Below are 72,089 nucleotides of genomic sequence, written 5' to 3' on the forward strand. Positions count from 1 at the left end.
TGTTTCTGGGGTATTTGAAAATATCGAAAGAGCTCATCGCTTAGGAAAGTTTGACAGAAACAGAACCAGGCCAATCGTCGTTAAATTCTCTAGTTTTCGAGTCAGGGAGAACATTAGAAGCAATGCATTCAAGGCTAAAAATAGTAATTTCAGTGTACGTGAGCAGTTCCCAAAAGAAATTGTTCAGAAGCGAAAATCACTCATCCCAGTCATGGAGAGAGCATTGAGGAACAATAGGAGGGCCGTGCTTAAAGTCGATAAGCTCTTCATTGACGGCAAGTTGTACGTGGCACCAAACGAAGTCGATATGGACGAGGATCAACAGACCGTGGAGACACAAATCGAGGTGTCTGGAGGCGATGATGAGACCTAGGGGCGCGCGGAGAGTGATTTTGTTAAAATAATTAACTGGAACATTAATGGAGGGTTTGCCTCTAAATTTAATGACACTAAATTCAAATGTTACATTCTTTCGTATGATATAATTTTACTTACAGAATGTTGGATAGAAAAAGATTTCTGTATTGATGTTGAGGGATTCCATAGTTATGTTTTTCCACGAAAATTAACGAAATCAGTACAAGGTGGGGGTTGTGTTATTTTAATACGCGATGAATATAAACAATATGTTTCTTTCCTGGAGAATATGCACGACACTGTCATATGGCTTAAACTTGACCAGATTTTAATGCCAAGTCTTGGAGATGTCTATTTAGCTTGTGTTTATATACCCCCTAGTAGTTCCACGTTTTATCAAACCTATGACTGTGATGTATTTAGTGACTTAGAAAACCACATTGTTGAATATATGAGCCTGGGTAAAGTCATGCTAATCGGTGATACTAATGCTAGAACTTCTAACTCAAGTGATTTTATTCTACACGATGTACTACATAATGATGTTTTACGTGATTTGAGAGAATTGTTATTCTATGGTTCAGATACGCAACTCCAAGTTAGATCAAATCCAGACAAGGTTGTTAATGACTTGGGTAACAAGTTACTGTCTTTATGTAAAAGTAGTGGGCTAAGAATCCTAAACGGTCGGCACCATTTAGGAATGGACAATGATTATACATTTGTTGGACCAAGGGGTATGAGCGTTGTAGATTATGTTATAACTTCCCCTGATGTATTTCCCTCTATTGATCAGTTTATTGTGTCAAATTTTACTATGTACTCCGACCACGCACCACTCCATATCAGAATCAAATCAGGAAAACATATTATCCAAAACATTAATTCTACTGTTGAGGTAAATCAAGAGTCATCATACTTCGTCTGGAACCAGGAACTTCATTCACAGGCAAGGTCGACACTATTAGAAAATTCTCAGGAACTTATGAAATGCTTTGAAAAATACCCGTGTGAGTCCCAAACCAGTATCGATGAATCGGTCAATTCGTTCACTACACGCTTGGCTGATTTAATGCGTTCTAGTTTTGAAGTCCCTAGAAAGTCTAATAAAGGGGGCCAGCGCCCTGATAGAGTACATGATAAACCCTGGTTTAACAGAGAGCTTAAAAGTAAATATAACACATATCGTGTAGCCTTAAACCAGTTCAATCATTACAAAAACAAAGAAAATCACTTGAATTTAATTGAAGCAAAAAAGAATTATAAACATTTAGAAGCTAAACTCAGGCGTCAATATCTACGAAAGGAGGGTGATTTACTCGAACATCTCCGTAAACAAAAACCGAAAAGTATTCTACAAGCATTTTCGAAAAAGAAAGCCAAAAAATACTCCAATAGACTTAGAATCGTTCCACACTCATTTTAAAGATTTAGCTACATTTGTTCCCACAGAAGATTATTCTAATGTAGAAGACACAGGACCTACAGTTTTTAATGAACTAGATATGGAAATTACCGAGAAAGAAATATCCGAAGCTATTGATCAATTAAAACGGGGGAAATCTCATGGTTTGGACTATATTTTGAATGAGTATTTCATGGAATTTAAAGAATTTTTTGTACCATATTTGCATATTATTTTTAATCGAATCTTATCATCAGGATTTTTTCCAACACAATGGTCTGACGCTGTTATTGTGCCTGTTTTCAAAAAAGGTGATCCTTCTGATCCAAATAATTACAGAGGAATAAGTCTTGTTAGTTGTTTCTGCAAATTGTTTACTTCCATACTAAACAGAAGACTCGTCTCATGGGCAGCCTCGTATGATATTATTTCAGATGCACAATTTGGTTTTCAACCTAAGCTAGGTACTACGGAGGCAATTTTTGCGCTTCATTGTCTTATAACACAATCACTCCAATCCAAAAAACGATTATATTGTTGCTTCGTGGATTATAAGAAGGCATTCGATTCAGTTAACAGGGAAAAATTGTATAGAAAATTAAAACACTACGGTATACAAGGGAAGCTGCTTACTATTGTTCGCTCCATGTATAGTAGGATTAGAACCTGTGTAAAATCCTCTGGTCACATTTCACAATTTTTTGAAAATCACATTGGTCTATTACAAGGAGAAGTATTGTCTCCCCTATTTTTTGTATTGTATGTGAATGACCTTGAAATTGAATTTATCAAAAAAGGTAATCATCCGACTGATTTACAGTTATTAAGTCTTTATATTTTGATGTATGCTGATGACATGGTGTTGCTTGCAGAATCGGTTATTGAACTACAAAATATGTTAAATAAACTGCAAAGTTATACAGATGAATGGGATTTAGTTGTTAATGTAGCAAAAACTAAAATTGTTGTATTTAGAAATGGTGGGAAGATTCGCACAGATGAAAAATGGGTGTATAAAGATGAAAGTATAGAAGTATTAGATCAATTTGTTTACTTGGGCGTTTTATTTAATTTTAATGGTAAATTTTTGGTAACGCAGAAACAGTTAGCATCACAAGGTCGCAAAGCATTATTTGCCCTTAAATCAACTATAAAACAATTGTATTTAAATCATTGTACCTTATCCTCCCTTTTCGATACCTATGTCTGTAGTATTTTGAATTACGGATGTGAAGTGTAGGGATTACATAAAGCACCTGACATTGAAAAGGTTCATCTGGATTTTTTAAAATTTGCACTTGGTGTTCGTAAAAACACTAATACAACCATGGTATATTTTGAAACAGGGCGTTTACCATTGTATTATGTTCGTATTTTGAGAATGTTCAAGTTTTGGTTTAAACTATTGCAGTCTGAAAATCGTATACTTAATGCTGCATATGAATGTTTATACAATATCTGTGGAAATACAAAGCACACAAATCGTAACTGGGCTACTTTTTTCAAGGAACAACTTGATTGTTTGGGACTTAGTTATATGTGGCATGATCAACATAACTTAAATAGCCATGTTTGTTTGCCAATAATACAACAAAGATTGAAGGATCATTTTATTCAAAATTTACATAGCAACATGCAGTATGAATCAAAATGCACTATTTACAAACATTTGGTTGATAATTTTTGCTTGCAATATTACCTAGAAAAATCTATTCCTAAATTGTACAAATAGGGTATCTCCAAAATAAGGCTATCATCACATAATTTATCCATAGAAACTGGCAGACATAAAAATGTACCACGTGAAAAAAGGTTTTGTAAAACATGTATCTCTGAAATTGAGGATGAATACCACTTTTTGTTAGTCTGTCCTGTATATTGCCAGATTAGAGCTAAATTAGTGAAGAAGTATTACTGGAGTAAACCCTCCATGTTCAAATTTATACAACTACTAAGTGTGAACAATGTTAAAGAACTCTGTAACTTGGGGAAATTTATCTGTAAAGCTCTTGAACTAAGAACAGTCCATAATATGTAATTTGTATCGTCATTCTCCTTTTTTACTATCGCTATACTAGTGTATTTACTATATACTATTGTATGCTAGATGTCTTTGAAAGAATTGGCCGTTTATTTTCAGCTTAGTAATTATTATCCATGTTCAATTTTGTTATAATGCTATAAGATGTATGTCTTTCGCAATAAAGTTATTATTAAATTGCATTCTGATTTCTTACATGCATATTGCTGTATATTAATATTGGGATAAATGATAATGAAACCGGTCATTGGAAATATTAATTAAATAATAATTTACTTGTAAAAAAAAAAAGGGGGGGGGGGTCTGTTTGTAGCAAGGTTAATATGGTATCCTAAAACTGCAAAATACATGTATTGTAGATCATTCTCAAAAATTTTCTTTATAATAACAGCATCGCAGGAGGTCTCTTTGAAGAGGAAGATTCGAGAACCAGTGGGAAGGAGAAAGTTTATGAACTATGGTAATGATTAAAGCATTAGAACATTTCCTATGAATATATATCATTCCATAAAAACAAACATGTACAGTTCACATCTGTATATTATCATGAAAATTTGAAAATTATAATTATGTTTTTACTACCAAACACTTCTGATATGTTTAAAGATATTCAGGTGTTTCATACCACCATAAAAAATATTAACAAAAACTGGTACATTTACCTTGCTACCTACAAACCAAGGTGAATTCAGGTGTGATTTGGAGCATATTTTAAACATGTTACACCAATTTCCTGTCGAGTGTGTTTTATTTTATACTTTATAATTCTCTAAAAACATATTTTAACAATCAATTGTATGAATGGAATAAAATTTTCAATTTCAATTTAAGAAATGGACGACCTGATGGAATTGAAAAGAAAGAGATTGGAACAGGAAGAGAGAAAAGTAATGGCACTGGAGAGAATTGCGATCGCCCTAGAGAGACAGATTCACCGTTCACCAGACTCTCTCTCTCTCTCTCTCTCCTCTTTCTGTCTCTCCTATCATTAAATTTTGTTAACAGCTTACCACATTTTGTTGCCTTAGCTCTCTTTTTAATAGATAAGAGAAATGGTCACTTCAGAAATTTGTTTACTTATAATGTTCATCAGTGCTGGGACTATGAGAAAAAATAAATCGTACACATGTATACATGGTTGATATTACTTTTTTTTTATTCTAAGCCTTATTAAAGTCTGGAGGCGACCTGTTGTCTTAAATTCCTTGCAGTCTGTGCTGCTGCTCCATGGTACACAGCATTGTTCTGCTGGTTGGCCACAACCCCACCTTGTCGCAAAGGGATCTTTTCATTGATTGCCTTATTGTGCCGTCTCATACATGTCTCGATTATTAAGGAGCACTTCTCCGGTTTAAAGGGAAGATAACCCCCGCTGCTGTGTAAACACCTATAAGAAAATGCTAACTTTAATTTTACTTCGTTTTTACTTACTGGTATAAACAGTGTCTTTTAAGGATACATGCAGTTGTAATTCCTTATTTACCTGAACCTTGACTTCAGCCTTGACTTCAGCACCCCATAGGCTCGTTCCACCACATTTCTGGTCTTGCAGTGCGCCACATTGTAACGCTCCTCAGCAGGTGTGGATGGGGTGCTAAATGGAGTCATCAGGTTATCCTTAAGAGGGTAACCTGAATCTCCCAGTAACCACCCTCCTCTTGGTAAGGTCTCCAAGATTTCAGGCAGACTGGAATTATTGAATATGTACGAATCATGAGTGCTTCCAGGAAATCTGCAATTGATGTTAATGAACCTACAATGCAAATACATAAGTGATGTGTTTATTTGTCATATTATGTGTTGGAGGCTACAGCTTCCTTACATATATACTGTAAATCTGAATTTTATGTAATCATTGATTTGTGTTGCTTATGTTGTGTTGACACTAACAGACAAATCAAGTTTAATTGAATAAATTTAAAGTACAAAACGGTCATGTTTAGAACACTATAGCCCAATAAAAAGTGTTGCGACCCCAGTTTTTCTTTTTAATTTCCTAATTCTCCTTCAATGTAGTAATAAAAAATAAACTTCCCAAAAAATTGACATTACTCCAAATGTCAGGTGCGAACCTCTTTAATTGTAGTGCATCCGATCAATTGGCAAAATATATTTTCAAAACAGATTTACATGTATATAAAAAAGAAAGGTTTGATTGTTTGTACCTTTTAGACCAGTGCAAGAAAAAACTCATAAATACATTTACATTGAGACAGCATTGATAAAAATAAAAGTACTTCATGTTTGCATCCACCACTCCTTGAACATTCAAGGCATGGAAATTTTTCCTGGACACAAACACAGGCTTCATATCACCACTCATTCCTCGGATAGGAATAAGTGTCCCATCAATGGCGCCCACAACATTCGGAAATCTGGCTATGCCATGAAACTCCTCCTTTATCTTATTAAGCTTTGTTGCATCATTAGGAAAACTAATGTTGTTGAGGAACATATTCAATGCTCTGCACACCCTTGGTAGAATTACGCACACAGATGCCTTTGAAACGCCATGCATGTCCCCCACTTCCGAGAAGAAATCAGCTTTTGCGAGATATCGCAATGTGCACAACACCTATATTTTAATTTTAAAAGAAAACAATATTGATAAAAAAAATAACGAATTTCCATTCCTCATATTATAATGATAAACTAATTGCTTTAACCCCTTTGTGAAATGCAGGGTATATCGTTTTGGTTTGTTGTTAAATAAACATAGTAAGTCCTCCTCTCCCCTTTAGCATTCCATGTTTTAGATTTATTCCTCTTTAAAGATATCTAATAACTTTTATAAGATATCCCATAAAGTTAAAAGATATCTTAAAAAGTTGATGAGATATCCTATATCCTTCATAAGATTTTTTATAAAATATATGAGATATATCTATGGAGTGCCAAATTAACATGAACTCAAATAATTATATATATCTTTCAGTATTTGAAGATATCATAAATTCAATATTATTGCTCACATCTATTGAATTAATACTCGCATCAAATCAATTATCTTGCTCTCAACATATTGAATTAATGCGTACATCAAATCAATTGTCTGTATAATCAATTTATTTCATGGGATTAACAAATGAATTTTAGCGCATATGTATTGAGCAGAATAATTAATACTATCCATAATTCCAATAATGTTCGCAATAATTCAGAGATCAGTAATTGAATTGTTGCACGCATCAAATGAATTGATATCCTCAATTATTTGAGCTTATGTTAATTTGGCACTGCATAGTTATCTTATCTTATATTGTATAAAAGATATCTCATAAATTAGCTTTATAGCATATCTTATTAACATTTTCGATAAGGTATTGCATACTCCATATGTAATCTTACTTCCTATATAGTATAACTGCTATAAGATATCTTATAACTTTTATAAAATACCTTATAAAAAGAAAGTTTATAAGATATATATTACATTTTATAAGATATCTCATAATTTACAGTTTATAACATATCTCATAAACTTTATAATATATCTTATAACTTTTATAAGATATGTTATAAATTTCATAAGATACGTTATAAACTTATAAAGTCTATGACGCATTTTGTAAAATATCTTACAAATCAATTCAGACATACGTATCAAAAGAAATCTTTTATAATTCATAAGCTATATCTTATGAATGAATTTTTATAAGATATCGTATGAACTTTATGACATATTTTAAAATACATAAATTAAATATCGTGTGTCATACCTCCCCCCTTTGATGACGAGTTAAATATTTTGATTCACACCCCCTCCCCCTTTCAAATGCATGTGTGCACACCATTGTGCTATTGTTTACAAAGAAATGTAATATTTCTACACTTTTTTTTTATTTTCACAATTACATAACAAACTTCAATTTCCAAAATTAATTTTTGCTATTTTATTATCAAGATGAAAATTTTGGAATGCAATTGGAATATATTCAAGAATACAAAAGAATATAATTCATTTTAAAGAGATGTATCTTATATAAGTTACAATATGTTTAGTTCGTAGATTTGAGAACGGAATTTGAGGTAGATTTATTAATATAAGGTCATGCTAAATTATCCTAATTACGAGTGTTGAAACACTGTGATATATACATATATAGAAGGGGAAAAAACCACAATTATAATCAATGGTGTAAGATTCGTGAAATTTTTACACCTTACACAGATAGCTGCTGCAACATGTACCTTCAAATTTGTAATGCAGACAAAACATCAATAGTGATATTGTGAACAGATGAATGAAACCCGTTGTGACATGACAAAGACAGACATTTATTTTAAATGTTCACAATCAAAGTGCTTATGAGATTTGATATGGATTAAAACATTTATTATAGTGTCTTTAAAAAATGAGACACGTTTAGTGCATACATGTAATTCTTGTATCTTCATGTAAATGCGTTAAAACTTTATCCCCCCCCCCCTCATTTCTTAAGTATTTCTTACATCTTTCATTTCTGTAAATTTTTAATTGTTTTGCTTGTGTATATTCAGTTGAAAACATACTTTTTTTATGATATTCAGTTGAAAACATGCTTTTTTTTTTATGATTTTCAAAATGCTAATAGAAATCTACATGTAATATGAATTACTTCATAAATCGAATCATTTCATGAACGGGCGAACAAGTGCATAAGTAATCAAGGGAGACAATTTAAACATGTTTACATTGGTGATGGATGCATTTTAATGCAAGTACCTCCAACTGTGTTGGAATTGAGAGTGATCGGTTTGTAGAGGGTCTCACATTGGCGTCGACACCATCAATGAGCTCGAGAATAATTCTTCTTGGAAATTTTTACCTGGAAATCAGTTCTACATCGTCTAAAGCGTCCAACGCTTGACTTCTATCACGGAAAACCCTTTCACGACGAAGTGCTCTTTGGAAAAAAATGTACGCCGCCATTTTTATAACGTTACGTGGTCGCTACGGCTGTTTAACGTCACATGGAAAATCTGACGTAAATCTACGCCAAATGGTAAGATACGACGTTTAGTAAAACGCAAAATTACCGTAATCTACGCGTACGTCTAGACTTACGTCTATGTTTGAGGATACGATGTTTAGTGAAACTCGGCCCAGACCACTCAAACCCAAACTCTTCATAGGCCACATCTTCTGCCATACTGTTCACATCATCTGGTCTAACACATAAATTAATTTCATGTAAATAAACTTTAAAGAAACGTTTATTCATGTCTTTCCAATATCAAATACATTTCAATAGATAGAGGATATTCAATATTTTATTGGATGTATATAGAATTTATTTCAGGAGTCAGGATTTTTTTTGAAAATCCTACTAGCTTATTTGTGAAATAAATTCTAAATCCTAATTTTTGTGTATTACATTTTCTTGAGTTTTTCTCTCGTATGTCCTTTAGCTGTCTCATTTATATGATTAGCATGACCTTGCTGTTCTAGAGAAGGTCATAGATCATGGTGAGTTATGACATTGATCACTGTTTGTTATCTTCATCTTCCATAGGTCTAGCCACAAATCTATATACAAAATATGAAAGTTTAACAAAATAACTCAGATGATATTGAGTAGATCAAATTTTTAAAAAGTCCAACTCTAAGGTCAAAAGGTCAAAAATGGTATCACAGTGAAAGATCTTGCCATAAAGAAACTATATACAAAATAAAAAGTCCTAAGGTCAGAAAATATTGAATTGGTTAAGTTTTCTTAAAAGTAGTTTAAACTCTAAGGTCCAGATAACTAGGTAAATAACTTTGGTACGTATGAAAAGGTCTTGTCACAAGGAATGTGCATATGAAATATGAAACCCTATCACTACCCATTCAAGTTATGAGCAAAGTTTCTAAAAAGATGAAGAGACAGACAAAATTGATCATAAAAGCTCATTTCATATAATAAATAAACAAATATTTACATATCATGGGTGTAAATTAAAATGATGAGCCCAATGTGAAAACTTTCATATACTTACAGAATGGCTGTAAGTATATGCCTGAGTTTACTGCATCTAAATCCGAGTTTTGTACTGAGATGCCAATGGACAAGCTACAATATACAAGATGTATTCTATTCATGCACACGGCACACTTAAAACTTTGGGGGGGGGGGGGGGTCAAATATGTGTAAACAAATTAAATATACTCATCTCAGTTTCATATACTTTCTAAGTGAGATAATGAATATGAAAATAATGTAGTACTAGTATAAAGCTGTGCATTGTTCTTACAACATTCAAGACGAAGTATAAAATTTAACAATGTGCAAGCCCAGCATTCAAGACTAAATAGGGTAATTTCTTCACAGGAAGAGTTTTATTTAATATAAAAGTATTCAGTCTTTGTAGCCACAAAGTTGAAGCAATGTAAAGAGATGTAGTGTGCATTATGTATACTTCATTAATTTTCATATATCTAATAGTGGATGCAAAAAAGTCTTACTTCAAAGGGTCACAAAATGAATCTGACCACTTCTTTGGTTTGCGAGAACGGCTAGTTAGTGGAACTTCTGCAGTAGATTTCATACTGGTAACCCTTTTTCTAGTGAAAAAAAAAAGAATATGAAGTACTGAAGGTAAAAGTTGATAAAAACACAAGTTATGAATTATTTTCCATGGTATTTATTGATTAATTCAAATAAATACAGAACATACCCTGGATCCTCTGGACCGGAAACTTGCAACTCCTCCACTCCTGACATGGGTTCTCTACAATGAAAGAAATTTTGCTTATCTGAACCATGGCAAGATTAGGAATGAGGTCATTGTAAACAACAGTAAATGTAATTGGAAGAAATGTGTCATTGAGCATTTGTTCATTTACAGGTAATTGTAATTTTTGAATTAATAACTTTGAAAAATATCATATAATTCCAAATTAATTATATTTCAATTATATTACAATCTACCTTGTTTGTTATTCCACAAAACTTACAGATGAATGGAATAAACTATGTATAAGAATTAAAAAACATATGCTGTGTTATAAAGGATATATCACACATCCGTTGTTTGTGTAGCATTGTCCTTAAATAAATATTCCGTCAATATTTGTTAATTGCCAAAATAACTACTCATGGACACCTGGGTCACCTTTCCCGGATGGCCAGTATATGCCCCCAAGTGAGGAAGGATTGATTCAATCTACTCATTTAGGGATACACTGACAATTAACAGTATTCTGAACAAAACACCTAACCAAACCCCAAAACTTATTTGAAACTACAAAGTCAGGGATGGCAGGTGTTGTAAACTGTTTATAACACTTTGAAGTTACAAAACCCTGGATAAAAAAATCTCATCCGGATAAAATCTAAATGCAAAATGACTTGTATGATTTTTTTTGGTAATAAATATTTGAAACTACTAACATTAAATATAATGTTTAATTTGATTAATTAATTCCCCAAAGTAATGGAAGTGATTTCATTGCATTGTTTATGCAATAGTTGGGCAGTATGGAAGATGTACAACAGTGGAGGAAAATCAAAAATTACAATCAATTTAAACTCAGTCTGATGGGACATTTCAGACACTTGTATACCTAAATGGTGATCACCAGACCAATGCAGATTCAAACATCTTATAAAAAAATTTAAGAAGAAACTCATTGTTCTGAATCAGCAGATACATCTGACATGGATGGTGTTCTGTCATATTCTTTGTTTTTTAATCGCGCTATGACGGAAGAAGCTGCTGGTGTTGAAGTTTTCATGGGCATAGAGGCGTGGACTCTCTGGTTTTTTAAACGCTGCTTCATTTTCAAATCTGAAAAATTATTACTGTATCATGAATAACCACCATCAATATCTCATCAGCTGATTATTGAGCATTCAGTCATCGTAAGACTTGTCGTTTTTCTAAATGTGCGTGTACGACGGGTGAACCCCCGGGTATGAAAGGTACGGCCCCCTATAAAAAAAATTTAGTGCTGATTTCAAAGGGGTAAGGAGATAAATTTTACCTTGCAATTTGCCATTTTTCCCATTTATCGTTTAGCACGCATGTTATGAAACACTGTAGGACTACATAAGATATAATAAACCGCAAAGTTTTCCTTTACAGCACTTCATATTTTAAAGACATAAAAGTATGGGAAAGACTCAATAATTTCTTTACCGTTCCAGCAACATTGTCGCCATTTCTTCGTCCGTCTAGCTTTTCGTCTGTTGTTGAAGACTTTTCCACTTCTCAATTGCTCCTCCGATGTAAATTCTACTTGCTGCAAGTTTCTGGTTGTACTCGTTCCTTCTTTTTCTCTCTGATGCCGTTAGAGTGGCCACTCTCCCTCCTCTTTTTTTCACTTTCTTTTCTCTTTCTTCGCCTTCCGCCATTTTTGTTTTGTTTAACGCGCGGTATGCTAATAATACGGTCACTTGGTCAGCACCCGGCTTCTTTCGGAAAAACAGAGTTTCAAAAAGACAGATTGTCTTTTGAAAATATTTTCATTTATATTGTTTTTTAAATACATGTTTTGGGGGGTTTTTTATTCATAGAATACCGAAGTAATAATATTTTTATAAAAAAAAAATTAGTATGAAAATTGGAGCATATGCATCTTTAACATTACGGACGCCAAAATGCGACGGTCACACCAAAGTCCGATGGTGCGCAATTTGAAACGTCACGTCATTATGACGTCATTCTTAACGTCTTTCAAAATAAAACCGAAGAATTGCAGCATGGACGACAGCAACGGCAAGGTTTACACTGTTGAGGATAGTGAGAACAGCAAAGTACATTTGTTGTCGAACTATCTACTTCGCCCAAACATTCTTTGATTCATGATCATATATTACTTTGACGTATACGTAATAAATTTCTGGGAGTATGCTATAATAACAAAACAATTGTATACGATTTCGCGTTGGAAAATTTTGTCTTTAATAACAAGACAACTAAATGGTATTGAAGTAAACCATCGCACTTTGGCGCAGACCATCGCACTTTGGAGCGACTATCGTACTTTAGAGTCTTATATATAAAAATCAGTGATTATTGTAAATAATAACTTTTATGTGACGTGCGAAGTATTTGTCTCTCACTTTACCCTGACCTGTTGTTTATGTCTGTGTGGAGTAATGGCTGTTTTTGATCTAATTTTACCCTTCTCCTTACTTGCTGTCTTTCATCCAATCTAATGTAACATATTCCTCATGTGGTCATTTTCTGTTTGTTTGTGTTATGTACCAGGAGCCACGCTAGTTCAGAGAAGCAATTTTGTACCCACCGTCCACCCTTTCTACCACCATGTACTGTATATCATTTTAGGCATTTACTAAATAACTGACATTGCCTTGATTTGTTGATGCTACCCACCCTTTTTTGTAGTCAGGCAATATTTTTATGCTAGTCTTTTTACATATGTGTATGCAATAGGGGGTCATCTTGTTAGACCCCTATCGGATGTTTTTATTTTGTGTATATATGTTCTCTTTCTCAATGTTAATTTTATAGATGTATGTAACAGGGGGTCATATAGTTATTTGCAGCGTATGATCTTAATGTTTACTTGGTTTTAATGACCCTCTGTACTGTATATACTTTTCGTCATTTACTAAATAAATGACATTTTCTATTCTCAAACTTGTTCTGATCTGCCTGCTTTGAGCACAAAACGAGTGCAGTACACTTGGCTAGTGCTTTTGAGCTAAGGATCATAAATTATATTATCAAAGTATTTACCAGAGTGCCCTTGAATAAGATGAAACGTTATGGTTAGGGTTAGAGCTAGGGTTAGGATTAGGTTGCATCTTTGATTTTTAAAAAAGTCCTCGACAAGAATTCAAGAAGAAGGAAGACCAAGACAAGGAAAATGTTGATGCTCTTGTGAGCCTTACTCTTCATCACAAAAGACAGCTTGTTGTGTTCAAAGCGTTGAAAGTATTCTTTTTGAATTTCCATGGTTAAAGTCAGTTGTAGAGTTTTGTACCTGTATACCCATTCGGAAATCATATCAAACTTTACTCATGGGGGTGAAATCCTGCAATACGATACAACTGCATCGCGATTCCACTTTCGAATCATTCCATGTTATTTTCATTTCGATTCAGTTAAAAAATGTGTGTATATGTTTCGGTATAGAACGTGCTCTGTGATTGGCTACTGTCTGTCAAATCAAACAAAATCTGTGTGACAATTTTATCTTCAAATTTGAAGTCGATGTAACTACACATGTTAACTTATATTATATTGAGTTGAAATATGCTGAACATCTTCAAAGTCTCTAGAGACAAGTTCGGAAGGATATACCGCGACATGGTATATTTAGATATACTGTAAATGTATTTTATTTAGCGCGTACGATATTAGGCGAAAATTGAATTTTCAACAATTTAGCGTAGATTTGAGTTAGTGCATTTCTAAATATATCTATTCACACATATATATGCATTATATTTGGCGATGTATTTGATTTAGCGGAAGCTGCGTTCCGCTAAAAAGAATACACAGCCAAATGTAATACGTTTACAGTATTTTGCAGATTTTGCACTTTTTTTGGCACGCTGTTTTTGGTTATAATAGCTCTAAAACTTCATTGTTATTTCGGATTTCAAACATTTCGGTTGAGCATCACTGAAGAGACATTATTTGTCGAAATGCGCATCTGGTGCATCAAAATTGGTACCGTATAAGTTTTTACATATGACCCCTGGGTCGAGGCCTCTGCTGGTGGACTGTTAGTCCCCGAGGGTCTCTACAGCCCAGTAGCTAAGTACTTCGTTACTAGCTTGAAAATACGGATGTATATTTAATTGCTGTTATAAAATTTAGAAATTCATTTCAAAATTAAGGATTATCTCCCTCATGCATAGCTCTTATCCTTAGACGAATTTGACTCCACTTTTTGGCACGCTGTTTTTGGCTATAATAGCTCTAAAACTTCATTGTTATTTCGGATTTCCAACATTTCGGTTGAGCATCACTGAAGAGACATTATTTGTCGAAATGCGCATCTGGTGCATCAAAATTGGTACGTATAAGTTTTTACATGTGTAAAGTCCAAATCACATAAATACATGTATTTTCAATATATCTGCAGAGTAATTGGCATGCAAAGCCTTCAAATGATATGAACAGTTTCATTTGAGGTTCTGCTAAAACTGAGTTAAATTACAACTCAAAAGTAAATCCTATCAATTTACAACCATCTAGAAGTGGACGGACATGGCCAAAGATGTATTTAAAGCAATTTTAGAAAAGATATCTGACATGTCAACCTCTGATGGATATATTGATTGCTTTTTTCCGCCACACTCAGCAATTTTTCAGTTATCTGGTGGCGCCCAATTTTTATTGGTGGAAGAGAAGACCCAGATACAATGTACCTGGGAAGAGACCACCGACCTTCCGAAAGTAAACTTGGAAACTTTCTCACTTACCGACGCAAGCGGGATTCGAACCCACGCCGACAAAGGTGAGAAGCCATGTGATTTTGAGCGCGATGCTCTAACCACTTGGCCACGGAGGCCCTGATTCCTGATAGATATATGTTTCAATACTATCAATTTGCGGATATATTCTGTAGTTAACCCCGGTAATATTTACGGTTTTAACCATATTTACTCGAGCTATTAAGAAATTCAATGCATTTCATATATTGACTATATATATATATATATTAACCAGGTAAACGGAGTAATTCGTAGTTAAAATCATTGTGTAAACAACGGCCTAACAATTGGTATGAATCGCGTCAGACAGCATTCGAGTTAGAAATAATCGGAACAAAATAAACGAAGTAGTATTTTCTGCTTCGATGAACAAGTTTTTTATTTGTGCATACATATAGGTTAAGTACATTTGGGTAAATATTTCCTTTTATACATGAAAATTCAATTACAACAACATCAACCTTCTAATATGAACGAATTTACTGCTGCAATCTCATACAAAATTCATAACACGATTAAACAGCATCAATTCCTTTACTGTGTATGAACAAAAACAAGATAACGATTCATACAGATGCAGCCAATATTACAAAGAACTGTATCTTCATATATAGAATATCAGATCTGTTATTCACTTTTGTATAAGTCAAATTGTGATATTGACTATTACAGGAGAGATGGCATTAGCATCAACAATTCAGAGATGAATTGGAAGTGGTGATGTTTGCTGTTTCGAAGACGGAGGGCAGTGTATGAAAACCAAAAATGGCTTCTCCCCAGGTTTCCGTCCCCATAACCAGTACAAACACGGCAAAAATGTTGATGAAAAAACCTGTCATAGCCTGTAATACGCAATAAAAAAGAAAATGTAGTAATTTATACTAATATAGAATTTCCTCGAAGCAAAGTCTCTAATACATGTAACAGAAGTACCCAAGAAATAGTTTACCTTACCCGACGTAACTTAGAAACCATTTCTTAAGTGTTTCTCTCAAATTTGTACCATCCTACACCCTATGATATATCCCGAACACAACTTACTAGTATTCCAAAATTGAACAAGTGTCCCATCACTCCAAACATGGTGCTAAACCATGAGGTACCACGAGCGTCGCTCGTGCTGCAATTTGACCCTGTTTGAACGATCAGACATTTCACACTCAGAGGAGGGAGATAGGAAGCGATCGAAACTATATAATGGAGTCTGAAGAGGCGACGAGGATGGTCATTATTCAATTATCATTGCTGTATTACATTATTGCTTATGGGATTTATGAGATTGATCACTGTTCGTTATCTTCACCTTTCATTATCAGTCTATGATTTGGTGCCAGCTTTCCATAACTAGTAGTTTTGACCCGACTGTGTCATTACTGCTATTTGGGTGTTCCATACACCCGGTCAACATTATTAAAATTTCCTCATTTGTATGCTTTATATTATATCTTTTATATTTATTCATTCTTTTAATAAATCCTAAATATACATGTAAGTCCATCCAGTGTTTGACTTGGGATACAAATTCAATGTAGATCTCAGAAACAAAAGACCCACGCAAAATATTGTAAGCTGGGTCATTGACGGACGGAACATTACATTCACTCTTTTATTGGTTTTGTGATTACAGAAAAGAAAAATTACCATGTCTGAAACTTTAACATATCCATAGGAAAAAACAACTGCATTCGGAGGAGTAGCCACAGGAAGCATGAATGCAAACGAGGTGGCAATGGCAGTTGGAAACATAAAGTAAAGAGGATTAACACCAAGTGTTAAAGCCTGAAAAATTAAATTGCATTGTAATATTTTCACAAGTAATGATACTATTCTAGACATCTATCGCAGTTCATGATAACGGGTTTTATGAAAACAAATCGAGTTTTGTTTGACATGGGACATGCATGAAAATAACCATTACGAGATATAATGTAACAAATTGTAACAAGAGTACCGCAAACGGTACAATACACGCCCGTCGGACAGTGAAATTCAACCTGGAATCATATTGATACAACACACATTCTGAATAGAAAAGCCTTAAAGTGGGTCATGGTGCATCAATCCATCTGACATGTGAATTGATTATGTATTTCTTCGAGAGAGAGGTTGAAGCAAAATGTTTGTGCAATATCTATCTATGATGATAAAAAATCCAGGAAACCATTTGATCTACTTTTAGCCCTAAAGTAGGTCATGGTGCACAAATTAAGTTGAAATGTTTGTAATGTTAACTGATTAATATGTATTTCTCTGAAAGAGAGGTTGTGACTAAATTTCAGTGCAATAACTGTGACCATGCCAAAAAAATCTGGAAAACTGTTTTACCTACTTCTACCCCTAAAGTACTGTGGGTCATTGTGGCCCCAATCCAGCTGAAATGTTAACTACACTTGTCTTCCTCCAAGAGGAAGCCATTGACTAAATATCAGGGCAGTATCTGTATCCATAATGAAAAAAGCCCGTAAACTGTCTGACCTATTTTAGTCCAAAAGTAGGTCAAGGATGGACCAATCCAGCTGAAATGTTAACTGAATTTGTATTCCTCTGAGAGGATGCCTTTGACTAAGTATCAGGGCAGTATCTGTATCCATAATGGGAGAAAAGACCGGAAAACTGTCTGACCTATTTTTTTCCATAAGTAGGTCAAGGATAGACCAATCCAGCTGAAATGTTAACTGAACTTGTATTCCTCTGAGAGGAAGCCTTTAACTAAATATCAGGAAAACATCTGTATCCATAATGAAAAACAAACCGGGAAACTGTCTGACATAGTTTTAGTCCAAAAGTAAGTCAAGGATGGACCAATCCAGCTGAAATGCAAAGTGAACTTGTATTCCTCTGAAGGAAAGCTTATGTGTAAATTTCAGGGCAATATCTGTATCTGTAACGAAAAAATGTCCTAAAGTAGGTCAAGGATGGACCAATCCAGCTGAAATGCAAACTCACTCTTACAATTCTTGAGGGAGATATTATGACCAAATTTCAAAGTTGTACATGCATCCGTTACGGAAAAAGTCCGAAAAACATTACCCGGGACGGACGGACGGACAGCCAGCCAGTTAGCCGGACAGACAGCGCCATAACATAATACGTCTCGTTTAATGACGGGCGTATAAAAAGCTAATAAATAGTACCAATTCACTCATTATTGGCATCATCAGAGAACAAATAGCTGTGTTGCTTGTCACTTCAGTGGCTGCTGCTACTATGAAGCACAGAACCAGATTCATCACCCAAGGTTCGAAATCCTTAAACACTTTCAATTCACAGCCAAGCCAAGTCGATAAACCAGAAGCCTGTACAAACGTTGAATATTGCGGTACAGTATATAACGCAATAATTATGTCAAGAAATGTATCAAAAGGAATGCAGCAGCGAGATTGACCATTTGTTATAATCTATTAGCGTTGTACAATTTTATACCTGGCTACCATGAGCCAAGGCAAATCCACCACCAAGCAACAGCACCACTCCCCAAGGAACCATCTTTTCTGCTGCTTTCCAAGGCAACAGAGCTGGCAAAGATTTGCCTTTTGTTCTCTCTAGAAAAAAATACTGCGGAATCAATTCGTGGGATAATTGTTTTTGGTTAAGCAGGATTTTTTGTTTTCTGAAATTGTGTTTTCACAGCTATAGTTCCTGTACATCTTTGTGTAAATTGTATACCTTGGTGATCCGGGTTAAAATGGGTTTTCAGTAACCCTTACTTGTCGTAAGAGGCGACTAAATGGGGCGGTCTTACGGATGAGACCGCAAAAACCAAGCCGGTGTGGCAGGTTAGTGATGTCTTCCTGCTCAAAGGCCGTAAGTGCCGAGCATAGGTATACTTTTTAGCCCACCACCGACAATGAAGACGTCTCCATATGAGTGAAAGATTCTCGAGAGGGACGTTAAACGTTAACAATTAACATTGTACCATACTTATTACAATTATACTGGAATCAGGGGTAGAAGGACCCACAGAATTAAAATCTACGAAATGTTATGTTAATATTTTCACAGCACGTGTTTATCAACTTCACGACTCCCATCTCTAAACAGACTAATTATCAACGTTATTCAGATATCACATCCCTTAAATCTATTCCTAAGTTTGAAAAAAAATGGAAATTCTATCTTACCGCTGAATTTCCAAGGCAGAACTGCAGGAAATAGAAATAGACTGATGGAAATAAGAATGGATGGCGTCGAATCAGTGACCGTCCTGAAAATTACGTGTTCATTGTCTGATATTTATTTCTTCTCATACAATGTAGAATGAAGTATATCAACAATTTATGTTGCTTTATTTTACTCACTTAGGTTGGAAAATGTTACCCCATCCACCGACACCTCCCAAGTCCCTTGTGATCCATAATACTGCCAATAAGACAAAGTGAACAATAACAGCTCCCTGGGCAAAGCTGAAGCAAATTAGGAACCTTAATGCAGGTTACAGCTGGATATTAACAATTATTGACATTTTCGGTACATGTAAATAGAATGCTGTACATAACTACTTGAGAAGTAGATCAGTAAAACTGATGGGATACTCGCCAAACTCTATCTAACCAACTAACTTCATATGACAAATGACTCGCACAATGACCAATAACTAGCATTATTGTTGAAATTATTTTCCATAAGTGCTAGTGAGTGACATTTGTCTGAACGTCATTTGCCTAAAAAGTATTTTTGTAAAATATTGTCAACACCTGCTCAAAAACTGTTGAAATAAGGGACTTTTTCCACGTACGAGATGTATGTTCTGCGTGACCTTAACCTTTCCAAAATGACCTTTGTTGAAAAGTCCCTGTCCCAAGAAATATTGGTGATCAATTACGAATGAAAGGTTTAAGAGATGAGCTCGGACGAACGGACTGACACGACAACGAGTACATCCCCCCCAAAAAACTTCGTAGAGCATGAACATTTTAGCGAGATTGGGGGACAAGGTGAATTTTCTACTTTGAGGATAGCCAAAGCATCGTATTTAGCGAGAACACTGAAGTCAAAAATCCATTTATATTGATGAATGATTACAACCATCAAAACAGGCTACTAGAACTTGCAAACATCATATATACGCAGCCATCTTTATTGACAGATACAGCGCAAGAGTAAGTCAAACATAATTTAAAAACAGAAATTTCGTTCCATGTTTGGGAACTCCCAATTCATTCCGATGTTAGATTATATTCACTTCGAAAGCATTCTATTATTTCTTTCTTTCTTTTTCGTTGGATCTCGCGGCCAATCGGAAAGCTCAGAATTATAAGGTCATATAACAGTATTATTTCGTAAGATGCATAAAAGAAATGATAACAGGATCTATGAAGAATGTAATATATCTACGAAAAGCTCCATATGTCTTGTGAATACACGTTTGCTAATCCAACAGTTATTTGTACTACTACGTGAACATTGGGCATGAGAAAAAATACACCGTTTTAGCATATAAATGGTAGATATATGATCCAAAAGAGAGAGAGAGAGACATATAGAATTTAATGTCTTCACATTTTCCATGATATAAACCCATATTACTATGAAATGAAACGAGACATACAGGCCTTATCGGTTACCTGAGTATTAGTTAAAAGTATCACTAGCCACAGAGTCTATGAAATCCTGCTCTGTATACTATCTACCCTAAATTCTAATATTCAACAATAGTATAAAACAAGACGTGTTCCTCAAATTTAAATGCCCTCTAAAGTGCCAATACTAATAAAGATTTCCAAAATATATGTAACATTAACACGATATGATTAATTTGGACCTGTCTTAGAGTCAAAATCCTAGGGTTGTGAAATTCATCATTTTGGTTCATCCACGTGCTTAAATCTGCGCTCAGTTTTTATAACGTTTCAGCAAACTTCAAGAGGCCTTTAAAAAGCTAAAGAAAATAACCACTATAATAATGTGGCCCCACTCTAGAACCAAAACACTTCTCTCTGGGTTCATGAAATTTACAATTATGGACTTGGTTTCAGTATAATGTCAATAGCATTTAAGATAATATGAGACCACGTAAAATTCTCGAGAGGAATGTTTTAAACAATACACAACCAACCGACCATACTGTGTTAAGCCCTACCCTCGAGTCAGAACCTCTAAACGGGGATAATCAAATTTACAATTTTGTTAGAGGCCGCCCTGCTCTACATGACTATGCATTTAGTTTTTCTTACAGATGTGCAGTTGTAGAAAAGAAGATATTTGAATGCTAGTCAATGTTTGGCAGTTCGTATCCCGCTTCTAAGACCCCGGAGGTTTAGGAGTCCTGAAATATACGATTTATGCCCCCCTTGTCCCAAAGATGCTGGAAACAAACTTTCAAAAGAATTGATAAGGTAGTTATCAAGAAGTTAACATTGTTTAATTATCAACGCACAACGGACGCTGATCAATTGTAATAGGTCACCTGAGTTTACTCAGGTGGCCTAAAAATTCGACAGCCCCATCGAAATAACAAAAAAAAATTAAACCAAATATGAAGGATTTCTTACTCTTCATTTGCTTTCCATTGAAACAGTGAAGATAAACGAACAGTGGTCGATCTTAAAATTCCTTTAAAGAATGTAAAATTAAGAGAAAGGGGAACATAGACCATTGGACACACCGGAGGTGGGAATAGATGCCTAGAAGGAGTAAGCATCCCCTGTTGACCGATCACATCCGCCATGAGCCTTGTATTTTGATCAGGTAAACGGAGTAATCCGCATTCAAAATCAGTATGTAAATAACGGTCTAACAATTGTTATGAAACACGTTATACAGCATTCAACGTAATGACAGGTTTTATTTATAAAGTAAATTGGTATACCGACCATAAAATTGGCGAATTGCTACCTTTAAACGAAACTGTTGAATACCATATCACATCAATTTATTTTTCAGTAGCCTACATCATTTTTTAAAAACTGATCTTACGTAGAACATGCCAGTGCGTATCGAATCAGTTGAGAGACATTAATACCATATACTGGTGATAATGGTGTGTTGTTACAGAAATATGAGAAGCTGACGATGGCGAAGCTCAAGTCATCCCATTGAGTTGATAGTTTGCCATTGATGCCTATGTTCAACAAAACATTCATGTATGAAGCAAGTGTGAAATACTTTCTTTTGAATAAATGACTTCCTGTGATTCGTAGCTGCATTGCTTCTTAAAGACTGTCTGTACCCCCAAAATATTTTTAATAGGGAAAGTATTGATTGATTATGGTTTTACGCTGTTTGGCAATATTTCAGCATTTTAACGGCTGTTAACTAAATGAAATATGTTTGGTTGTGAGGGTTTGAGTTTCACTGACGGTCCCCAGTGAGCCTACTCTTTTTACAAAAACCAGGGAAAAGATCTATTCTGTGCCAAAGGGTTGTTATTCTTGACACATGACATCTTTTAACGTCCCAGTCGACGGACATAAAAATTAAAGATACATAAACAGGTAAAAACCAAAACCAGATCCGTTCGTGTATATAAGCAGTTGTATCATAAAAGTTTTCAAATTTTTCTGTAAAAATCGCATTTTTGTAAATATTGTATAATATAATGTTTGTCAATATTTGTAAAGAGTTCTTTCATTGATTTGCACATTACTAAAAAGTATATGTTGTATGGGCACTGCATTTTAAAAGAATGTGATGTATAGTAAATGGACAGTCAGAAGATATAGATTGGAGCTGAAGTTCTCTGTTTAGTAAGTAAGAATCAATCAATTTTGAATGTCCGATGCTTATTCCTGAAATAATCACTTCGTCTTGGCGTTTCATTACGATGTTACACGGTTTGTTAGCTTTGTTTGGAATAGATTAAAGTTTACCTTTGTCAAAGAAACCCCAATAGATTTGCCAAAGAGAATTTACATACAGTTTTGAAATATTTCAAATCAGTCTAGGGAATTTTGAAGTGTACAATATTATCTTGAAGTGCATTTTTTGCTGTTTTTGGTGTTGCCATGAATACCAATGTGAGTTGGGATCCAACAAAACGCAATGACTTTTACCTTGGTTAGTTAAAAGATAGTACCGGTTTAAAATGTCTAAAATATATGGATTATCAATATTCATGTTGTTTATTGACTGTAGACATGATAGGGAGCCTGAGATTATAGGAAAATGTTCGTCATTAGAAATTTTGATATACTAAAACGCAAGCTGAATAGCCTTTGCTTCGGCAGTTTAAATTGTTGCTTCATTCAGAAGTCGTGCAGATGACACGTGGTTTGTGATACCTGCAGCAGCAGTGACTTTATTCTGGGCTTTTGAACCATCTGTATAGATAAATGTATCAATTGTAGAATGTTTTGAATCTTTTTGAATTTCGGGTAATTTTTGCTTGAAAATAACGTAATTTATTTCCAGGGCCGTAAATTAACCTTCAATTTGGAGGAGGCAGGAAATTAGGCGGGGGTCTGGGGGCCGCCCAGGCCCCCAGACGCTGAGCACATTTTGTGCACACTGAACACGTTTCGTGCAAAATCCTTGATTCTAGGGCCTTTTAAGATGTTACTTGACTAACTCATTCTAAAAGAAAGATTTGGAATGCTTTTTAAGGGAGGTATCATGTTCTTAGTTATTGGAAACAACATAAATTCTAATGAACTTTAAATTTTAATTTTTTTTGGCTCAAAAGTTGGAGGAGGCAGCTGCCTCCTCCGCCTCCATGTAATTTACGGCCCTGATTTCAGAGTTTTTATATTCAGAAAGTGATGTCTTTGGGTTTTAGTAGTTTCCATGGTGGTATTTCAGCACGTGATGAAGGTTTTACGATGTCCAAAGGTAAGTAAAAATCATGTATATGTTTTTTAACACGTAGACCGATTGATTTCATACACATCTTGGTTTTGTCATATAAATGTTCAAACTGCCGATGGAAAACACAGGATTGTCAGCTTCTAATTTAACACGTCAAACAACCTTATATCTTGATCAGGTAAACCGACTGTTAGGCCGTTGTTGGTACAGGTTTTGACTACGGATTACTCTGTTTACCTGATCCAGATATAAGGTTCACGGCGGGTGTGACCGGTCAACAGGGGATGCTCACTCCTCCTGGGCACCTGATCTCACCTTTGGGATGTTCAAGGGTCCGTGTTTGCCCAACTCTTAATTTTGCATTCCTTATAGCAGTTATGAGATCGATCACTGTTCGTTAACTTCACCTTGCATTGATTACTGTTCTTTATTTTCATCTTACAATAACATGCTGGAAAGTATTCGTTTGTGGGAATTTTGAATTTAGTTTATTTCAAGTTTGAATTACATTTGCAGATATATTATCTGCAACAAATATCCGAGTTACGACTACATTTCAAAATGTAAACTCAAATAACAAGATCACTTGGAATGGAAATCCCAACACTTTATCAAAGTAATATGAATACTTCCTCGCATAATAACTTGCGTTTCTTCTTCATTTCATAAGTAAAACGTCTTATTAGTGATTGTAAAGTTCAGATATGTTGATAGTGTCAGTGGGCAAATCGTTTTGTGGAGCTCTTAAGCTTGTTTTATCAGTCTTACCTAATTGGTCCAAGGCTTGCATATTCCATTCTGATGACGTCTCTGACTCTTTGTGTTTGTTCCGGGGTGTTTCTTTTTGTTCTTAAAATAGTGATAAACCTAAGAAATTTTGCATTCCTGCTTATCTTTCCATGGTATCATTAAACATAATTCATACTACAAAATCAATCACACTTCACTCTAGCTACTGCAGTGAACGCGGAAAACGTCAACCGTTGGCAAATTTAGACTCCTTCCAATTTCTTTCGTGGGCAATCCGGACCTAATATACAAGGACTAGTTGTATTTAACACACCAATCGTGGTCAGTGTCATTATCGTATCACACCTGCTGTGGCACAAGACTTCGATTTTTGCTGTCTCATCCGAAGGGCCGCCCCATTTAGTTGCCTCTTACGGCAAGCAAGGGCTACTGAGGACCTATTTTAATCCGGATATCCATGGGATTAACAGCTGAAGGTGAAGGGGGTTGCTAAAACGCGGAACGGAAGACGGAAAGGAACGGAAAACGGAACAGAATTGAAGAACTAAATGATCAATGTAGCTAATATAGCACAAAAAATAGGAAGAAACTATATGTACTTTAATACATGTATGATTAAAATAAAAATAAAATTGAAATTTGTTAACAAGTGGTAAAACAATTTTATCTTAAAATTCTGCATCATAAATTGATTAAGCGAAGTAAAATGTTTGTATAAGAATTTACAAAGCGTTTTACAAGAATTTTGAAACGTCATCATTGATGTGTTAGCGAGCAGCGACACCTTTGGGTAGAGAATGGAAAGAACACACGTACTTTAAATACCCCCTCCCCGGTTGCAAAACGTCATTAAGGAGGTACTCTACATCGTCATGATGGCTGACTTCTTTTGAAAACATGGAGGAAAAAATCAATGTCGGCAATATTTGACATTTCCTTTCAATTTAAATATATAGCCGAGTAACTCAGTAGGTTAGCATACCGATTGGTGAACTGTAGGTCGCAGGTTCAAGTGCAGCAGGGGTTTTAACATTTTTTTCAGACTATCTTCAACTAAAACTATATTTTTTGACAAAATAAAGTAAATTTGAGAATTTTCAACTTCAAAATATTGTTGTACCTATCCTCCACTTTTCATCTGCATCAAATATCTCTGGTGTAGCATACATGTAGATTTACACATAATATCGTGTATATTTACGACAGGGAGTGTGGTATGTATATAAGAAAGACAATTTATGATCTTATTAAGTCAGCAAGTTAAACATCTTGTGTTTGATATGTTATTTTTTAACTAACAGAGACTTTGTGATCGCAACACTCCAATCCTAAATAGGGAGGACTTCTAGCAGTTTATTTCTAAACTAAATACTTGTATCTTAATATTTAGATTAATAATGAGACGACCTTTTAATTCCATTCAAGCAGATATTGTCTGTTAAGTCTTTTAGCTATTTCATATCTGTTAATTTCTCATACTATGGATCGTAAACTTAACCTTAGTTTTCATTGGTTCTGTTTCAATCTTTCTTTCACGCTGTATCTCTTCGGGTTCAACACTAATCCGCAGGATATCGGTAAATGTACGAACTTTCATATAAATCCATCCCAAATGAGGCAAAACTTTATACACACCGGACTCTTTCGCTTTAAAATTTGATGTGATACATAAATACATAAATGTATTATTCTAGGTGTAGAACTAACTTAGGGATAAAAGTAAGTTCGATTTACATTTGTAAGGTTATGTTTGGGGAATATTGTTGAAAAAAATTATTAAAATATTTTACAATGTTGTTTTCAGGGGAAAGGGGGTGGGGCTTTTATTCATTGGATATAAACTTTGATAATTCAAGTCATTTTCAGTATATTTTTTTCTTTATCAATATTTTTCATGGTATGTTGATGATTTAAAATACATATGCATTAGTATAAAATATATTCAATTTGAACGTATTCTATTGTATAAATATACAAAGGGATTGGGTGCAAGTTCTAGCAACTTAGGAAACCTAGAAAAGTATATGAAATGGTGGATTCTGTGGATGACTTCCCGCTCTCTCTGTAATTTCTGCTTCCCTTGTTCATGATAATAATATCTTTTATTCTGCAAAATATTGACCTCCTCAAAACAGTTTTGCATGCAATATTTTCCGTTCCGTCTTCCGTTCCGCGTTTTAGCAACACCCAAGGGCGTTAAGGGCCGTAGAGGTGAGATTTCTTTAAAGTGTTATCGCCTGCCGCTACACGAGACCTCGTATCCGAAAGACATTCTACATGCCGAACGTTTGGCGAAGGTTTTACGCGGCCATAAAACGTCTGGAACTTACGTAGCGAACCACTGAGCTCCCGCGACCGGTAATCAGAAACAGCAGAAGTAGCCTAAAGGATATCCAAAGAAAATATAATCCTATATGATAAATAACCGACATTGGCTTTTATTGGTGGCACATTTCTCATGCGGAGTATAAACCCAACCACGATAATCATGTGTAGAACTTTTTCGGTCAGACAGAAAATGGTATCGGTCCTGTGGCAGCCAATGAGCAATAAGACCGGATGTTCTGTGTAGATTAAAAAACGTTCGCGTTCACTGTTACTGTACTAATGATTATTTCTGAATATAGGACTACGTTGCTCTTGATTATTCGTGTTTATACATTTTTATGAATCGATTTTGTAATAAAACTTTTTAACACCCCCCCCCTCGTGTAAATGCCCATATAAACAATGATAATCCATGATGTATACATATATCTAAATCTTACCTGCATCGAAGGAAAACGAATTGTAGCCATATCCATATAAACACGACAACGATTGCAGAGATTGGAAGACAGAACTGGATCCAGGTTGCAAAAGTCACGGGAGATGGAGCATTTCGTTCCTGAAATACTCTACATACATGTGGGACATGTTAATTGAGTCTGATATTATACACTTTTAAGATTCCCTACACTGATCTAAAATATTTTGTGAAACTATGTGAACTTTCTGTGTTCTGAGTGACCTTGACCTTTTGCCCAAAATGACCTTGGTCCAAAAAATCACTAACTTGAAATATTGGTGAAATGAAGTATTTTTGGTCAAATCAATGCCTGTTCTGAGTGAACTTGACCATTACTAAATGACCTTGAGTGACCTTTGTCTGAACAGAAATTTCTTGATAATTTAATTATGTGATACATGTATAACATCAATACCTGTTCTAAAATTGTTAAAATAAGGCACTTCTTATACTTATAAGTGTGTGACCGGTCGACAGGGGATGCTTACTCCTCCTAGGCACCTGATCCCACCTCGAGTGTGTCCAAGGGTCCGTGTTTGCCCAACTCTCTACATTGTATTGCTTACAGGAGTTATGAAATTGATCACTGTTCGTTATCTTCACCTTTATTTTAGGTATATGTTCCGAGTGACCTTGACCTTACCAATTTGACCTTTGTCCAAAAATCTCTGTTCTCATGAAAAGTCTAGAAGATGGGAACTTTTTATCAAACTGTTGAAATAAGGAACGTTTATTTACCTTGGCCTTTCCAAGATGACCTTGAAAGACATTGGTCCTAATGTCCTTGTCTCGAGGAACAATTGTGATCAATTAATTCAATGTCTTATAAGGTTTTCAAGATATGAGTTCGGACAGACATGTACATGACGGCGACTATATTTTTCGAGAAGCATAATGAAAATGAAAAGAGCATCTAAAATGAGGATTCTCTTTACCAATTACATCGTATTCAATGAATCTTGCATTTCTTTCATGCAGAAACTCGGACTACTGAAAAGTGAATTGATTTGTACTTGTGGAGGTCGTATGAAAATTGTGAAGAGAAAATACATAAGCAATGGCCAAGTTTTGGAATTGCAATTGTCTTAAGCGTGTTTCAATCAGAAATGATCTGTAGTGTCAGTTTCTTTGAGGTAACTAAATCTAATTATTATGTATGATTTAAACATTGTTGAACAATTGCAGGATTGATTGACTGATAGCGGTATTATGCCGTTTAAGCAATAATTCAGCTATTTGAAGACAGTTACCTCATTGAAATATGTTTGGTTGTGAGTGTTTGAGTTTCCCTGACGGCCCCCAGTTAGTCTACTCTTTTTCGATAATCAGGGAAACGATCTTTAGCGTGCCAATGGGGGTGCGATCCTTGACACCTGACACCCTTTAACGTCCCATCTGACGGACATAAAAGTCACACACACAAAATAATAAACAAGTAAAAGTACAGATATTTTCGAGCATATAAACAGTTCTATTATAAAAGTACTCAAATTTTTCTGTAAAAATCGCATTCTTGTAAATATTGTAAATATAATGATTGACGTCAATATTTGTAAAAAGTCCTTGCATTGATTGTACATTACCAAAAAGTATATTCCGTATGGGCGTCAAATCACGGCATTCTAAAAGAATGTGATATATAGTTAATGGACAGTCACAAGATATGCATTCAAGCTGAAGTTCTTTGCTTAGTAGGTATGAATGGGTCAATTTTGAATGTTCGATGCATATTCTTGAATTAATCACTTCGTCCTGGCATTTCATTATGATGTTACACAGTTTTGCCAAAGAGAATTTATATATACATGTGTAGTTTTAAGAAATATTTCAAATCAGAGTAGGTAATTTTAAAGTGTGCAATATCATCTTGAAATGCATTTTTGCCGCTTTGTTTGCTTTGGTGATGCAAGGGATACCAATATGGCTTGGGATCCAGCAGAACTCAGCTACTTAACCTTGTTTAGGTAGAAGATAGTACCGGTTCAAAATATCTAAAATATATGGATTATCAATATTTATAGGTTATAGACTTTGTATGGGAAAATATGACGACCGAGTTTTTTGGCCCGTAGACGGACCGAGCTTGCGAGGTCCGTTCGCGACAAAAAACGAGGTCGTCATATTTCCCATACAAAGTCTATAACCTTTTTATTATGTACTTTCAATTTCATTTAGAAACTAACAATAATTTTATTTTTAACAATAACTTTATCGGTTTAACTGAGTAAAAGATGAAAAACACGAAAAATTTGAAAATTAACGGCGTAGAAATTTTATTGTGACGTAATGTTTGCGGGCCGGAATGTTTCCGGGCATATATCGTGTGATATATGCCTGCAAACTTTTAAAGAAAAAAGAAGAGATGAAATTGAAAGTATATAATAAAATTTTGTTTATTGACTGTAGATATGATAGGGAGTCTGCGAATATAGGAAAATGTTCGTCATTAGAAATTTTAATATACTCAAACGCAAGCTGAATAGCCTTTGCTTCGGCGGTATAAATTGTTGCTTCATTCGGAGGTCGTGCAGATAACACGTCGTTTGTGATACCTGCAGCAGCAGTGACTTTATTCTGGGCTTTTGAACCATATATATAGATAAATGTATCAATTGTAGAATGTTTTGAATCTTTTTGAATTTCAGGTAGTTTTTGTACCTTACACTTACTGTAATCTATACTTGCAAATTAACAAATTATGCCTATAAAATCTGAAGCACTTGCTCCAGATTTCCTACTTGTACCTTTAATATTGTTTCATATGCGAGTCCGTAAGCTATAATATAATCTTACTTGATTAGTAAATGTCGTAAACTTAATTCAAAACCTACTTTCGTTTTCAATAAACTACTTTGAAATGGATAAACATGTTTTGTGATGACAAAGATCTTGAAAGTAAGTAATAAGCCGAAAACTGTCCACTGTGTCAGTTTTTGAATGACCCGGGACTGTTCTGGGAAGTCTGTGCCTTGTAACTTTAAAAGTTAAAACATTTTACCGAAATTAGGTTGTACACTGCCGGACAATATCCAAGAAATCATGCCACTGTTTACAATATAGCAGTTTTTCTATTTGTCATTCATATAGTGCATTATATATGTTTTTGATTATTGCGTTTAACGAGAAGAAACGACGTGTATTCATATTTTTGCCCTTAAATTGCCATACTGGACAAAAACCACCATTATAAACACATTTTCAATACTGCGTTTCAAATTTTGAAATTATGAACGATCGTTCATTTGTCTTTGGTCTACTATTTGGCATGACGAATTACAACTGTATTCATAAAATCATTATTTAATTTTAAATACGGAGAGATATAATTCATGTTACATAAGGAACATTTAATTTGGAGCTCCAATTGACTTCCTAATAATCAAGTTTTATTTACTGTATATGATATCAATAAATATAACATACCTAATGCACGCAATTATTCAAAAATTGTTCTTTTAAAATTAATTCATTTGAATTTTTAAAAAATATCGTTCGACATTCAATTCATGTGCGCAACAATTTAAACACGCATTTAAAAAGTTTATCTAATTATGATTTCCCGCGCTTCTACCTATTAAATTTAAACTGATATACACCAAACAGCGACAAGATTATTAAATATTATTTAATTTTCGTGTCGTTTTCAATCAATTGAACTTGTCAAATTATGGTTAAATTTAATTTCATTTCAGAAGAGTGGATTCGCTCTTGTAGATCTTCAAATATTGTATGCATTAGGATTGGACTTTCTAGTTTGCCAGTGTACGAAATTGGTTACATTAGATCACAGACCATTTTAGTCCCACCCTGATACCAAAACCCCTACCCTGGGATTATAAAATTTACAATTTTGGCTAAGGGCTACCTGCTCTCTCTCTCTCTCTCTCTCTCTCTCTCTCTCTCTCTCTCTCTTGCTCTAGATATCCATATAGTTTGATTTTAGTATCAATAACACTAAAGAAGATGTTATTTAAATGTTTTACACATTATATACCAAATTTAAGAAAAACACTTGTAGTTTTTTTTTCTGACATGATGTTGAAGGAGATCTCCCAATTCAGTGCACTACATTTTATGTAAAAGTAGTTCCTCCTGCAGTTGAACATAAAGAATGCAGATCTGGGAAAATAACATAGTATTCATGTAATAAAATAATTCCTCAGTCTTTAGGAACATTAATGAATTTCGTGTCATATTAGTACATACATGTATACTACATAAACTAAGTTCTTTGTCGGACTCTTTCTGAGTTATCCAGTCTTCTAATTTGTTTTGATCACAGAAATAATTTCTCCTTACTTGTCAGCCACACCTTTCATGATGACGTTAGGGTTGGTTCCCGTAAGACTGGCCACACCTCCACAATTAGCGGCATAAGCAATACCTAACGACAGGGCTTTGCACATGCGTAAATATTCAGGGCTATCTGCCTCCACGTTTTCAACCGTTTTTTCACTAGAAAATAATTAACCATATGCAATTTATTTAGAGGTATCAAAACATGAGCGCTGCACATAGGTCTACAAAATTGTGATACTTCACATACACCTGTCCTGGAGGTTATCAAATCTTCTGAGTATTTACACCGTCCTCAAACCCATAATCTGTGCTCCAAAGCGATACTCATACTCAAAAGGAATACGTAAATTAGTGAAATACTGAGTATGGAGCACGGATTGTGGGGTTGGGTACGGAGTAAATTAGAGTGGAATACTGAGTATGGAGCACGGATTGTGGGGATGACTATGGAGTACGGATTGTGGAGTTGAGTATGGAGTACGGATTGTGGGGATGAGTATGGAGTATGGATTGTGGGGTTGAGTATGGAGTACGGATTGTGGGCTGAGTATGGAGCACGGATTGTGGGTTGAGTATGGAGCACGGATTGTGGGGATGAGTACGGAGTTCGTACTCGGAACATTTTATAACCTCCAGACCTGGTAACATCTCAATATGAATGAAACATTCTCGAATAGAACGTAAAACGACATACAAATAGCATCTTTATACATCAGGGACGGATGTTATAAAACTTTTACCGTACTCAAACTCAGCCATATTTGTTTTGAGTACAACTCTGAGCACGCATCTAAACATACCCAAAAATTCTTGATAATGTACTCCATTTCAGTGTGAGAATGATTTTATAAAAGTTTTATAACCTTCACTTTTGAGTATGAGTACGATTCAGAGCACAGAGTTTGAGTATGAAAAAAAGTTTTATAACCTACATGCGTGTAAACTTTACTTGAAAACTTACGTTTTTGTCGTTTTGCCTTCATTTTTTCCCAAAGAATCATTCTGCGCTGTCATTTCTACTTGAACAACTACAACAATACATTTTCAGTGTTACTTTTTTCAGACTGTCAAAGTAGCTCTATGGTTAGACCGATCGGTTCTTGACCAGGGGGGTTGTGAGTTTAAGCCCTGTTTTTGCCTTGGCCGCGTTAACCTACATGTATACTTATGCGTATAAACAGATAGATAAGACTGTTCTTTCGATAAATGCAGAGTATGCGTGGCACTTTTCTTATGAAAATATACGAAATAAAATCATACCTTTTCTACAAATTAGCTGAATAAATAAATTTAATCATCTTAAAACTGAATCATACACTGTGAGTAAATTTTACAGTGTAACTCTCTTGGAATTAATAATAATTATAATAGACAATCCTTTGTCCAAACCTAGGTCTTCTATATCGTCACCTTCAGCCTCTTTTGTAATACGTGTTTCTTTGAGCTGAACCAAGACAGCATTCGCGATAGGAATCATCATGGCCGTGGTGGCTGTGTTGCTGATCCACATAGACAGAAACCACGTGGGTAACATCATCCCAAGCATCAACCTGGAAACACCTTCTTATAATTCATTTTATTGGTAAAAAAGGAGGTATTTAGATAGGCGTGTAGATTATTCATTTTTCTTAATCCTTTTCAATAATCGATAGATATAAACGCTATTTATACTCCATCATGTTTGATTTGCTGTACGCGCTGTGTTTTTCAAAAGGCTAAATTACTGTGCCCTTAAGTATAACCCTTTACTGGACATCAACTTCTATCTACATTTGATATACCAACATGAAAGTTTTTAAAAAATTGGAAGAATTGCTTTAGCAGACTAAAACTGATGTATCCATCTCCCATACCTTTTTAACATTTATTAGAGATCAAAATTGACACGCTACACAGTCTTGTCATAATATACCCACATCTCTTATATCAAATGCCAATGTTAAAAGACATAAAAGTTATGGTCCAGACAAAACAGTGACCCGAAATTTCTATTATTTGACTTTTACGTTAAAGGTCATCAAAAATGGCACGCGACACACTGCCTTATGTTGTGCCCGCATACTGAATATCATAGGCCTATGTCAAAAGACAAACAAGAGGTCCATGGGACACATCGCTCACCTGAGTTACCCAGACTCATACCTAAAGATATTTCCTATATATTCGCATGTAAAACTTTGATCCCTATTATGGCCCAAAACTACGCCCGGGGACCATGATTTTTACAAACTTGAATCTGCACTATGTCAGGAAGCTTTCGTGCAAACGTAAACTTCTTTGGCCCAATGGTTCTTAAGGAGAACAATTTTAAATACTTTTTTTTCTATTTATTAGTTATGTAAAACTTTGATCCCCTATTGTGGCCCCATCCTAGCCCCAGGGGCCATAATTTTTGACAGACTTGAATCTGCCCTATGTCAGGGAGCTTTCGTGTTTACTTCAGCTTTTCTGGCTCAGTGGTTCTTGAGAAGAAGATTTTTAAAGATTTCCCCTATTTATGTGTATGTAAAACTTTGATCCCCTATTGTCGCCTCAACTTACCCCCGGGGGCTATGAATTTAACAAATTTGAATCTACACTACATCAAGAAACTTTTAAGAAGATTTAAAAGATTTTCCCTAATATTTGTATGTAAAACTTTGATCTCAATTGTGGCCCCATTCCATCCCCAGGGGACATGATTTTAACAAACCTAAATCTGCACTATGTCGGGAAACTTTCATGTTAATATCAGCTTTTCTGGCCCAGTGGTTCTTAAAAAGAAGATTTTTAAAGATTTTCCCTATATATTTCTATGTAAAACTTTGATCCCCTATTGTCGCCTCAACTTACCCCCGGAGGACATGAGTTTTACAAACTTGAATCTGCACTATGTCAGGAAGCTTTCATGTAAATTTCCGCTTTCCTGGCCCAGTAGTTTTTGAGAAGAAGATTTTTAAAAGATTTTCCCCAATATATTTGTATGTAAAACTTTGATCCCCTATTATGACACCATCCTACCCCTGGGGGACATGGATTTTACGAACTTGAATCTGCACTATGTCAGGAAGCTTTCATGTAAATATCAGTTTTTCTGGCTTTGTGGTTTTTGAGAAGAAGAAGGGGCCTCCGTGGCCGAGTGGTTAGAGCATTGCGCTCAACATCATACGGCCTCTCACCTCTGTCAGCGCGGGTTCGAATTCCGCTCGCGCCGGTAAGTGAGAAAGTTACCCAGTTTACTTTCGGAAGGTCGGTGGTCTCTTCCCAGGTACATATGTACCTTGTATCTGGTTTCTCTCTTCCACCAATAAAAACTGGGCGCCACCATATAACTGAAAAACTGTTGAGTGTAAAACTTATACGGTACCAATTATGATGCACCAGATGCGCATTTCGACAAATAATGTCTCTTTAGTGATGTTCAACCGAAATGTTGGAAATCCGAAATAACAATGAAGTTTTAAAGCTCTATATAGCCAAAAACAGCGTGCCAAAAAAAAAGGCATGGAGTCAAATTCGTGTAAGGATAAGAGCTATGCATGAGGGAGATAATCCTTAATTTTGAAATGAATTTCTAAATTTTATAACAGCAATTAAATATACATCCGTATTTTCAAGCTAGTAACGAAATACTTAGCTACTGGGCTGTAGAGACCTTCGGGGACTAACAGTCCACCAGCAGAGGCCTCGACCCAGGGGTCATAATGTAAAACTTATACGGTACCAATTTTGATGCACCAGATGCGCATTTCGACAAATAATGTCTCTTCAGTGATGCTCAACCGAAATGTGTGTGGTGGAAAACATCAAACAATCTTGAGAAGAAGATTTTAAAAGATTTTTTCCTATATATTTGTATGTAAAACTTGGATCCCCTATTGGGGCCCCATTCTACGCCCGGGGGACCTGATTTTAACAAAATTGAATCTATACTATGTCAGGAAGCTTTCACGTAAATATCAGATTAGTGGTTCTTGAGAGGAATATTTTTAAATGACCCAACCCTATTTTTGTATATTTGTAATTATCTCCCCTTTGAAGGGGACATGGCCCTTCATTTGAACTTGAAAGCCCTCCACCCCAGGATGCTTTTGACCAAGTTTGGTTTTAATTGGCCCAGTGGTTCTGAAGGAGAAGTCTAAAATGTAAAACGTTTACAGACAGACGGACAACAGGCGATCAGAAAAGCTCACTTGAGCTTTCAGCTCAGGTGAGCTGAAAGGTTGTGATACGGACAAATAAAATCATTATTTTACTTTTCCCTAAAAGGTCGAAGGTAATAAAAAATAGTATCATGGTATACCTACATACCATATGTCTACATGTATGTCTAAAGACAAAAACGGTAATGATCCGGACAAACTTTGTATGACAAGAGGAAGAAAAAGAAGCGGAAGCAATGTGTCTTCCTTCTGGGAAGGGGAGACATAATCAATATACTACACTACGACATATTGTACATACTAGAGAAGGATATATCATATAAGGTAAAGGTCGCCGCTCCGTCCATACAGTTCAAATAACTCCTATCTGGAGATTCCATTAACCACTAGTTTTACCTGAGAATTCCCTATAAATAACGTCTACCTGGAGATTCCATTAACCACTAGTTTTACCTGAGAATTCCCTATAAATAACGTCTACCTGGAGATTCCATTAACCACTAGTTTTACCTGAGAATTCCCTATAAATAACGTCTACCTGGAGATTCCATTAACCACTAGTTTACGATGTATCAAAATTTTGTTTAGACTTGGAAATTGAAAAAAGTTTGATATACCTAAGAGATGAACTTTTCAAATCGAGGTAGGCTATTGACAAACAAGTTGATGGTACAGGAGTTTCAACAGTCTCGTTTAAAGTCAACATTTCGCAAATTCTATGGTCATTATAACAATCTAGTTTGCCAATACAACCTACCATTGGGTCAAATGCTGTCTGACGTGTGTCATACCGATTGTTAGGACTTCCTTGGGACACTGATTTTGACTGAGGATAACTCCGTTTACCTGATCAAGATAAAGGGCTCACGGCGGGTGTGACCGGTAGACAGGGAATGCTTACTCCTCCTAGGCACCTGATCCCACCTCTGGTGTGTCTGCCCAACTCTCTATTTTGTATTGCTTATAGGACTTACAAATGTATGAGATTGATCACTGTTCGTTATCTTCATCTTTCATACAGAGGATAATTACTCAAGGAAAAATTGCGATTGATATTGTGTCGAGGAAATCCTTCTACATTGAATTTAAAAGGGTCTTACCATCTTGGTTCGGACCCAACAAGCATGAGGACTCTGAGGGCCAGACGTTTGTGGATGTTCCAGTACTCAATGGCTGCTGCCACGATCAGACCTCCAACAAACAACATGGCGGTGTCCTGAAAATACATATTGTTAATGAAACTGACTACAAATGAGGTGATTTGTAAAAGTGTGCTTCGATAAAGGAAACAATCAGCCCACAGACCGTATCCGTCACTTGAGTACTATTGAAAATTATCAAGTTACTCCCAAAGGGCATGAAATGTAGGGGGAAAAACACTTCGTGTTCTGAATATGTAAGCTAACTTCCAATGTTCAGCAACTGTATAAAACAAGATGTGCTCTTAAAACTTCAATGCCTTGTAAAGTGCATGCACTGATGAAAGCCTTTACAAAATATAATATGTACATTAACATTAAAAGATATGAATAATATGGACCCATCCTAGTCAAAACCCTGGGTTGTGAAATTCACCTCTTTTTGTAAATCCTTTTCTGATATTCCTAAGTATGCATTTAGATTTTATTCAGCAAACTTCAAATCGTTATTATAAATTTGTCACTACCCTGAAACCAAATCGTTACCCCTAAGATCATGGAATTTACAATTTTGGTAAAGGACTACCTACTCCTTCTAAATATCAGTTTTACACATAAACACTAAGTTTGGTCCCACCCTATAGTCAGAATCCCTACCCCAGGAATCATGAAATTTACAATTTTTTAGAGGCCTTCCTGCTCTACATCGCTATGCATTTAGTTTTTCTTACACATTTGTGGTTGTGGAGAAGACGATTTTTGGCAGTTTTTGCCTTGTCGCATGGGGCCCAGGAGTCTTGAAATTTACAATTTATGCCCCCTTGTCCCAAAGATGCTTCATACCAATGGAAAGAATTGGAATGGTACTGATCAAGAAGTTCAAAATGTCTATTGTCCACACATTTAATAAACTGACCATTTTGGCCCCACCCTAATACCAGAACCCCTATCCCTGGGATCATCAAATTTACAATTTTGGTAAAGGACTACCTGGTCTTTCTACATATCCATTTAGTTTCAATTTAGTATCAATAGCACTAAAGAGGATGTTATTGAAGTGTTTTTACACGAAGTGTGGCACCGGGGATCATGAAATTTACGATTTTGGTAGAAGCCTCTCTTTTCTAAGTCACTATGCTTTTAGTTTTCCTTAAACTTATGCAGATCTCGAGAAGAAGATTTTTGAAAATTGGCCAACTTTGGGCTGTTTTTGCCCTGTCCCTAAGTTCCTAACGCCCCAAGCGGTGCAGGAATCTTGAAATTTACAATTTACGTCCTCCTTGTTCCAAAGATGCTTGATACCAAATTTGAAAAGAATTGGAATGGTAGTTATCAAGAAGGAAAAATTTCTATTGTTCACACATTTAATAACTGACCATTTTGCCCGCACCCTTATACCAAAACCCCTACCCTTGGGATCATCAAATTTACAATTTTGGGAAAAGAGTACCTGCTCTTGTTCAATATCTATTTAATTTCAATTTCGTATCAATAGCACTAAAGAAGTGTTTTACAATTAAACACTATATAGTAAGTTTGGCCCCGCCCTGGGGTCAGAACACTTAACCCGGGGATCATGAAATTTACAAATTTGGTAGAGGCCTTCTTGTTCTACATCACTATACATTTAGGTTTTCTTGCACATATGCGATTGTAAAGAAGACGGGTTTTGAAATTTTTTAATTTTTGCTCCGCCCCTAGGGCCCCGGGGATGCAAAAGTCCTGCAAATTTATGTTCCCCTTGTCCGAAAGATGCTTTATACCAAATTTGCAAAGAATTGGAATGGTAGTTAGCAAGAAGGAGTTGAAATATTCAATTGCTTACACACGACGGTCGACAACCAATTGTAATAGTAATAGAATTTACTCGGGTGACCTACACATCTAACCGAAACATATATAGTCAAGATTATAATAGTTGTTTTAAATGTACTTACATTAAGATATTTGTTGGAGACATCTTTTGCACTCAACAACCCTACCATTGGAAACAGGATAATGGGTAATAGTGACGTCACGGCAATGGGAAGAGCCTCTGTTATCCACAATATCGCCATTACAACAATACAGTACGCACATTTTGCTTCCTACAACAAATCATTCAATAAATGTCAATTTCTAATTACATGTAAAATGTGGATTGTGGGTTTCAATTCTACTACCGGATTTAGTTTTGGGAGTTTGCTTGGAAATCTCTGTCAATCCAAAGACCATCATTATATGGAAGGTGTTCATGATCATTTAAGAATTTTCATTGTACAAGTACCTTACAAGTACAAGACTGTAACTGACAAATGAGATTCAGTTGATTTGCTTGGAAAACTTCATACGAGAATTTAAGGTTAAATACATGTATGGTAAAATGAGGATATGTTATTTACATTTCAAAACGTACATGTAATTAATCCGGGTTAGAATAGGTTCTCGGTACCCCTTGCTTGTCGTAAGAGGTGGCTAAATGGGGCGGTCCTTCGGATGAGATCGCAAACACCGAGATATCGTGTCACAGCAGTTTGGCATGATAAAGATCACTCCCTGCTTAGGGTAGATCGATATTCAGGTGATGTAATAGGTTTATACAGAAATCTTTGTAAGTTTAACTTTGCGCATGATATATTTTTCTTGGGAATAGAAATCTTAATCATTGGATAAGATTTTTTTTAAAAAATCTGGTAAACTATTGATACTGAAGAAGTTTTTATTTTTCATAGACAACCAATTATTTTCAATATATATAAAATTGTTGTCAATGGGAAATAACTCCTATGCAGGTATTTCCTCTATTGCTCTTCACCGGAAATGGTGACGTCTCCATATGAATGAAAAAGTGGGAAACGTTAAACAATATACAACCAATCAACAAGCGGTCGCGATAGCTCATTGGTAGAGTGTTCGCTACGTAAGATTTCAGCAAAACTTATAAAAACGAATCTTTCGTTGCTGTTTGTACCTGTATTATCAACTTTTGTGAAGGGTTAGTTCACCATACGAGGACTACATGACTCGCAATATGTTAACATTGATTAACGGACATCGCAATAGGGATATGACCTCAGATTGCACAGAATAGCCTCCATGGTCGAACAAATTTGGCTGCCAAGTGGGTCATGGGTTATCTTCATCTGACGGCAGCTTAAGGGTATTTACAAAATGTACTTTGCTAAATAGGGTACATAGAATGGCTTCTGTGACACGGTTAAAGACGTTATTCTGAGTCTCACATTGAACTCGTGTACTTAACAACGCTTTTCTATAATACCCAAAAATTTACAATGTTAGAATGAATCCCCATATTTTTTTCAATTATAAATTCAGAAGAACAGATTTACCAGATCAAATGAAAATTCAAATAAAACAATCTGTAAGTCTCCTTACGAGAACATGTACATGCATAATGTTTATACAAATGACACTTAAACTTAAGACTATTTATATTGAAACCATCTGTGGGGAATATATTACGTCTATCATAGCCTTTTAATGAGTTCAGAAATGACAGCATTCATCTATATAGGAAGGTCAAGTAAATGATAATGAAATTTAAGCAGACTTACGTTTCCTTTCACTAGTGTTAGCATCGGGAGCAGAATGATGGGGGTAATAATGACAATCAGAAGGTTACGAGTACTCCAAACGAGGCTGAGGATATAACGACAGGTTTTCCTTGTCGGTAGCTGACAAGAAAGTCCAGGTGCCATGTCTGTATTACTCCGCTTAATCCTCCCCAATGTGGACGCTATAATAGTATCCGACAACGAACTCTACCGAGTCGCTCACGGGTTTTGTCCCATCAGTGTTTATATTTTGTAAAAATTCCTTATCAGCAGGAGGGATGAAATTTATCATTTGTTGTCTTGAGAGATTGTAAGGGTCACTACACGTATTCGATGTCACACAGCCTGACAGTGACGGCTTTCTTAGTGGATAATTAATACACATGGTCACATTACGTTGAAAGAGGTTTGCGCTTGATAAAGTTTTGAATTCAGTCTGCCCTTCATATCATAAATTATATTATTCATTATTCACAAAAACACTGCATCACATATAAATGACATGATAATCAATGAAATACAAAATTATACGCAATTGAATCGTCAAACTTTTTTTAAATACGTACACGTAATGAAACCATGTCCTTACTGTTTATCCATTGGATTACCGGTATTTCTTTTGTATTAGTATAGAAATGAACGAAATACTGAAACGAGAAAATCTGAATTAGCATTTTTTTAAAAATAATTTTAATTAATGAAAATGATGGGAGAAGGGGTTAAGGAGGAAAACCTTCAGGAAAATGGAGAGGAAGAAGGAACCGGAGTAAAGAGTGAAGAAGAGAAATGTACATCACCCCTAGATCTTCCTCTGTTCGTTATCTTCACTGACCACCCCTAGATCTGTTCGTTATCTTCACTGACCACCCCTAGATCTGTTCGCTATCTTCTCCTTTTCGATTTTGCTCATGAATAAAGGAAAATTAATAGCGATTTATTTAATCGATCCACCAGTAAGTGATACACGTATATCTTGAAACGATTTAAATTCCATACACAGTATCAGCTTAAGACTTGCTCAAGTCTCTATGTTGTTTTTATTACATTATCATTTCATCCAAATTTTACTGTGTTTCTCTGCTCTCTACCATACTTAATGTCACCAAACATAGATCCCAACTTTTAAAGGTCAGTAGGACACAGAAGTACTGGCCGTACGTGATGGACATTAAGAAAGATGCACATATTGGGGTTCTCTTCGTAATCTAAATTCTTAAATTGCTTATCTTGCACTCATTCATGAGCTAGAATTTGTTTTATGTCCTGTCGAGCATTGTTCACTCATAGTGAGACATTGTAGTGAAGTGTCGCTTTAGAATGTGTGTACTTAGCGCTCTGTGCCTGTTTGTAGCAATGATTAACGTTACATGGGTGTCAACAGTCTCGTTTAAAGTCAGTATTTCGAAAATTCTATGGCCGTCATAACGATCTTGTTTGACAATACAACTTGGCCTGAATTTCTTGGAAGAAACTTTAGTCAAAATTTTGACTTAAGTCTTGAGTTAGTTTTTCCTCAATTTTTTCTTTCTTTTAGATTTCTCTCAAATCTTAGAACTCACATTTCTGCGTTTTTAGAAAATAACTCAGCAACTTTGTTATTTAACTTGAGTGAAAACTTAAGTTTCCTCCGTATCAGACTTAAGTCAGAAAGTATTGCTCAAATATGGCGATTAACAAGAGATCACAACAGCAACATCAACCCAACAGATTCGTGAACCGCGAAAATCCATTAGAAAATTGGTGTGAAATATATAGAAGTATTTAAGAGGTACTGATTTCGGTCTGACACATTTTTTTTTTTACATCTGCTCGCCCTGTCTCTCACACGCGAAACTTTGAGAAGTTGTGCTCTTCCACCCCCGTTTCTCAAGTCCTCGTAACACTGAGCTTTTTAGCGGCTGGTGGGTTTTACTCGCTTATTTCGAACACCTTTGTCTGTCTTTCTCCACCTTCCATATGCAGAGCAGTAATTTCAAAATTTTAACTGCAAAACCTTTTTGATATTTAAAATAATATAACAATAGATGACAAGGCATATTTAAGCAAACGTAATTCTACTACAATATGTCCTACATGCTTATAGGTCTGTATTATGTTATTTTTGATAAATAAGCCCAAAAGATCAAGAATTTCTTTCTCTTTTGAGTTGAGTAGCCAAAATAGGTTTTGTTGATTTTCTAAAGCAGAAAAATTTGGAGGTTTTTTCCCAATAAATTCAAATTTTTTTCTTTCGTTATCATATCACATGTTATCAAAAAAATGCATTTCATTTTCAATAGTATTAGTTCTGCATTTAGTGCATATTCGGTCTTTTCTATGGATGTTGATAAACCAATCCATTTCGATTTTTAACCTGTGAGAAGAAATTCGTGATTTGCATATGAATAAGGGGCTAAGTCCCTCTCCACATGCTATTTCCAGGAATGTTTTCTAATCACACATTATTTGCAAAACCCACCATTTTCACCGTATCGTCTGTTTTGATACTAATGTCAGTGTCTACTGCATCAGCTTGACAATCCGAAATGCGGCGAGTCAAGAAGCTACCCGAGATTAACAATGACCACCGAGTGTTAAACAGGGCTAGCCATGCATCAAGCGCACAAAGACTGACGTGGCTACGGAAGTAGCGGTACGGCACTTCACTCAGGGAAGAGTAGACGCCTCGGGCCCGTTTCACAAAAAAAAAGGTAAATCTTTTAAGGATGGAGTCTTGTCAACTTCATTGTAATTAAAAAGTTTTCATTTTTTCACAGAATGTGCATTAAGACACACTTAATTCAAAAAGATGAAGAAATCATGGGGTCATCAGCCTTAATTTTGCGTCAAAGTGAGCGGAAGTTCACTTTCTAAAAATAGCACTTTTCCCCGATAAAATTGCAAAATTGAACCATACCTTACACAAGTGTTCATAGAAAAAATTCTTGATGTTGATTTTCAAATATTTTAGTATGAATATACAGTATGATATAGCAATTGTATATTTTAGGGAAATTTTTATTAATATATACCCCAAACTTGTTCCTATTCTAATTCGAATTTCCTCTGTCTAATTTTAAAATTTTACTTTTTTGAGCCAAAACAATAAAAGTTCTTATGAAAATTATACAATGACCATATATTTACAAATTCCTCTAATTTTGCCAAAAGATAGGCAATTCCTTATAGTTTATTCCTCAAGAAAAAAGATTGCAGGTCATCACCCATTTAAGAAAGTAATTTTACTTAAAATGATGAGGTTTATTTCAAATTTAAATTTTACATTCATTTAAAGCGACTACATATACAATATCAAAATTTATTAGTGTTATAAGCAAATTATCAGTCATAATTTGCTATGATGCTTTGAAAAATGTGATTTTTTTTTAAAAGCAACAATCACAAGCTAGCTGCTTTCGTGGACTAGAGTTTTCAAGCAGTCTAATCCGAATTTTCTCCATCATTAGTTCTTAAAACTGAAATACAGTTCTTTTTAAACTTATTTTTAATTATAACTTAGTTTGATGCATTTTAATGAATAAAAACACATTGTGTTGAGCTTCAATCGTTTTCATTTGAAATGAAAATGGAAATTTAATAGGATAATTTCATTTGGTACATTAATTTGTATCAAAATTCAGAGAACAATATCACCACCGTGTCCATCATTACTGATGCAGTTTGCCCATAATTTTTGCAGTTACTTTCCAATTCTTGTAATAATCTCTCTCTCTCTCTCTCTCTCTCTCTCTCTCTCTCTCTCTCTCTCTCTCTCTCTCTCATAAACAGAACATGTTAAATTGAGTATAGTATACAATAAACATTCATATTTGTTAACATTCATACATTGCTATATATTGTAAATGCAGAATTACTTTAGTTTGAAATTTTGAAACAAAATTAAGAGGAGCATCTATTTTCCATGGATTGACTTCTACATTTTCCATTTTTGCTAAACATATTTCCATTAGCATTTTCGATTTCTGTTATTTCTGAGTCTTTTGCTGTTATAGGTATTTTTGGAAAGGTATAGGTGGAAAACTTTTCTTCGCCAAACACGGCAGCTGTGTAATATGATAATCTCTATCTGGAAAATGAATTAACACCAAAATATAATACATGTATTCATTTAAGAACCTCTTTTCTCAACTGAACAATCAATTTGAATATTGAGCAGGTAGTAAAAAGTAACAAACCTAATCCTTTTGATTCCAAGTCAAAGAATACAAGAGGAAAATGTTGCTGGCTGGAGTGCTGTTTGACAGTTGGCTCTGGTGCACGTACCATTGTCATATCAATCTCATCAAATGTAATCTCACACTTGAAATTTTCTCCTTCTCTCATCTCCATCAGTACTGTTGATTGCTTCCTAAAATTTTGATAGTCATCATTATCTAGATTTAATGAAATATTGTGAAGAGAAGTCTACATTTTTAATAAAAGAAATGTATCAAGTTTTTTTTATTTGGAAATTAACTCTTCTGCCAGTTCTCCACTGTGAATTTACCCTAGGGTTTTCATATACCTTGTGAAAAAAATAGTTCAATAATTTAAACATGCATAGAATTTTTTCAATATTTTTTGTTGTTGCAATTTCAATGTAATAAAACATTGAATACTTATGAGCAATCTAAATGCTTATCGTCCTTTCTACAGTAATTTAGTCCATCCAAAACAATGGGCATCTTAGTGACATTGGACACATCTGATCAGTTCACCATAGAGAGAATTGTTATTTCAATATAAATGAAAAGCATTCTATCCCTTCATTAAAACACTTCATGAATGCATTTTCACATCTCAAAAATATTTATAATAGTTAAAAATAATTGATTCTCAAAACAATCACTTATTTTAAAAAAATAAATGATAAAAAAAGACTTCTGTAATTTGTTCATGATCAACCCCATTCCATTCAATAAGAGCAATTAAGATTTCATTTTTTTTTTTGAAATCCACATCATACATTATGATTTACTAATTTTAGACCTGACTGGGACACCATACTTTTCTCTTTAATTATAAACACATTTAATACAGTGCTTTTGTTGATAATGATCAACCCTATTACTTTTAATAAGAGCCAATTTTTAAAAAATCCACATCAGATGATTTACTAATTTTAGACCTGACTGGGACACCATACTTTTTCTCTCTAATTATAAACACACGAACACTGGAATGGGGTTTTGAGAAAATGTGCATCTTTCATGCACGTAATTATCATTGTTTCATTGACGATGTTTAATTTGGTTGATACATATTTACGTCAGTGTACCTGAGTATTAAAAATTCATGTGAATGTGCGTGTACGTACACTGCACTGACTAGTAAAGAGTCATGACGTATAAGCTACGTACATGTAGGTTATACATGTGTACACAAATATTTTGTGGGCCTTCAATTTTATAGAATATATACAGGAGTTGTATTGACTTACGGAAGATAATAATTAAAGATTTACTATTCCCAAAAGAACAGATGGTGTACATTTCACTTACATTTTCTTCGTGTGCGACAGTATTATTGTCATTTGACATGTCGCGTCGTCTGTCAGTGCCATGTGTGGAACGATGCTGTTGTTGTCTCTATTGGAGGAAATTGCATAATCATGCTGTAAGAGAACAATGCTTTTCTCCCATCCTTTTCATTGAACTTTGGCGACAATGTTCTATCTATTTGCGGTAACAGATTTCACAAACTGCCCTTGCCGCCTTGATTTTTCCCACAGGCACCTGAAGTATGGATATTACTACCCCCCCCCCTTTTTTTCATAATTTTTGTTGTTGAAATGTATGAATTCCCAGTCTATCTCATCCCTCTTTCGATTCATGTAATCGTTTCACGCTTTTTGTAAGCTTTAAAGATTGGCCTTCTACCGGTATAATAAAATACACAAGGTAAGAAACAAAAATTTGTAAACAAACAGGGGGTCCCCGTTTCCGGGCACATTTTCCAAGTAATTACAGCGTTACCTAAGGAATTTTGACGAGCGGCAGGTCGGGGAGATGTCATACTACAAGTCTCTTCAACTCAAAACCCATCTCATCTCTTTTATTTGACACAATCTTGCGTGCATTGATCGGACAGGGCTTCATCTCTTCCACTGGCAGCCAAAAAGGAGGTCACAGAGTACGAATTTATAACGTGTCGTGTGATTGGTCCTCGAATAATCCCGAGACCCTTCGGATGATCTCGAGACTAAGCAATGTCTTTGCGAACCAATCACACGGCGCGTACAACAAATTCGTACTCTGTGACCTCCTTTTTGGCTGCCAGTGGAAGAGATGAAGCCCTGTCCGATCAATGCACGCAAGATTGTGTCAAATAAAAGAGATGAGATGGGTTTTGAGTTGAAGAGACTTGTAGTATGACATCTCCCCGACCTGCCGCTCGTCAAAATTCCTTAGGTAACGCTGTAATTACTTGGAAAATGTGCCCGGAAACGGGGACCCCCTGTTTGTTTACAAATTTTTGTTTCTTACCTTGTGTATTTTATTATACCGGTAGAAGGCCAATCTTTAAAGCTTACAAAAAGCGTGAAACGATTACATGAATCGAAAGAGGGATGAGATAGACTGGGAATTCATACATTTCAACAACAAAAATTATGAAAAAAAGGGGGGGGTAGTAATATCCATACTTCAGGTGCCTGTGATTTTTCCATGTTGTTTACGTTCGCAAGAGCTAAGATGGTTGTCGTAATTTTTTTCGTGCGTTTATTGAAGCATTGAAAATTCAATGAATTCTACTAGTAAATGATACAAAATTGCTATTTCTATTTCAATAAAATCATTTATTAATTGTTTATTCTCCAAAAACTAACAACAAAAATTTTACGTCACTCAAACTATGGAGACCCACTTACGTTAAAAAACGCTGACAAGTCTCCATCCTAAGTTTCTTACTGCAGAGAGGAAAGCACAGGCCTGGGAGGAAATTGGGCAGGGGTGATTAAAATTGATATTAGACTATGAAAACAAAGTAAGAAAATTTCATCAGCAGTGCAGTTGAACGTACGGTCACTGAATTAACTTTATATCATAAATTTGAAGAACTTACGGTGTATCATGGGACAGTTTTACAAAACGTATTGTAATCTTATATCGTAAATTCTTTTGTCGCAAGCCGTATATGAAACCCGACGCTTTCACCCTTAATTTCTTACTGCAGAGAAGAAAGCACAGGCCTGGGAGGAAATTCGGCAGGGGTGATTAAAATTGATATTAGACTATGAAAACAAAGTAAGAAAATTTCATCAGCAGTGCAGTTGAACGTACGGTCACTGAATTAACTTTATATCATATATTTGCATTGTTAATTAAGCAAAGTAAATTTATTCAATTCAATTTATTGATTTACCAAACATGTTGGCATACAATCTTGATAATTAATTAATCAACTAATTTATACTAACAGTTCATATACGAGTATATATATTTGACATGTATCTGTGACACCAAACTGTATGTATGCAATTTAGTATTGCATATTACATTAGTTAAATGTAACTCATTTTCAATAGTAGTTTTTCAAAATTGACAAAACGATGTTCTTTTGAAATACATGATGGTTTTGAATATCTGCCAGTTTCAATTTCTAAAGGGCGGACAGACATTCTTAGCATTGTTAATTTAGAGCGTACTACTTTCGCAATTGGGAATTTCAAATAGTCGTGTAATTCATAGTTCTTTCTATTATTAAAGATACGAAAACATAAGGTGTTATATACCTTTGTGATGAAATATGGTACCCCTTCCCAAATTAAGAAGATTCACAGTATTGCTAAACCATTTATTCTCAGTCATTAATATACAAACATATTGGTGATCCATCATTGTAATCACAGGCACCGATGGACATTACTACCCCCTTTTCTGAATGGTTTTTTGTTGTTGTTTTTTTTTTGGGTTTTTTTTTTTTTGCAGCGATAAATTTACTTTTACTGGAAGAAGGCCAATCCCTTACTTGAAACGATTACCTAAATATGGGATCACAGGTGCTTGTGGACAGGACTTCCGGTACCCCCTTCTTGTATTTTTAAATGTTCTATTCCTTGGGTATTTCGGACGCATTTTTGATCAAATATGTAACTTCAGAGTTTATGTATTTCAATGGAATACACAAATCTCGCATAGAAACGTTTTTAAAAAAGTCATATCACCGATCATCATATATTATGACGATAGATGTGTGACGTCACTGTAGATATGTTTCGACGTCATACGGTAATATACATGTAACTGAAACAGTGGTGGATCTAAATTTAGGGTTTGTATTGTGCAGCAGAAAACCTCCCAATGGTTTTTGTTGTTATTGGGTTGTTTGGTTTTTTGTTGTTTTTTTTGTTGTTGTTGTTTTTTTTGTTTTTTTTTTATTTTGCATCTGAAAATAACAATCCCTTGGTTATAACAGGCCTGGTGATGTAAAACCTGACGATAGACCCCCCCCCCTTTCCATTTGTCTTTCTTTAGATTAGCACAGCATATATAAACGGGGGGGGGGGGGGGGGGGGCAATTACTTCCTATGAGTAATGATGTGCACTTAATTAAATTATTTATGTTTATGAGCAATTGCGATTGTTAGCTTCAATAGCTTGACATCCTGTATGATTATGATCAGCAGGATTAATAAAAAGAGAGAGGGGGGGGGGGGGGTATTGCATTTACTTACAAAATGATTTTAAAGTGTTGGAATCAGTGGGTTCGGTTTTCTAAAATTTTATTATCAAAACTATTGGTGTATTAGGTAGGTGTATGACTGCACGACTACTGCGTGTTGCGTTTACGCAGTAGGTAAATAAAGTGCAACTATTCTAGTCGAGGAATATGCCAATGCTACATTGAAGTGTTGAATATCATGCGCCACCTTGACGGTACTGACTAAAACCCGGTCTCGGTCCCGGTCTTCGGTCTTGGTCCCGTGACTAAAATCCGGTCTTTGGTCCCAGTCCCAGATTTTTTTTATTCGATAAAAACAGAATACATCAGAGTATTTTAGCCCCAATTTCTCGTTAATTTAGATATGACATCATGCCTGCATTCTGATAGTTGATTGATAATATTATTGTCGTCTTTCGTAAAATAATATGTGAAAACTCCGGGACCGAGAAGTAAAAAAGTGATAAAAGCCGGTCCCGGTCTCGATATTTATTTTTTATTTTTCCTAATTAGCCGCTTTAATCTACTTATTCAATGACATTCCTTTGTATGCACATGTATGTTTCTGATTTATTGTATGTTTGTGTTTTATTCCAATTTTCCTTTGTATGTCAAAATCGAGTTCAACTGCGTGATAATTTTTCCTCCCAAAATGAACGCGTTACATTACATTTTCATAAAAAGATAAGAGTGTAGAAGAGAAATAATATATATGTACTTATCCTGGTGTATTTATTTGTAATTTACTGTTGAATGTAGTTTTTACAATTTTTTTTTCCATTTAGGCCAAACACCTGACGACACGATCAATAACATTTTCAAATTCAATGTTGGTGTATTCCGAACCGGGTCTCTGTACATGTATATGTACATGTATAGCGGGTTACTTCTCTCTCTCTCTCTCTCTCTCTCTCTCTCTCTCTCTCTCTCTCTCTCTCTCTCTCTCTCATTCACGAGTGTGTACCGTGAGAATCGCATTAATTTGTTAAATTATGATGTCACTTATATTAGTTGTTTTAATCAGGGAAGAAAAAGCCTTTATGTAAATATTAGAATAATACAAATAGTCTAGTCAATCTAGCTCAAAAATGAGCAAAACCTCAAACTAATTGCAACAGAAATGAAATTTTGATTATTCATGCAAGAAAACACATGCAAACAACATATTAAAAATCGGCTTTTGTATTTCCATGGGAAAATTGGAATTTTGGGGTAAAAGGATGTGTTTTTTCATGAAAATCGCTAAAAACTGGAAATTGAAGAAAATGTCCATTTTATGTAACATACAGTAAAAATAAGTTTCATATCTCAAATTTCAACCTGGAAATGTTCGATTAATTTTTTTTACAGCAGAATATATTCTTTCCTTGACTGTAATTTTTGGGTAAAATCTTGCTTTTTTGAATATAATTGTTAAAGATTGAAATTTTAAGGAGAAAACCCACATTTTGTCATACATTTGAGTCTACCAATAAAAAATTGAAGTTAGGATTTATTTTAAAAACTGCTCAACAAGTAAGATATATAGATTATTGGCAATATATATGAAAAATACCATTTAGGTAGGAAAACCTACCTTTTTCTAAAACAAAAATAGTGAAAAACTGGAAATGATAGGAAATGACTGTTTTATAGAAGAGATGACATTGGTCTTATAAATTTAAGAATAAAACGTCCAAATGCACAACTAAACTTTTCTGCACCAAAATTTATTTTCCCTTGCCGAATTTTGGGCTGAAATCTTCATTTTCCAACAAAAATCGTTAAAAACTGGATTTTGGAAGAAAATACTTTTTCCTGTCCATTAGGCATATATGAGTTACCACATGAAGATTTATACATTAAAATAAACTGTTAACACAAAACAAGTGCCCCTTCAAAAATGGTCTGTAAAAGATGACCTACATTTTTGCAGTTACTCCCCTTACATCGGAAGTTGGAGGCGCGCTTACCATTCCGGTCCTATGTTTCACATAAATACATGTAGTATTTTAAAACAAACAGTGCATAGTAAAGCTTACGTTACCAAATTCTTTATTAAGCTGAGTTTTAACAGTTTGTACTACATCTATGCCGAAACAAGGTTCAGTTTCTTCGATTTTATAAAGAAATCTTTAATACTTGCACTTCGTCAAGTTCTAGAGTTTGGGAAAGAGGGGTGGGGGGGGGTGGGGGTGGTTATAACCGTATTTGATTGTTAGTGGCAATGACTGAACTCATAAAAATGATATTGTGTTAGACAATTCTTCACAAAGCAAATCTCCTATAAGTGTCTCTATGGTATTCCATCGTACAAAGTCGATATGACATCGACACCAGAATATATCTTTTTGTCTATGAAATCCTCATATAGGAAGGTGAAGATAACGAACAGTGATCCATCTCGTAACTCCTATAAACAATACAAAATAGAGAGGTGGGCAAACACGGACCCCTGGATATACCAGAAGTGGGATCAGATGCCTATGGGCTATAAGGAGTAAGCACCCCCTGTTTACCTGTTACACCCGCCGTGAGCTCTATATCTTAATAAGGCAAACGGAGTTACCCTTATTCAATATCATTGTGCCAAAAACGGCCTAACAATCTATATGAAACAAGTCAGACAGATTTGACCCAATGATAGGTTGTATTGGCAAAGTAGATTGTTATAACGACCATATAATTCGCGAAATGCTGACTTTAAACGAAGCAGTTGAAACCCCTTCACCATCAACTTGTTTGTCAGTAGCCTGCCTCCATTTAAAAACTAATCATATACAGAATTTTTTCGCGATTTGTCTACATTTTGACTATACAGGACCTGTTCCGATGCCGAACATTCTTGACGTTGTGTCGCATCCTGTGAATGCATGTAGAAAGGGCAAGGATTGACAAACTTCGTTTCCTAAAAAGACGTCTGGTTTTAACGATATTCTTCACTTAGGGGCAAGATCAAAAATTCAATGTCTCACAAAAAACTAAGTTCACATAGTTTTCACCAAGAACCCCCCCCCCCCCCCTTTAAAACTTAATATGACAAATGTTGAAACTAATCGAATAACAAGAAAAAAAAAGTACGATTATAAATAACACTCTGTATATCTCTGTATACCTTTTCTACTGTTTATTCCCAAATGAAAGTGTATATTAAATCTATTAAATGTTCATTTTATTTAAAATATGTTTTAAATATTATGTGGTATTCAACAGTCGCTTGTCTTTTTCCTTTTTCCACTAAAGTGTAATCGATGTCGGATGACAGAAACTTGCGGGAGTTTTTATTCCCCTCCGCCTAACTAATTGAATTTAAATTTTCATCCGACATTGATTTCGTCCCTTAGGGCAGTTATGTTTATTTCAGAGTTCGTTGCTATTTCTGTGCTTTATATATAGACATTTAAAACACAATATGCATTTTGTATGATCCTCTAAAATTTACGATAAATAACTGTATCCCATTTCCGTTCTCACTGATCGTGTGCCAGCGTGGCGAGAATTCCATCGTCATCGAAAACAAGTTTTGTCTTGAATAGATGGCCGGGCGGTCTAGCGCGCTGTTCGCATGCTGCTAGGAGATGTGGTTCCGCAGGTCGTGAGCCCAAGACTAATTAGAAAGAGTAACTACTCGATTTTACATCAAATCATGATACTATGCGCAAGTGTTTACTTACATTGATTTTTATTATTTATATTGGTGGACTGTTAGTCCCCGAGGGTCTCTACAGCCCAGTAGCTAAGTACTTTGTTACTAGCTTGAAAATACGGATGTATATTTAATCGCTGTGATAAAATTTAGAAATTCGTTTCAAAATTAAGGATTATCTCCCTCATGCATAGCTCTTATCCTTTGACGAATTTGACTCCACTTTTTTGGCACTCTGTTTTCCCCTAAAATAACTCTTGGGGCCTACAAGTTTACTGGTATTTTGGATTTTAAAAATTTCGGTTGAGCTTCACTGAAGAGACATTATTTGTCGAAATGCGCATCTGGTGCATCAAAATTGGTACCGTATAAGTTTTATATTATCAATGTTTTATTATCATTATTATTACCCATGAATGACTCCCCAAACCTGAATTTGAAAAAGAAAAACAAAAATACTTTACTTACTTAGTTTTATAAAAGTTTTTAATACAAAACGTTTGCTCAAATGATGAAGATACAAAATAACTGAAACTTTTAACCCGAATGGCTTTCCATACTTTCTTTTTTAACAACCGTAATTCCCCCCTTGTAAATTGACACTAATGCTTTAAGATTTCATTTATAATTGATTATTCATAACTTCTAAAGTAAATATTGTGTTTTATAATTAAAATTAATTCAGTAGAGGGTCAAACAAAATATTTTGAAGCTTTATTCTCGAAAGTTCCCCGGGAATGGAAGTCGGCAAAGAATATGAGATGCTGAGCAATATTGTATGTATATAGAAGGTCTTAAAATCACCTTTCTAATACAACTGTTAAGCTGTTTAATCGCGTTTTTTATTACATGCACTTTAGATCGTAGTGTATAACTTTATTCCGATGACTGTCACAGTTAAGTTACTCCCCTTTACGTGTACGGCGTGCCGTAAACACTACAAAATATCGATGGTTTACTAAAACATTTAAGTCTAAATTTTAAATATTTCCCATTGTCCGATTTTGTCCGATTTTTTGTATGTTGTTAATCACGCTTTGGTTTATTAAATTCCGTCGAGTTTGTTTCTGTTGCAATTACTTTGAGGTGATTTGCTAGATTGACTAGACTAAAAGTAGAGTGCAGTGCAACGAAATATGAGTCCAGAATGTACGATGTATGAGGTACTTTAAAAATTATGTTCATAAGTGAAATGGAAAAAAAACCCAACAAATATTGTCCTTAAATTTTATTATAATCATTGAAACATTATGAATAATTGTTGATGATAAGCGAAACAAAACTTAATGTGCACTCTTGTCAACAACCCCCTCCCCCCGCCCCTTTCCAGAAAGATTCTGAATACAATGTACAAGAATGATGCTTTTGAAAAGCAAATGTTATACCCCCGTAATCGGATATTTGGGGTGCATTTATATAGTTTTTGGTTCGTCCGTTTGTATGTCAACAAAAACTTGAACCTTGGGTATAACTTTAATTTTGAATGCGTTTTCATATTTCACATGTGTACTCCTTTTGACAAGACCTTTCTTTACATGCAATTCTTCGCCTTTCAAATTTGACTTACTTTTGAAAATCTTTAACCTTAGCCATAACTTTTGAATGGTTAGTAAAAATACAAGAGGGTATGAAATGCTTCACACAGGCATACTTTTCATGAAGCGCTAACAGTAGTCCTATTGGTATTTTAAAAACTGAAATTTATTTCTTAAATGAATTTACATGTATGTCTTGCATATTTATAAATGTAGATTTCATTGCTTGTAAATTTGTTAGTTTATGTCAAATTCATGCACTTTGAAATATAAGATTTTTGTGCAGCATAATTAATACATGTATGTTTGTACATATACGTATATAACTATTCACAATAAATATATAGTTACCACATAATATTACAGTAAAAACATACCATATATTATTTGAAGAGCATATAACGTCAGAGGATATCTTCTGTATAAGTATACAGAATCTGACATTTTTGGTGAGCAAGTGCTCTACATGTATGACACTTTTATAGATACTATAAATATATTAGGTGAATTTGTTTTAAAGCATTGTATCTAAAAGAACCACAACTGAAAAAAGGACAACTAAGTATCAAATAAAACAGGAAGAAATATTTTATAGTTATTATTAATTGGTTATATACAAATATATGTAAAATATATACCCATATAAAGAGATCGGGTTCGGAATACAAAACATGAATCTTTGAAAAAACTGAATTTGACAGGAATATAGAAGAAATAAAATAAACGAAAAAATAAAATATCTGTAACTTACAAACAAATACACCAGGATAAGTACATATATATTATTTCCCTTCTACATTCTTATCTTCTTATCAAAAGGTAGTGTAACGCGATCATTTGAGACAAAATGTCACGTACATGTACATATAGTTGAGTTCGATTCTGACATAAATATAAAGAATATTGGAATAAAAAAAAACCTACACACAATAAATCAGAAATTTATGTATACAAAGGGATGCCATTGAGTATCACGTCCTTATCTTTTTATGAAAAGGTAGATTAAAGCGGCTATTGAGGGAAAATGTCGAGACCGGGACCGGCTTTTAGCATTGTTTTTTTTCTCGGTCCCACCGGTCCCGGAGTTTTCACATATTATTTTGCGAAAGAAGAAAATAATATGATCAATTTACTATCAGAATGCAGGCATGAGATGTCATACCTAAGTTATTGAGAAATGGGGCTCAAATATCCTGATATATTCTGTTTTTATCGAATAAAAGTATCTGGGACCAGTGTAGCGGTGATCGCTGTCGCTGGTGCTCAGGGTCGCTCTAAATATAGCGGTAGCCCTGCTGTTCGACGCTCGCATAATTCGACCCATAGGTAATTGCAAACATTTTATATGGTTGTAATCAGCAATTCTTGTGAAGTATGGTGGTGAAAAAAAAAACAAACCAAAAGACAATAAAACAATTGGTATTATTGAATTATTTTGTTTTAAAAACCAGAAAATGCTTTGTTTTTTAATTCTACATCTGAAATTGTGATCGGCATATGAACTTCATTTATGCACATATTTTAATGAGAAGACGTGCATTTTAACTAATATATTAAATTATATATCTAGTGCAGCTCCTTTAGCAAAAATATCAACAGAAACTTACTAATAATTATTCATTTTACATGCAAGAATTATCGAGATCGGCATCCCACCAATGTCGTCCTGTACTCGAGTCCCGACTGATTTATTTCATTATGATTATGATAACAATACCTTGAAAGTAAGATAATGGTTTAAAAAGAAAAAGTGAATATTATTGTTTTTATTGTCGATGATTTAATTGCTAGTATAAATAAATGCGAATCATGAGCACACTCTACCAGTCTAATTCAAAACAAAGTTGTGACTCGAATTTCCTCTATTGTGTTTTTTAATATCGAAAAGCCATCAGCTATGCCAATGAAGTATTTTTATATAGGACAATAGGTGTTGAAATGCTTAGGTATTTAATTTTAATTTTTTGTGCAATTACTTATGAATTTAAAGCAGATTTTCGACATAGTTTGTGGTCAGAATAATCCAAGCCCCATGACTAATTTTCATTTGTAATTAAATAAGCACAACTAGCCAATCCAATAAACTTATCATGGTTATGTAACACTAACCTGACTAAGAAGATAGGTGCCTGTTTTTGACCGACTCAGGTTTACATTTCTAGGTAAACATCATATCCATAGATATATCTAGTCAGGCGCGTAGCTGCCTATACGCAAGTACGCAACTGCGTACACATTATTTGCTAAAAAAAAAAAAAAAAGAGAGAGAAATTATTTTTACATTTTTATGTCATTGCCTTAAGTGTAACTTTGCGCTATGTATTTCCGATTTATGATTAACTCCAATCATCATGTCTATTCTTTTGTTTGAATTCGTTTGTTTCGAAAATTGACAGCCAAAATACCCGTTGTATTCTCAAAAAAATTGGTGATTGTAATCAGTAAAACCCAGGAGCTTCCGGGGGCTTCGCCCCCTGGGTCCCTGCCTTACTTTGCGTACACTTCATTTTCTGTCTGGCTACGCGCCTGCTAGTGTTTTTCAATGATGATATCAGACATTCAGTATTCGAAATGTGGATAATTTATGATGAATTAATGTTAAGAATGGAGATATGGAGTTCATACCCCATTAAAGTAATTTACTTCACGTAGTTCAAAACACGTGAAATTAGTTTAAATTAATTTCTTTGAAAACATGCCAGAAGAAAATTTATACTAATGCAATAATAAATTATCTTTGGAATGAACAATATGAATTATTTACCCTGTGAAAAACGAATAGAAAACATCCTATATATTGGACATTCTCGAGCATACAGTAAAAATGTGCATAATCATTTGCATGAGATTTTTCCCCATTTTCTCTCTCCCGAATTCTGAAACTACACTTAAAGTATCTAGTTCAAATCAAACCGCCACCTATTTGCACCTTGTACAACTTTTACAGACCATACCCTAGTCAGTTCTGGCAAAATATGAAACGGTCATTCTGAAGAGCGACTCCAGTCACCGACGCTCATATTTAATTCTAAATAATTATTTTCCCCATTTTTTCTCTTCCGAATTCTGAAACTACACTTAAATTATCTAGTTCAAATCAAACCGCCACCTATTTGCACCTTGTACAACTTTTACAGACCATAACCTAGTCAGTTCTGGCAAAATATGAAACGGTCATTCTGCAGAGCAACTCCAGTCACCGACGCTCATAATTAATTCTAAATAATTATTTTCCCCATTTTCTCTCTCCCGAATTCTGAAACTACACTTAAAGTATCTAGTTCAAATCAAACCGCCACCTAGTTGTACCCTGTACAACTTTTACAGACCATACCCTAGTCAGTTCTGGCAAAATATGAAATGGTCATTCTGAAGAGCGACTCCAGTCACCGACGCTCATAATTAATTCTAAATAAATATTTTCCCCATTTTCTCTCTCCCGAATTCTGAAACGACACTTAAATTATCTAGTTCAAATCAAACCGCCACCTATTTGCACCTTGTACAACTTTTACAGACCATACCCTAGTCAGTTCTGGCAAAATATGAAACGGTCATTCTGAAGAGCGACTCCAGTCACCGACGCTCATAATTAATTCTAAATAATTATTTTCCCCATTTTTTCTCTTCCGAATTCTGAAACTACACTTAAATTATCTAGTTCAAATCAAACCGCCACCTATTTGCACCTTTTACAGACCATACCCTAGTCAGTTCTAACAAAATATTTAAAATTAAAAACATTTCAGTAAAAATTCTTACGCAAGAGAACATAGCCTTAACCCTTGTTAAAAATTTGAATTAAGCGCATATTACATTTGAATTGGAAAACCCCCAATGATACCACAGTCTTTCAGCTCAGTTTTTTGCATGAAGGACACCCCCCCCCCCCCTCTCAGCATAATGCATTCATACATGCATAATAAAGCCTTTTACTGAAGAAAGTATATAACCAATATTCCACACCAATTGCAGTAGGATATATTTTTATGCCCCCTTTGAAAAAGAGGGGGCATATTGTTTTGCACCTGTCGGTCGGTCGGTCTGTAGACCATGTGTTGTCCGCTCAATATCTTGAGAACTATTCACTTGATGATAATGATATTTTATATGTGGGTTAGTTATGAGTAGAAGAGGATCCCTATTGTTTTTCAGGTCAAAAGGTCAAAGGTCAAGGGTCAATCTACTCTGGACATAGGAATATAATGTCCGCTCAATATCTTGAGAACCCTTTGCTTGAAAGACATCAAACTTGGCACACTGGTACATCCTAAGGAGTTGATGACCCCTATTGATTTTGAGGTCATATGGTCAAAGGTCAAGGGTCAAACTGGGCATAGGAATATACTGACCATTCAATGTCTAGAGAACCCTTTGCTTGACAGACATTAAACTTGGTACGCCAGTACATCTTCAGAAGAAGATGACCCCCATTGATTTTGAGGTCACATGGTCAAAGGTCAAGGGTCAAACTGGACATTGGAATATACTGTCTGCTCCATATCTTGAGAACCCTTTGCTTGACAGACATTAAACTTGGTACACTGGTACATCTTCAGGAGAAGATGACACCTATTGAATTTGAGGTTGCGTGGTCAAAGGTCAAGGGTTAAACTGTACATAGGAATATACTGTCCGCTCAATATCTTGAGAACTCTTTGCTTGACAGACATCAAACTTGGTACACTGGTACATCTTCAGGAGAAGATGACTACTAACTATTTTAAGGTCACATGGTCAAAAGTCAAGGGTCAAATTGGACATAGGAATATACTGTCCGTTCAATATCTTGAGAACCCTTTGCTTGACAGACATCAAACTTGGTACACTGGTACATCTTCAGGAGTTGATGACCCCTATTGATTTTTAGGTCACATGGTCAATCCACTCTTGACATAGGAAGATATTGTCTGCTCAATATTTTGAATTGATGATACTACTCTCAATTAAATGATGTGTGTGTGTATAATCCTTTTTAATTTTGCACCATGGGGGGGGGGGGGGGGGGGCATATGTGTTTTACAAACATCTCTTGTTATTCTCTTCAATTACATTTCTACTTTGGCTAATTTTTTAAAAAAAAAATATGCCAATTTTATACATATATTTCGGACCATAAGACTGAACACAAATGATTTGTGGATTTTTATGTGTTTGATTGAAAGTTCGGTGAGGATGTATTCTGGTAAATAGGGAGTATATGTTTCGAATCTTAAGAAGATTTTGTCTCTCTGAATGTATGTTATTTGAGGCATCTTTTCGAAATATTTCTGTGGCCCTTAAAAGGGCCGGTGTTCTTCTCGAGCTTTACTCTGTCAGAAGAGCTCTCCTTATCTGTGCGCCATATTTCCATAGGTTTCCCTGGGAAATATGAACACCATCAGCCGCAAAGTCCTGGGGATATTTCAGTCGAAGTAAAATAAATCTTTTTCCGAGCTTTGCTCGCAGAATTGTGTTGATCCTGTTCCTCTTCCTCCTGAAGATATCGCTTGTCAGACCAGGGCTCTTCTTGAAAGTACCACCCCTGTCTAGAATCTGTCCCACGAGGACAGTTCCAATTCTGCTGTCTTCTAGGACCTGCACCAGTTGTAGGACGTTTTCAGCCACATCCTAGGTTTTCCGTCAACGCTGATGTCGTTTCCACCGAGATGAATGAAAACTCGATCAGGGGAATACTGAAGCAGGTTTTGCAGGCAGGTTTGATTTGGCTCCTTTGCTGTCATGCCACCAACTCCAAAATATTCTATTCTCGGGTCTGCTTCGGTAGATCTTCCGAGACGCGAGACAAAAGACGATCCAAAGACGACAGCTTTCATGATGATATTAAACAACTGGACGTCGATACCGTGGCTTTTGTACATACTCGTGAAGCCAGTCCTATCATATTATTGGCTGACTGCAAAGAGTGAGATTCACTCAAAGTACTGCTCATTTTTACGTAGTTTCTTGTCATGAATTTGATATAAGAAAATTGTAATTTTATGATATTAAAAATGATTCAAATAAATGTTCCTAATTTTAACCAGGATCATGAAAATATTTCAACATTTAAAATCATAATTGATATATACATTGTGCTGAAATTATGTACCTTTCAAACCATTACAACTTTACAAATTACAAAGTCACGGTCAATATGACCATGGGCAAAAAGTTACAAAAAGAAATTTTATGAAAGTAGGGCAAAATGTCACAGGACAAAAAGTCAGTTTTATAAGAAAATTAAACCAAAAGTCACAATTAGAATTTTATGATAGTAGAACAAAATGTCATAGGACAAGAAGTCACAATTGATAAGAAAATGAAAATCTATTGATTTTTGATAGTGATATTGATAGTGATAGTGATATTTGAAAACCAATCTAATTAAAATTAGATCTTCCATCCGCTCCCCAGTTTTCGATACGTCGCGTGATGGAAGATCTAATTTTAATTAGATTGTTTGAAAACATATCTGTTTTATTTATATTTTCTATGAGATTTTGATAATAATTATAGATTATAGATTATAGATTAAATTGTTATTCCCTTTATCATATTTATTGTATAATATCATTTTTATTTTTAAAAAGAGAGATTTCTTATGTAGATAAAATAAAAATAAGCTTGATGATCATTTGGTTTAGTATACTACATATTAATGATTGTCAAAACAAAATCTGATGACAGAATTATGGTTGGCTTCCTTTCACTCCAGAAGAAGAAAAAGCCGCCAGACGTTAGTTTTGTTGTCTTATGGTTTTTATTGGGAATAAGAAGGATGGCACGATCCCTCATGCCTGCTGGTTTCTACACACGACCCTGCTATATGTACATGTATATAGAGTCTAGTTGGTTAAATTCTAACACAAAAGGAATTATCTCGTAATAGGAAAGTCTTCCACTTTTGTACAAAAACACCCAAAGTAAACCTCCAAGTTGTATACAGTAGATGTGTGGTTGTTCGCATATCGGAGATAATTTGAATTCATATAATCAGAAAATATATTTGAAATAAAAGAGGGTGAGAGAAGAAACATACTATGCAAAATAAATAAATGAATAATAAAACAATGTTGAATATGTGCCTACGTATTGTTCGTAAATTAGGCGAGTGGTATTTAAGGTCTTCCGTCTCCTGCGGAAGACCTTACTATTATTGTTCGCGTTCTTCTTCTTCATTATTATTATTATTATTAAGGTCTTCCGTCTCCTGCGGAAGACCTTACTATTATTGTTCGCGTTCTTCTTCTTCATTATTATTATTATTATTAAGGTCTTCCGTCTCCTGCGGAAGACCTTACTATTATTGTTCGCGTTCTTCTTCTTCATTATTATTATTATTATTATTTTCCTTGGTAGTACACGCGTTTTTCTCAGCCATTTCTCGATCGATTTTCACGAAATTTTCAGGAAAGATGTCTTTTGGTGACGAGACTTTGCTTGCAAAATTTCGTGCTTGACGTCACTTCCGGTCAGGAGTTATCTCTCTTTTAGTGACTTTTTGAAGGGCCTTGTTGTCCACACATCTCCTCCGTTAGTTTTGAAGCTAGAGTCTTGAAATTTCTACACAAGATAGAGTAAACATTTTAGAAGATTTGTGGGGGATTCGATTTTACCGGAGGCGATTTGCCTAAACGCTCGCCTTTACCTGAAAAAATGGATGCCAAAATTTTTCGCCCATTTCGGCGATTTTTGACCTTTCATCTCCAATATCTTTTTTCTTGCAAATATTTTGTTAAGACATGTAGAACAAAAGTTGTGCACATTTACGAGATCTTTTCGAAAATATCAAAATTTAGAGGCTAGCCCCTTCAATTAGGGATCTAGAAGGCCTCAAAGTCTAGATCAAATATCTCAAAAATCTTTAATATTTTGGTATAAGTCAAAGAACAAAAAATGTTTATCTCAACAATCCAAATCTATTCATATAAAAATTTAGGTCATATGTTACGAAATAAGGGATTTTAAGGGCCAAAACCATAAATTTTTTACCCCTTGTATCTCGAAAACGACAAATATTTTGAAAAGCAATAAAGAACAAAAGTTGTTCAGAATGATGATCTGAACAATATGCATATTTCGTTTTTACCCTATGTGGCCCCGTTAGGGAGCTACAGTTTGTCCCCTAAATATTACTTCTAGAAATAACTCGAGAACGGTAAAGAATTTCTAAATACTTGTTGAACAAAAAATGTTTGAAATGTCATGACCTTTCTTACGATATCAAGCAAAAGGGGCTGACCCTTTAAATTAGGGGCCCAGAAGGGTCCAAAGGTTTATGAGAATATCTCAGAAACTATTAATATTTTGTAATAAGTCATTGAAGCGGAAATGTTCATCTAAACGAGCTTGTTCTTATCAAATCAAGAAGTAGGTCATATGTTACGTAATAAGGGATTTTAAGGGCCAAAATCATTAATAATTGACGCCTCATATCTTGAAAACGACAAATATTTTGAAAAGCATTATTGAACAAAAGTTGTTCAGAATGATAATCTAAACAATATGTACATTTCGTTTTTTCCCTATGTGGCCCCGTTAGGGAGCTACAGTTTGGCCCCTAAATATTTCTTGTAGAGATAACTCGAGAACGGTAAAGAATTTCTAAATACTTGTTGAGCAAAAAATGTTTAAAATGACAAGGCCTTTCTTACGATATCAAGCAAAACGGGCTGGCCCTTTAAATTAGGGGTTCAGAAGGGTCCAAATGTTTTTGAGAATATCTGAGAAACTATTAATATTTTATAATAAGTTGTAGAAGCGGAAATGTTCATCTTAACGAGCTTGATCTTATCAAATCAAAAAGTAGGTCATATGTTACGTAATTAGAGATTTTAAGGGCCAAAATCGTAAATATTTGACGCCTCATATCTTTAAAACGACATATTTTTTGAAAAGCATTATTGAACAAAAGTTGTTCAATGTGTCATAACCTATCGATCAATATCAAAAAATGGGTCTGTGGGCCTCATGGCTCGCCTGTAGAGTCGATTTTTGTCGATATCAGTCGATTTCAAAAACTTGTAACTGGTAAATATTTTGTAAGGACATATTGAACAAAAGTTGTTCAGTTTATCGAGATCTATCGATTGATATCAAGAAATAGGCCTATGGTCCTAATGGCTCGCCTGTAGAGTCGATTTTTTGTCGATATCGGTCGATCTCAATAACTTTTTACAGGTAAATATTTTGTAAAGACATATAGAACTAAAGTTGTTGAGTCTATAGAGGGCTAACAAATGACATCAAGAAATAGGCCCGCGTGCCTTATGGCTCGCCTGGAGAGTCGAATTTCAAACGAATTTCACCGCAACTTTGCTTCAGAAGCTTATGATATGAAAAATTGATTATATCTAAAGTGTCTTAAAGTCGGAAACTAAATTGGGACTCATTTGTCTTTTTTTTTTTTTTTTTAACTCCGAGTGCATCAACAAATCGGACGGAAGACCTACTCGTTCCTCGCAACGAGATCGTGTCTAGTTATTATTATTATTCTTTTTCTCCGGTACTTTTTTGTCCGGTAGTGTTCTCAGAAACTACAAAAGGGATCGATATGAAACTTTCCAGGATGATAATATAGCGTTTGTAGATGTGCATAGTGATAGTCATTTTGTCTGCACGTGCATGAACGCGCGCGCACGTGCATTGCAATTTTGGTACAAAAAATGGAAAATCAGAATATTGAAGGAAGCGATATAAAACCTAAATAGGATGATAGTATATCATTTGTACATATGAAAAATAATATTTATTTTGTCAGCACGTTCACGCATGCGCGTGCACGCGCATTACAAAATTTGTACGCTAACTTTGGAATCAGTCTAACTTTTTTGTTGTTCATTGAAATGGCTTGAAATTCATATCATAGGTAGATATCGAGACTCTTAACTGATTTGCATGGTCAAAATTACCAATTTCCACGCGCATGCACATGCGCTTCATTTTGATTGAATAATACTAAAACGTTTGTAACTATCTTGTTTATGAAGTGAATGAGATGATATTCACAGCATATGTAGACAATATGTGTATCTATATATTGGTGTAAGAAAAAAATGCCAACGCACACGCGCATGCGCGTGCAACGTTTTTAAATTTTCAATTTTTAAAGGACGATAACGTTTTTGTTTTTCATCAAATTCTATTGATATTAATGGTTTAGATGTGTCTTGTTACTCCTTACAAATTGTTGTGGTTAGAATTACTGCTCAGCACGTGCATGCACGTGTGCTGAATTCTGATTGGACGATTTTAAAATCGCTATAACTTCCTTGTATTTGGTGGAAACGTTATGAAATTCACACTGTGGGTATATGATACACATGCCTGTTGAACGACATCAACAAAAATTCGGAATCATACACGCGTGCGCGTGTATGCGCGTGCAACGCTTTCTTTCATTTTTTTTGGTACTGAAATGACCATATTGAACGTACTACATGTAATTAAAGGCTAAAATAAAATGATTTTTTGCTATAGATTCACAAGGACATCACTTTTTAATTGGGGGAGGTTTGGGGAACATATGTAACGGTCCCCGTTACAATTAGAACTAGTTATTATTATTAAGGTCTTCCGTTTCCAACGGAAGACCTTCTAGTGATTCTACTGTTTATTATTAAGGTCTTCCGTTTCCAACAGAAGACCTTCTAGTGATTCTACTGTTTATTAAGGTCTTCCGTTTCCAACGGAAGACCTTCTAGTGATTCTACTGTTTATTATTAAGGTCTTCCGTCTCCTGCGGAAGACCTTACTATTATTGTTCGCGTTCTTCTTCTTCATTATTATTATTATTATTATTTTCCTTGGTAGTACACGCGTTTCTCTCAGCCATTTCTCGATCGATTTTCACGAAATTTTCAGGAAAGATGTCTTTTGGTGACGAGACTTTGCTTGCAAAATTTCGTGCTTGACGTCACTTCCGGTCAGGAGTTATCTCTCTTTTAGTGACTTTTTGAAGGGCCTTGTTGTCCACACATCTCCTCCGTTAGTTTTGAAGCTAGAGTCTTGAAATTTCTACACAAGATAGAGTAAACATTTTAGAAGATTTGTGGGGGATTCGATTTTACCGGAGGCGATTTGCCTAAAAGCTCGCCTGGACCTGAAAAAATGGATGCCAAAATTTTTCGCCGATTTCGGCGATTTTTGACCTTTGATCTCCAATATCTTTTTTCTTGCAAATATTTTGTTAAGACATGTAGAACAAAAGTTGTGCACATTTACGAGATCTTTTCGAAAATATCAAGATTTAGGGGCTAGCCCCTTAAATTAGGGATCTAGAAGGGCTCAAAGTCTAGATCAAATATCTCAAAAATCGTTAATATTTTGGTATAAGTCAAAGAACAAAAAATGTTTATCTCAACAATCCAAATCTATTCATATAAAAATTTAGGTCATATGTTACGTAATAAGGGATTTTAAGGGCCAAAACCATAAATTTTTTACCCCTTGTATCTCGAAAACGATAAATATTTTGAAAAGCAATAAAGAACAAAAGTTGTTCAGAATGATGATCTGAACAATATGCATATTTCGTTTTTACCCTATGTGGCCCCGTTAGGGAGCTACAGTTTGTCCCCTAAAAATTACTTCTAGAAATAACTCGAGAACGGTAAAGAATTTCTAAATACTTGTTGAACAAAAAATGTTTGAAATGTCATGACCTTTCTTACGATATCAAGCAAAAGGGGCTGACCCTTTAAATTAGGGGCCCAGAAGGGTCCAAAGGTTTATGAGAATATCTCAGAAACTATTAATATTTTGTAATAAGTCATTGAAGCGGAAATGTTCATCTAAACGAGCTTGTTCTTATCAAATCAAGAAGTAGGTCATATGTTACGTAATAAGGGATTTTAAGGGCCAAAATCATTAATAATTGACGCCTCATATCTTGAAAACGACAAATATTTTGAAAAGCATTATTGAACAAAAGTTGTTCAGAATGATAATCTAAACAATATGTACATTTCGTTTTTTCCCTATGTGGCCCCGTTAGGGAGCTACAGTTTGGCCCCTAAATATTTCTTGTAGAGATAACTCGAGAACGGTAAAGAATTTCTAAATACTTGTTGAGCAAAAAATGTTTAAAATGACAAGGCCTTTCTTACGATATCAAGCAAAACGGGCTGGCCCTTTAAATTAGGGGTTCAGAAGGGTCCAAATGTTTTTGAGAATATCTGAGAAACTATTAATATTTTATAATAAGTTGTAGAAGCGGAAATGTTCATCTTAACGAGCTTGATCTTATCAAATCAAAAAGTAGGTCATATGTTACGTAATTAGAGATTTTAAGGGCCAAAATCGTAAATATTTGACGCCTCATATCTTTAAAACGACATATTTTTTGAAAAGCATTATTGAACAAAAGTTGTTCAATGTGTCATAACCTATCGATCAATATCAAAAAATGGGTCTGTGGGCCTCATGGCTCGCCTGTAGAGTCGATTTTTGTCGATATCAGTCGATTTCAAAAACTTGTAACTGGTAAATATTTTGTAAGGACATATTGAACAAAAGTTGTTCAGTTTATCGAGATCTATCGATTGATATCAAGAAATAGGCCTATGGTCCTAATGGCTCGCCTGTAGAGTCGATTTTTTGTCGATATCGGTCGATCTCAATAACTTTTTACAGGTAAATATTTTGTAAAGACATATAGAACTAAAGTTGTTGAGTCTATAGAGGGCTAACAAATGACATCAAGAAATAGGCCCGCGTGCCTTATGGCTCGCCTGGAGAGTCGAATTTCAAACGAATTTCACCGCAACTTTGCTTCAGAAGCTTATGATATGAAAAATTGATTATATCTAAAGTGTCTTAAAGTCGGAAACTAAATTGGGACTCATTTGTCTTTTTTTTTTTTTTTTAACTCCGAGTGCATCAACAAATCGGACGGAAGACCTACTCGTTCCTCGCAACGAGATCGTGTCTAGTTATTATTATTATTCTTTTTCTCCGGTACTTTTTTGTCCGGTAGTGTTCTCAGAAACTACAAAAGGGATCGATATGAAACTTTCCAGGATGATAATATAGCGTTTGTAGATGTGCATAGTGATAGTCATTTTGTCTGCACGTGCATGAACGCGCGCGCACGTGCATTGCAATTTTGGTACAAAAAATGGAAAATCAGAATATTGAAGGAAGCGATATAAAACCTAAATAGGATGATAGTATATCATTTGTACATATGAAAAATAATATTTATTTTGTCAGCACGTTCACGCATGCGCGTGCACGCGCATTACAAAATTTGTACGCTAACTTTGGAATCAGTCTAACTTTTTTGTTGTTCATTGAAATGGCTTGAAATTCATATCATAGGTAGATATCGAGACTCTTAACTGATTTGCATGGTCAAAATTACCAATTTCCACGCGCATGCACATGCGCTTCATTTTGATTGAATAATACTAAAACGTTTGTAACTATCTTGTTTATGAAGTGAATGAGATGATATTCACAGCATATGTAGACAATATGTGTATCTATATATTGGTGTAAGAAAAAAATGCCAACGCACACGCGCATGCGCGTGCAACGTTTTTAAATTTTCAATTTTTAAAGGACGATAACGTTTTTGTTTTTCATCAAATTCTATTGATATTAATGGTTTAGATGTGTCTTGTTACTCCTTACAAATTGTTGTGGTTAGAATTACTGCTCAGCACGTGCATGCACGTGTGCTGAATTCTGATTGGACGATTTTAAAATCGCTATAACTTCCTTGTATTTGGTGGAAACGTTATGAAATTCACACTGTGGGTATATGATACACATGCCTGTTGAACGACATCAACAAAAATTCGGAATCATACACGCGTGCGCGTGTATGCGCGTGCAACGCTTTCTTTCATTTTTTTTGGTACTGAAATGACCATATTGAACGTACTACATGTAATTAAAGGCTAAAATAAAATGATTTTTTGCTATAGATTCACAAGGACATCACTTTTTAATTGGGGGAGGTTTGGGGAACATATGTAACGGTCCCCGTTACAATTAGAACTAGTTATTATTATTAAGGTCTTCCGTTTCCAACGGAAGACCTTCTAGTGATTCTACTGTTTATTATTAAGGTCTTCCGTTTCCAACAGAAGACCTTCTAGTGATTCTACTGTTTATTAAGGTCTTCCGTTTCCAACGGAAGACCTTCTAGTGATTCTACTGTTTATTATTAAGGTCTTCCGTCTCCTGCGGAAGACCTTACTATTATTGTTCGCGTTCTTCTTCTTCATTATTATTTATTATTATTTTCCTTGGTAGTACACGCGTTTCTCTCAGCCATTTCTCGATCGATTTTCACGAAATTTTCAGGAAAGATGTCTTTTGGTGACGAGACTTTGCTTGCAAAATTTCGTGCTTGACGTCACTTCCGGTCAGGAGTTATCTCTCTTTTAGTGACTTTTTGAAGGGCCTTGTTGTCCACACATCTCCTCCGTTAGTTTTGAAGCTAGAGTCTTGAAATTTCTACACAAGATAGAGTAAACATTTTAGAAGATTTGTGGGGGATTCGATTTTACCGGAGGCGATTTGCCTAAAAGCTCGCCTGGACCTGAAAAAATGGATGCCAAAATTTTTCGCCGATTTCGGCGATTTTTGACCTTTGATCTCCAATATCTTTTTTCTTGCAAATATTTTGTTAAGACATGTAGAACAAAAGTTGTGCACATTTACGAGATCTTTTCGAAAATATCAAGATTTAGGGGCTAGCCCCTTAAATTAGGGATCTAGAAGGGCTCAAAGTCTAGATCAAATATCTCAAAAATCGTTAATATTTTGGTATAAGTCAAAGAACAAAAAATGTTTATCTCAACAATCCAAATCTATTCATATAAAAATTTAGGTCATATGTTACGTAATAAGGGATTTTAAGGGCCAAAACCATAAATTTTTTACCCCTTGTATCTCGAAAACGATAAATATTTTGAAAAGCAATAAAGAACAAAAGTTGTTCAGAATGATGATCTGAACAATATGCATATTTCGTTTTTACCCTATGTGGCCCCGTTAGGGAGCTACAGTTTGTCCCCTAAAAATTACTTCTAGAAATAACTCGAGAACGGTAAAGAATTTCTAAATACTTGTTGAACAAAAAATGTTTGAAATGTCATGACCTTTCTTACGATATCAAGCAAAAGGGGCTGACCCTTTAAATTAGGGGCCCAGAAGGGTCCAAAGGTTTATGAGAATATCTCAGAAACTATTAATATTTTGTAATAAGTCATTGAAGCGGAAATGTTCATCTAAACGAGCTTGTTCTTATCAAATCAAAAAGTAGGTCATATGTTACGTAATAAGGGATTTTAAGGGCCAAAATCATAAATAATTGACGCCTCATATCTTGAAAACGACAAATATTTTGAAAAGCATTATTGAACAAAAGTTGTTCAGAATGATAATCTAAACAATATGTACATTTCGTTTTTTCCCTATGTGGCCCCGTTAGGGAGCTACAGTTTGGCCCCTAAATATTTCTTGTAGAGATAACTCGAGAACGGTAAAGAATTTCTAAATACTTGTTGAGCAAAAAATGTTTAAAATGACAAGGCCTTTCTTACGATATCAAGCAAAACGGGCTGGCCCTTTAAATTAGGGGTTCAGAAGGGTCCAAATGTTTTTGAGAATATCTCAGAAACTATTAATATTTTATAATAAGTTGTAGAAGCGGAAATGTTCATCTCAACGAGCTTGATCTTATCAAATCAAAAAGTAGGTCATATGTTACGTAATTAGAGATTTTAAGGGCCAAAATCGTAAATATTTGACGCCTCATATCTTTAAAACGACATATTTTTTGAAAAGCGTTATTGAACAAAAGTTGTTCAATGTGTCATAACCTATCGATCAATATCAAAAAATGGGTCTGTGGGCCTCATGGCTCGCCTGTAGAGTCGATTTTTGTCGATATCAGTCGATTTCAAAAACTTGTAACTGGTAAATATTTTGTAAGGACATATTGAACAAAAGTTGTTCAGTTTATCGAGATCTATCGATTGATATCAAGAAATAGGCCTATGGTCCTAATGGCTCGCCTGTAGAGTCGATTTTTTGTCGATATCGGTCGATCTCAATAACTTTTTACAGGTAAATATTTTGTAAAGACATATAGAACTAAAGTTGTTGAGTCTATAGAGGGCTAACAAATGACATCAAGAAATAGGCCCGCGTGCCTTATGGCTCGCCTGGAGAGTCGAATTTCAAACGAATTTCACCGCAACTTTGCTTCAGAAGCTTATGATATGAAAAATTGATTATATCTAAAGTGTCTTAAAGTCGGAAACTAAATTGGGACTCATTTGTCTTTTTCTTTTTTTTTTTTTAACTCCGAGTGCATCAACAAATAGGACGGAAGACCTACTCGTTGCTCGCAACGAGATCGTGTCTAGTTATTATTTTTTTTTTTTTCCCTTTCGTCTCCTAAACCGTTGGATGGATTTTCCTGAAACTTTCACAGGTTATAGACAACGATGGTACCTCGAGGCATTTTTTTCATTTTTTCAAAATTCACTTCCGGTCGCAAGATATGTCCAATTTTCGTCTTTTTACAAGATATTTTGTCCAGCGTTTTTCTCAGAAACGGTAAAAGATAGAGTCACCAAATTTTCAGAGTTAATAGATCTCACTTCGTAGGCGTGCAGTAGGGGGTTAAGAATGTCGGCCGTCACTTCGGTCGTCACCGGAAGTGATTAAAGGAATCATGAATTTCAAACTTTTTTCTTTCAAATTGAAACCTATTTCGGTTCACTATATCTCGTTCTAATTCTCAAAAAATGTTGACCCCACCGGAAGTTGAATCTTCAACTTCCGGTTATATCAAATAAAGACTATTCATTATCTCATTTTTCAGTGCCATAAATCTCGGTCATGAAACTAGTTAATGAGTTGAGTTTTACATATATTATAGTCACTATAAATGTCTAGAGTAACGTCAAATATTTTTGTAAAATTTACTTCCGGTCGGCAAATACGTCTTATTAGCTGTTTTCGTTGTCTAGCGTTTTTCTCAGAAACGGTAAAAGATAGAGTCACCAAATTTTCAGAGTTGATAGATCTCACTTTGTAGGCGTGCAGTAGGGGATTAATAATATTGGCCGTCACTTTCGGTCGTCACCGGAAGTGATTGATGAATCATAAATTTCAAACTTTCTTCTTTCAAATTGAAACCTATATCGGTTTACTAGGTCTTGTTGTAATTTTCAAAAAATGTTGACCCCACCGGAAGTTGAAACTCCAACTTCCGGTTATATCAAAGAAAGATTATTCATTCTCTCATTTTTCAGTGCCATAAATCTCGGTCATAAAACAAGTTAATGATTTGAATTTTACGTATGTTAGAGACAATATAATTGTCTAGATTATATTTAAATATTTTTGTAAAATTCACTTCCGGTCGTGAGATATGGGGTGGACATATTAAAACCTTGTTTTTTCAGTGTCTCAATAATGAATATAGATAGACGTTTGAAAGTTGTAGAGTTGATCAACTAGCATTAGTCCATTGTACACATGCATTCAATTTTTTCGTCCGTCACTTCCGGTCTATACCGGAAGTATTTGAAAAAATGTCGATTTTCCAATTTCTTCTAGTGATTTCTCAGAGATGGCTGGATATATTTTCTTGAAATTTTCAGGAATAATGTCTTATGAAATGATCTTGCTATAAGTATTTTTGTTTTACAAAATTCACTTCCGGTCGGAAAATAGGGCCGATTT

The 72,089-nt window shown here is 34.9% G+C and overlaps 3 protein-coding genes, 1 long non-coding RNA gene and 1 pseudogene across 5 annotated transcripts in view; 2 read left to right on the plus strand and 3 right to left on the minus strand.

The window, feature by feature from the left end:
- The window catches only part of LOC125676242 (uncharacterized), a 7,918-nt gene extending 7,427 nt beyond the window's left edge, over positions 1-491 (plus strand). Inside the window, exon 3 of the mRNA XM_056144456.1 lies at positions 1-491. This exon is cut by the window's left edge and continues 493 nt beyond it. Within this exon, the coding sequence (XP_056000431.1) occupies positions 1-373 (373 nt within the window). The 3' untranslated portion in view covers positions 374-491.
- Positions 1-1,912, plus strand: part of LOC130053726 (uncharacterized) — a 3,866-nt gene extending 1,954 nt beyond the window's left edge. Inside the window, exon 4 of the mRNA XM_056161168.1 lies at positions 498-1,912. Within this exon, the coding sequence (XP_056017143.1) occupies positions 647-1,783 (1,137 nt within the window). The 5' untranslated portion in view covers positions 498-646 and the 3' untranslated portion in view covers positions 1,784-1,912. The remainder of the gene's footprint in view (positions 1-497) is intronic.
- Positions 1,913-4,973: 3,061 nt separating this feature from the next.
- Positions 4,974-8,948, minus strand: LOC125680952 (putative nuclease HARBI1; annotated as a pseudogene).
- A 6,590-nt stretch (positions 8,949-15,538) lies between these two features.
- Positions 15,539-40,916, minus strand: LOC125681653 (Na(+)/citrate cotransporter-like). 2 transcript variants are annotated; one of them, XM_056161108.1, is made up of 14 exons: positions 40,596-40,916; positions 38,979-39,128; positions 37,003-37,118; positions 33,171-33,310; positions 32,722-32,788; positions 31,761-31,916; positions 27,442-27,570; positions 24,692-24,772; positions 19,480-19,584; positions 19,303-19,385; positions 18,605-18,723; positions 18,316-18,477; positions 16,823-16,960; positions 15,539-16,023 (listed from the first exon to the last, which is right to left on the minus strand). In XM_056161108.1, exons 1-14 carry the CDS (start codon positions 40,737-40,739, stop codon positions 15,871-15,873), a joined length of 1,743 nt encoding a protein of 580 aa, XP_056017083.1. In that variant the 5' UTR covers positions 40,740-40,916; the 3' UTR covers positions 15,539-15,870. The 2 variants fall into 2 exon arrangements, with proteins under 2 accessions (XP_056017083.1, XP_056017080.1); XM_056161105.1 differs by having other exon boundaries at positions 33,150-33,310.
- A 3,439-nt stretch (positions 40,917-44,355) lies between these two features.
- On the minus strand, positions 44,356-46,218 carry LOC125680882 (uncharacterized). Its single transcript, XR_008802106.1, has 2 exons — positions 46,076-46,218; positions 44,356-44,943 (listed from the first exon to the last, which is right to left on the minus strand). It is a non-coding gene; the product is annotated as an uncharacterized LOC125680882 (long non-coding RNA).
- Positions 46,219-72,089: the final 25,871 nt, after the last annotated feature.

This window comes from Ostrea edulis, chromosome 1 (assembly GCF_947568905.1).
Source record: "Ostrea edulis chromosome 1, xbOstEdul1.1, whole genome shotgun sequence".
NCBI lineage: Eukaryota > Metazoa > Mollusca > Bivalvia > Ostreida > Ostreidae > Ostrea > Ostrea edulis.

Coding starts and splice junctions, on each gene's coding strand:
- LOC125681653 (XM_056161105.1), bottom strand. CDS start 40,739: ATGGCACCTGGACTTTCTTGTCAGCTACCGACAAGGAAAACCTGTCGT. Junction 27,571..31,760: donor ATGAAAGGTGTGGCTGACAA/GTAAGGAGAAAT, acceptor ACATGTATGTAG/AGTATTTCAGGAACGAAATG. Junction 19,585..24,691: donor GCAAGCCTTGGACCAATTAG/GTAAGACTGATA, acceptor AATTTGCTTCAG/CTTTGCCCAGGGAGCTGTTA.